This window comes from Siniperca chuatsi, linkage group LG12, assembly GCF_020085105.1.
Source record: "Siniperca chuatsi isolate FFG_IHB_CAS linkage group LG12, ASM2008510v1, whole genome shotgun sequence".
NCBI lineage: Eukaryota > Metazoa > Chordata > Actinopteri > Centrarchiformes > Sinipercidae > Siniperca > Siniperca chuatsi.
Genome location: NC_058053.1, coordinates 27,427,416 through 27,498,020, shown reverse-complemented (window position 1 = coordinate 27,498,020; position 70,605 = coordinate 27,427,416). Strand labels below are relative to the sequence as shown.

The window sequence follows — 70,605 nt, the reverse complement described above, 5'->3', positions numbered from 1 at the left end:
CTCTCACTGTCTGATGGAAGTTGATGACGGAGCAGAGCTCTGCTTTCCACAACTCCTCAACACCTCCTGCAGGAAGCCGACACTTCCTTGGTCCGAAGTTGTATTTCTGCACACTTTTCTGTCCTCCATCTCTCCGCTCACTGTGGCTCTCAACCTGCTCGTCATCATCTCAGTCTCCCACTTCAGGCAGACAACAATTTCTCAGCAGAGCCTTCACTTATTAAGTTTTATAAATATGAAAAATGTACTTTTAGCTAACTACTTTTCCCATTTTCCACAATTGTATGATTCTATGTGTAATGTTATTTTTCTCTTTCCTTCCAGGCAGCTCCACACACCCACCAACATCCTCCTCCTCTCTCTGGCTGTCTCAGACTTTCTCGTGGGCCTCCTGCTGATACCAGGAGAAGTCCTCCAAAAAACATCCTGCTGGTTTCTTGGTGACCTTGTGTGTTCTCTGTATATGTATTTAGTGTTCATCATTACCTCTGCCTCAGTAGGAGACATGGTGCTCATATCAGCCGACCGATATGTTGCTATTTGTGACCCTCTGCATTACCCCACAAGAGTCACTGTGACAAGAGTTAAACTCTGTGTTTGTCTGTGTTGGCTCTGTTCTGTTTTCTACAGCAATCTCTATTTAAAAGACAACCTGACTCAACCAGACAGGTATAATTCCTGCTATGGAGAGTGTGTGATTAACATTGACTATGTTGCAGGAGCCGTTGACCTTGTTGTAACCTTTATTGTTCCCATTACTGTCATCATAGTTCTGTATATGAGAGTATTTGCTGTGGCTGTGTCTCAGGCTCGTGCCATGCGCTCTCACATTACAGCTGTCGCACTCCAGTGTTCAGTGACTCCGAAGGCAAAGAAATCTGAGCTGAAAGCAGCCAGGACTCTTGGTGTTCTTGTATTTGTGTTTCTAATATGTTTCTGCCCATATTACTGTGTCTCTTTAGCAGGTGACAGTGTGATCAATGCTTCATCTATAACTTATTTAATCAATCTGTGCTATTTTAACTCCTGTCTAAACCCTGTGATCTATGTCTTGTTCTACCCCTGGTTTAAAAAAGCTATTACTCAAATTGTTACGTTTAAGATTCTGCAGCCTGGTTCCAGTGAGGCCAACATACTGTAGAGAGGCTGTGGAGTGACTGAAATACGATCTGCTTGTTTGTCTGTTACCCACCCAAAACTCCTTAGTGACGGTGTCTGCCCCCCAAACACTTCAATTAATAAACCCAAAAGTTATCAGAAGAGGAGTTGTAAATAAAAACCTAAACAAAAAGGCTGACCCTCGCTGGGTCATGAAGAATATGTTAGCCTAAATGAATCCACTCCACCCAGTCATATTAATACTATAATATTATATTAATATAATTTTCCTCGAGGCACAGGCCGAGGAGGTGGAGTTGCAGCCATCTACGACACAAGTCTATTAATCAACCCTAAACCTAAACTAAATTATAACTCATTCGAAAGCCTTGTTCTTAGTCTTTCACACCTCAAACTGGAAAACACGACAGCAAATTCTATTTGTTATAGTGTCCCGTGCTCCTGGTACTAATTCTGAATTTTTATCAAGTTTAGTCCTTAAAACAGATAAAGTAATTATTGTAGGTGATTTTAATATTCATGTGGACATTGATAATGATAGCCCTAGTACTGCGTTTATCTCATTATTAGATTCGATTGGCTTTTGTCAGAGTGTACATGAAGCCGCTCACTGTTTTAACCACACCCTCGACGTTATTCTGGTATATGGCATTAAAACTGAACATTTAATATTCTTTCCACAGGATCCTTCTTTATCGGACCATTACTTAGTAACTTTTGAACTGCTATTACTGGACTACACACCGTTAGGCAAAAAGTCTTACTCTAGATGTCTATCTGATATGGCTGTGGCTAGGTTCAAGGAAGCGATCCATCTGCATTTAATTCAATGTTATGTCTAGTTATATCTAGTTGATAGAGCTGCAGGGTCACTGCGAACGATACTCGATTCTATCGCTCCTCTAAAGAATAAGATAATAAAACAAAGAAAGTTAGCTCCATGGTATAACCCCCAAACCCGCAAATTAAAGCAAACATCACGAAAACATGAAAGAAAATGGCTTTCCTACAACCTGGAAGAATCTCGTTTAGTCTGGCAAGATAGTCTTAAAACATACAGGAAGGCCCTCTGTAATGCCAGAGCAGCTTACTACTCATCATTAATAGAGGAAAATACAAGCAACCCCAGGTTTCTTTTCAGCACTGTAGCCAGGCTGACAGAGAGTCATAGCTCACTGAATCATGTATTCCTATAACCCTCAGTAGTAATGACTTCATGATAATAATAAAAACAAAATTTTAACTATTAGAGAAAAAAAATCAAGTCCTACCTTCAACTGGTACCGACTTTTCTTCAACACAGGAACCTTAGAAACAACTGTAAAGCCTGATATATATTATGACTGCTTTGCTCCTATCGACCTTCTTCAACTAACTTTGATGATTAATTCATCTCAGCCATCAACCTGTCTCTTAGACCCTATTCCAACTAGGCTGCTTAAAGACGTTTTACCTTTAGTTAGCACCTCTTTACTGGATATGATCAATCTGTCTTTATTAACAGGCTACGTATCACAATCCTCTAAAGTAGCTGTAATTCCTCTTAAAAAGCCTACTCTGGATCCAGGGGTTTCAGCCAACTATAGACCTATATCTAACCTTCCCTTTCTCTCTAAGATCCTTGAGAAAGCAGTCGCCAATCAGTTGTGTGACTTTCTAAATAACAATAGTTTATTTGAGGATTTTCAGTCAGGATTTAGAGTGCATCATGGCACAGAGACGGCACTGGTGAAAATTACAAATGACCTTTTAATTGCATCAGACAATGGATTTGTCTCTGTACTTGTTAGATCTTAGTGCTGCGTTCGACACCATTGACCATCACATCCTATTACAGAGACTGGAACATGTAATTGGCATTAAAGGAGCAGCACTAAGCTGGTTTAAATCCTATCTATCAGATCGATCTCAGTTTGTACATGTTAACGATGAGTCCTCCGTGCACGCCAAAGTTAGTCATGGAGTTCCACAAGGTTCTGTGCTTGGACCGATTCTATTCACCTTATATATGCTTCCTCTAGGCAATATTATTCAGAAACACTCAAACTTTCATTGCTATGCCGATGATACCCAATTACATCTATCGATCAAGCCAGATGAAACTAACCAGTTAACTAAACTTCAAGCATGCCTTAAGGACATAAAGACCTGGATGACCTGCAATTTTCTGATGTTAAACTTAGACAATACTGAAGTTATTGTGAAGATATAGTTAAGATATAGTTACTTTAGATGGTATTGCCCTGGCCTCCAGCAGCACCGTAAGGAACCTCGGAGTTATCTTTGATCAGGAATTATCCTTTAACTCCCACATGAAACAAACTTCAAGGACTGCCCTTTTTCACCTACATAACATTGCAAAAATCAGGCACATCCTGTCTCAAAATGATGCTGAAAAATCAATGCATGCATTTGTTACTTCTAGGTTGGACTATTGCAATTTCTTATTATCAGGCTGCTTGAACAAGTCCCTTAAGACTCTCCAGTTGATCCAGAATGCTGCGGCACGTGTACTGACAAGAACTAGGAAAAGAGATCATATTTCTCCAATATTAGCTTCTCTGCACAGGCTCCCTGTAAAATCCAGAATAGAATTAAAAATCCTTTTCCTCACCTACAAAGCTCTTAATGGCCAGGCACTATCATACCGTAAAGATCTCATGATACCTTATTACCCCACTAGAACACTGCGCTCCCAGGATGCAGGGTTATGGCAGGAAGCTGGCGACGGGGCAGCAGGACTGAAGGTTGGTGATGGAGAGACTGGCAGAGGAGCCGGTGGAACTAAACGTTGAATAGGTGTGGGAAATAACAGTTTTGGCATCTTCAAAATCTATAAAATCTAATGCTGCAGGAGCCTTTGACAAACGCATTGGGAGAACTGAAAGAATCGAGCCATCACTGATTGTACATCGTATCGTATATTAACAAGACTCTACCACCGCGCATGGTCAGGGTGATACCCTGTTTGGTAAAATAATCCAGCACAAGGTAATTGTCAAATCTTGACGTGATGAACGTAAAAGTTCTGTATTTTGACTGCCTAAATTTTTGAACACAAAATGTTTGACACATGAGTTACCAGAAGCCCATAAAGCAATACTGGCTAATCTCTTGGCATTGTTTGCCATTGTTTGCCTCCTCTTTGTTGCTCAACATGTTAGCAGATGCGCCTTACTACGTCTAAGCAGCCAATATCAATATCTCCTTAAATAATCACATTCTGATGCAGAAGAGGTTTTTTGAGAAAGATTTCACATTCTAACAGATAACAACCATCTGCTCCTCTTTTTGAGAAAATTTCACTGCTAGATAAGGTAAATGTTTTTCAAAACGCTTGTTTAAATACATGAATTGCAAGCGAGATCTTCCAGATGCTTTCGATAATTTTTTGTTTTTATATAGTCAGATCTTATAAGGATGTCACAATCACTCACTAACATGTTGGAACATATTTTCACTTTATGATCTCCACCCCTCCACCTCTTGTTTACCCATGGGAACATTCGCACTTAATATAATTAAGAGTGAATGTAACTTAAAATAATATTTCCTTACTAGTAGAAGAGGATGATTGCTAGAAGTGTGAAGGGAGGGGACATTGAAACCTCTGTTTCAATCACACACACACACACACACACACACACACACACACTTGTTAGGAAGTACCCCACTTTCATATCTACACCCCCCTATCTGTCTACAGTGTATCTCCTGAGTTTTGTGGGAAACAGAACCAAATGTCATTTTGGGCCAAAAAACACTAACATGTGCTCTAGCACACACACACACGCACACATGCACATTGGGAAATTATTAACAAATAATACAAGATGCACATAATAAAAATTATACAGTGATTGTGTGCATGAAGGGGGGTGTGTGGGTTGGGGGGGGGTTGCTGTCAGTCTGATTTTACAGTGTCAGAGGAGTTTAGACTGGGGGCAGGGTATTTCAAACAAATGTAACAATAAAACAATGTTCATTAGAATAGAACGATTGTGTAATAAGCTATGCAAGGAGCTAGATATGTGAAATGTGTCAACATAGCCTACAAGTTAATTAAAATGCAAAGAATATTTAGATATGCTCTGGTCTGCTTTTTAAAGACAATAAATTAGTCTGATTAATTCATATTTTGTATCATTACATTTCACAGCTTGGGATCATTCGCTTCACTCTAGATGTTTAGTCTGGAGTGGACCTCATTTTATTTTGAACAAGAATTGCCTATTTTCAGGCAATGAGCTAGGCGTCACCTAAAAGAATACAACAAAGGGCTCTTGAATATATACCTAGTGGATATGCTAAATGTTGACATTAGGCCTATATTGTCATTGATGCAGTGGTAAAAGAAATGTTGGGCCAACTATTAACTCCTTGGTCAATAATCACAGTGACACCAATAATTACAAATTACCAACTTGCATCAATATGATACTAGAATCTATACAATGAATTTCAACCATAAATCTGTAAATAAACAATGACTTCTATGTGGTTGTAAGCTAACGTTATGTATTTTAATTGTCAATGAAATCAATTCATTCATGAATTCATTCATTCATCATCTTGAACAGGTAGATACTGAATTCCACAAATAAAAAGGTGGGTAAACAGAGTTTAGGTGGGACACTACCCAAATACTAGCCTACCTTTGACAGATGGCGGAATCCAATGTCCATTTTTTAGATGAAAGGTTTAATCTTTTCCAGGAGAACATCAAACAGGTTCTTGTTCAACCTAAAGTATGATTGGAACCTCCTTAGCTCTCTGACCAAGTTGAATTCTCCTTTTGCATAAAAAACAACAACAACGTTTCATGCACCCAAACTCTTCTTGATCGCTATTTTTTTAGTCGCCGTCTGGTCGAAATGGCAATTGCCAGGTCCTTCTTCTGAGATAAACTCAAATGCATCGTACACAAAACGGTCTCTAGAAACATGGTGAATAGCTTCATGCAAAGTACTTTGCATCAGCCAGTGCTCTGCGCCGGCTGCTGTGCCCTACCTCGCGGTGACCGAAGAACAAATTTCTTATCATTAGAAGTGATCATTAGAAGGCAGCATTAGACTCTTGAGTTTAGAAAGGAACAGAGCTGGCAACTGATCACCACCTCGTAAGTGAGTTTAATGAGATGGTGGGATGGTGAGGGTGGACTGGGACTACCTGGTAGAGACTGCTGTTTGCGAGGTCTTCAACTCAGAAATCTGCAGGAGCATTTCCCATGTCCCGTGGGAGGCATGGGACATCTATTGTGTCATTTTGAAGGCGGCTGCTTGGAGTTGTAGCAAGCCAGGTGGACACTAATGGTGAAGGAAGCCATCAAGCTCAAGAAAGGGGCCTCAAAGAGATTGAAAATTTGCTGCATTCACATTGGGTGTTGGATTTCACCAAGGCTCCCCCTTGTTGCCAATTCTGTTTGTGATTTTCCTGTAAAGAATGTCAAGCTGTATCAGAGGAGTGGAGAGAGTCTAGTTTGGTGAGGATTGTTCCTCTGCCGATCACTAAACTAGACATTGGATCATTAACATCACTGCAATACTTGAAATAATTGTTCAGTATCCTCTATCCGCTATTTTCAGTTTAAAATTCCCCATTTATTGATATGTATTCATACTTCTATTACTGCTATGCAATATCTACCATCTAATAACCTGTTTAATCTGCAACACTTAACTTGACAGTACTCATTATTGCACTATTACTTACTACTTATATTTTTACATTGTATTATACCGTATATACTTCTCAACCTCTAAATCCATTTTGGTACTTAAACTTATTTTAGCTTTTATACTTATATCCACTATGTACTTAATTTATCTTACCTGCATTATAGTGTATTATATTTTGATTTGCTTAGTACTTCTATTCCTGTGTGCATTGATGTGACAGTGAGCAGCTGTAACGAAAGAGTTTCCCCTCGGAGATCAATAAAGTATTTTTGATAATGATTCTGATTTTGACGTGGTTCTGCTGACTTTATTGGCCTTTGACCTTCAGCATACACTGGGGTGGTTTTCATCTGAGATAAAAGTCAGCACCTCCAAGTCTGAGGCCATGGTACTATACCGGAAAATGGTGGATTGCCACCTTTGGGCTGGGAATGAGTTTTGCCTCAAGTGAAGGAGTTCAAGTATCTCACAATCTTGTTCACTAGTGAGGGTAAGATGGATTGTGAGATCAATAGGTGGTTTGGCACAACATCATCTGTGTTATGGGCAATGTACTGGACTGTCGTGACGAAGAGGGAGTATGAAGACAGTATGAATATGAAAGCTCTCGATTTAACAGTTAATATGGTTATATTTGCTTTTGGGTTGTAACAGAAATAATGAGATTATGGATACCAGAATGATTTTCCATTGCAGGTTGTCTAACAAAGGAAAAGAAGCAAGAGTGGAAAATAACAGAGGTAGTGTAGTAGAGTGATACAGAGGGAGGATTGGAGAGAAAGTGGTGAAGATGATGATGGTGTGATATGAAGAACAAGAGAGGAGGAACGTCAGTGTCCAACAGAGACTGAGAGCGAGAGGAGAGGAGGGACAAACTGAATGTCAGAAAGAGATAAATCACTTGTATGATAAAGAGTTTTGGTCAGAATCTGCCAGAGCTGCAGCTTCTCCTTTCCTCCTCTCACTGTCTGATGGAAGTTGATGACGGAGCAGAGCTCTGCTTTCCACAACTCCTCAACACCTCCTGCAGGAAGCCGACACTTCCTTGGTCCGAAGTTGTATTTCTGCACACTCTTATGTCCTCCATCTCTCTGCTCACTGTGGCTCTCAACCTGCTTGTCATCATCTCAGTCTCCCACTTCAGGCAGACATCACTTTCTCAGCAGAGCCTTCACTTATTAAGATTTATGAATATGAAAAATGTACTTTTAGCTAACTACTTTTTCCATTTTCCACAATTGTATGATTCTATGTGTAATGATATTTTTCTCTTTCCCTCCAGGCAGCTCCACACACCCACCAACATCCTCCTCCTCTCTCTGGCTGTCTCAGACTTTCTCGTGGGCCTCCTGCTGATACCGGGAGAAATCCTCCGAAAAACATCCTGCTGGTTTCTTGGTGACCTTGTGTGTTCTCTGTATAATTATGTGTCCTTCATCATTCCCTCTGTCTCAGTAGGAGACATGGTGCTCATCTCAGCCGACCGATATGTGGCTATTTGTGCCCCTCTGCATTACCCCACAAGAATCACTGTGACAAGAGTCAAAGTCTGTGTTTGTCTGTGTTGGCTCTGTTCTGTTCTCTACAGTAGTCTCTTTTTAAAAGACAACCTGACTCAACCAGACAGGTATATTTCCTGCTACGGAGAGTGTGTGATTGTTATTGACTATGTTGCAGGAGCTGTTGACCTTGTTGTAACCTTTATTGCTCCCATTACTGTCATCATAGTTCTGTATATGAGAGTATTTGCTGTGGCTGTGTCTCAGGCTCGTGCCATGCGCTCTCACATTACAGCTGTCGCACTCCAGCGTTCAGTGACTCCGAAGGCAAAGAAATCTGAGCTGAAAGCAGCCAGGACTCTTGGTGTTCTTGTGTTTGTGTTTCTAATATGTTTCTGCCCATATTACTGTGTCTCTTTTGCAGTTGACAATGCGCTCAATTCTTCATCTATAGCTTATGTGATCTATCTGTTCTATTTTAACTCCTGTCTAAACCCTGTGATCTATGTCTTGTTCTACCCCTGGTTTAAAAAAGCTATTACTCAAATTGTTACATTTAAGATTCTGCAGCCTGGTTCCAGTGAGGCCAACATACTGTAGAGAGGCTGTGGAGTGACTGAAATACGATCTGCTTGCTAAATTTAAAGATGTGGTTCATTGAGTGAATTCATGAATCCAAATAGTGAAAATATGAACATAAAGAGATGGATGAAATGCATTTTGTGTGTAATTCTGCTCAATGTCAGCTCCACATTTTTAAGTAACAGTGATCATAATTATTAGTGTTGCTAGTAAAATGTGGCTGTATTATGACACTTGCTGGCTGTCGCAGATATCAAACCTGTGTCTTTTCAGTTCCTGGACTGTCTGTAGCTCTCATGGGAAGTCCTGTCTCACACATTCAGCTTGTGATTAGACACAAGGGTGTTGTTTTGTACTGGTGTGTATATTCTTTATTCTGTTGCTGTTGTCATTTTATCATAAGCACCATGTACTGTATCTTGGCATCATCCAGTTTCATCCATTAAGATGTGAATTAACAAACATGATGCACATATTAATTCATAATTAAGTCTTTTCTCTCAGGAAACCTTTTACTTTGTAATAGTAAGAAGTGCAACACAACAGCACTTCTACTGTTATTTATATTGTGGCTGTTGTATCCAGACTCTCACATGCTTTATAGGTATCAAATTCCACAAGGTTGACTGTGTGGTTATTAAACTGAAATTAATTGAATTCAATAAGCATTATGAAACAAAACAAAAGGAAATGGATTGTATTAAAATTCTCATAAGAATAAACACAATATAGAACATAGAAAGTTTTACGTTTTTGAAAAATAAGACACATGATACAATCACAGAGTCTGGTGGGTTGTAATTTTAAATGATTTTGATGTTATTCATTAAATTATAAAAAAAAATATATGTAATATCCTGTATAGAATATAGAAAGTCAAATAAGACTTTACACACATGAATGGTGTTTTTTCAGTTGTGATGATTATTAAGACGAAGTACACTGAACCTGCTTGAGTCCAACTCAAGACTTTATTGTTAAGCAGAACAATATATGGAATACAGTCTCTTCAGACTATACTAGGGTACAATGCACACGTCTATTTATCCTGATCTTAAGACCCTCTCCTTTTATCCTCATACAGTCATTACAGGTCTAAATATACCCCCTCCTCATATCCTTATTTAGTCATGTTCTGTAGATCGAAACAAGGGGTACCCCCTCATTTTCAATTAGGTGCTGGTCCCAGACCAGACACCTTAACTGAATACCATCCAAATAGCAGAAAAGGGGAGGTGGATTTCTTCACCCAGCACCGTGAAGTGAATAAGTACAGCAGTACACATTCCTCCACAGATGCCATGTTTATTTACTACTGTAGTCATGGAAAGGCTCTGAAGAGCTCTATATTGCCCCTTTGAGGACTGACATTTGTTATTGTTGTTATCCTCTGTGAGTAAAATTCACAACTTAATTTTTAGTGACAATTTTAACCTCTTCTGGGAGCAGAGAAACTTTTTTAAAGAGAGATGGTGTTCATCCCAACACGCTTGGTCTCAGAATGTTATCAGAAAACATATCTCACAGCCTCTGCTCCCCACATGCCTCTGTAACATCTCTGTGATGAAATGTTTCTTCGTGGAACTACACCACACATTTGTTTTTGTTTTTTTTTACCAGAGACTGGGATCATTTCAGAAACAAAATTTGCAAAGAGCTAAGAATCTCGAAAGTTGTGTACACAGCATAATGGGATGGATCTGTGTCTGGAGAGACCTACTGTGTAGAAACAGACCTTGAGGTCTACGACCCACTTCCAGTTAGATCTAGTGGGGTTCGGTGTTTGAAAAATAAAAGTGGTAGATGTGTCTCATCGACCTTTAAAGATGTTTTAGATGAAGGAAGAATACCCCATAAATTACAAACAGACAAAGGATAGGAATTCTTAAACAAAGAGTATGAATCATTAATCAAAAAAATAGAATTCACTTCACCACATCAAATGAGACTAAGGCCTCTGCATAGTAAATTGGAAATGCGGTTCCGCACCATGAGAACTCGATCATAAGCTGCTGTAGTTAGCCAGCCTCCATTAGCCGGTGCGGACCGACCAGAGGTAGCTCCTGTTAGCAGGGAGGCTGGGTGACTGTCCGAAGGAAGCATAGCCCTAAGCAGAAGCCCACAGTTCACCACCAACCTGTTCACGTTTCTAACAAGTTCTCCCCACTCAGCGACACACTCGCTGAGAAACCAACTCTGATTATTAGCAGCTCCATTTTGAGAAACGTGAATTTAGCGACACCAGCTACCATAGTCAAATGTTTTCCTGGGGCCAGAGCGGGCGATGTTGAATCCTATTTAAAACTGCTGGCTAAGGATAAAAGTAAATACAGTAAGATTGTTATTCACGTTGGCAGTAACGACTCACGATTACGCCAATCAAGTTAATGTTCTCTGGGCCCCTGCCAAATCTGACCAGTGATGACATGTTTAGCCGCATGTCTTCATTCCGCCACTGGCTGTCGAGGTGGTGTCCAGCAAACGATGTGGGCTTTGTAGATAATTGGCGGACTTTCTGGGGAAGACCTGGTCTGATTAGGAGAGACGGCATTTATCCCACTTTGGATGGAGCAGCTCTCGTAGCCAGAAATCTGACAGATTTTATTAGTGGACCTATACCATGACAACTCAGAGTTGAGACCAGGAGGCAGAGTTGCAGTCTTACGTGCTTCTCTGCGCTTCCAGAGCTGTTACCCACCCAAAACACCTTAGTGACAGTGTCTGCCCCCCGACCACTTAAAAAAATTAATTAAATTAATAAAGCCAAAAGTTATCAGAAGTGGAGTTATAAATAAAAAGCTAAACAAAAAGGCTGACCCTTGCTGGGTCATGAAGAATATTTTAGTCTAAATGAATCCACTCCGCCCAGTCATATTAATACTATAATATTATATCAATATAATATTCCTCAAGGCACAGGCCGAGGAGGTGGAGTTGCAGCCATCTTCGACACAAGCCTATTAATCAACCCTAAACCTAAACTAAATTATAACTCATTCGAAAGCCTTGTTCTTCGTCTTTCACACCCAACCTGGAAAACACGACAATTCTATTTGTTATAGTGTCCCGTGCTCCTGGTCCTAATTCTGAATTTGCAGAGTTTTTATCAAGTTTAGTCGTTAAAACAAATAACATAATTATTGTGGGTGATTTCAATATTCATGTGGACATTGATAATGATCGCCTTAGTACTGCGTTTATCTCATTATTAGATTCGATTGGCTTTTGTCAGAGTATACATAAAGCCACTCACTGTTTTAACCACACCCTCAACCTTATTCTGGTATATGGCATTAAAATTGAACATTTAATATTCTTTCCACAGAATCCTTCTTTATCGGACCATTACTTAGTAACTTTTGAACTGCTATTACTGGACTACACACCATTAGGCAAAAAGTCTTACTCTAGATGTCTATCTGATATTGCTGTGGCTAGGTTCAAGGAAGCAATCCATCTGCATTTAATTCAATGTTATGTCTAGTTATATCTAGTTGATAGAGCTGCAGGCTCACTGCGAACGATACTCGATTCTATCGCTTCTCTAAAGAATAAGATTAGAAAACAAAGAAGGTTAGCTCCACGGTATAACCCCCAAACCCGCAAATTAAAGCAAACATCACGAAAACATGAAAGGAAATGGCGTTCCAACAACCTGGAAGAATCTCGTTTAGTCTGGCAAGATAGTCTTAAAACATACAGGAAGGCCCTCCGTAATGCCAGAGCAGCTTACTACTCATCATTAATAGAGGAAAATAAAAACAACCCCAGGTTTCTTTTCAGCACTGTAGCCAGGCTGACAGAGAATCATAGCTCTATTGAATCATGTATTCCTATAACCCTCAGTAGTAATGACTTCATTAGTTTCTTCAATAATAAAATTTTAACTATTAGAGAAAAAATTCATCAAGTCCTGCCTTCAACCGGTACCGACTTATCTTCAACACAGGAACCTTAGAAACAACTGTAAAACCTGATATATATTTTGACTGCTTTGCTCGTATCAACCTGACCTTCTTCAACTAACTTTGATGAGTAATTCATCTAAGCCATCAATCTGTGTCTTAGACCCTATTCCAACTAGGCTGCTTAAAGACGTTTTACCCTTAGTTAGCACCTCTTTACTGGATATGATCAATCTGTCTTTATTAACAGGCTACGTACCACAATCCTTTAAAGTAGCTGTAATTCCTCTTAAAAAGCCCACTCTGGATGCAGGGGTTTCAGCCAACTATAGATGTCGTATTTGCTGTGTAGTGGTATGTGAACCCAAAAGCAGATGAACAGGAAGCGGTATCAGGGTGAAGTAGCTGGATGACTACAGTGGGGTGGTGGTATGACAAAAGGCATTTAGGTTACCGGCTGGCAGTGATGGAAGCAGGGGAGTGAGTCCAAGGTGGAAAACAGTTCACAAGGGAACAGGCAAAATACAAAACTCCAGGACCCAGCCAAGATCCAAAGGAGATCAAAGAATCCAATACAAACTCACGGAACAAATGCTGGGGAACTGGGAAGAGGAACCAGGTACAACAAAAGGAGCACCATACAGTGACACTCAAAAGACAGGAATAACATTCACAGTAAGAATCATTCAGCAGGAACACCATGTGTACAACAATGATCCAACACTGAACAAAGAAGAGACCCAGACTAAATACCCTAGGGGAGGTGAGACAACGAGACACAGGTGCAAACAATCAAGGAAGGACCAACAATCAGAATTTGAGGGAAAACAAAGACAGGAAGTAAAAACCCCAAGATACACCAGGGAAGGAACACACTACAAAATAAAACAGGAAGTGACAACACCTAAACTACCACAAGAGACCTATATCTAACCTTCTCTTTCTCTCTAAGATCCTTGAGAAAGCAGTCGCCAATCAGTTGTGTGACCTTCTAAATTAAAATAGTTTATTTGAGGATTTTTAGTCAGGAATTAGAATGCATCATAGCACAGAGACGGCACTGGTGAAAATTACAAATGACCTTTTAATAGCATCAGACAATGAACTTGTCTCTGTACTTGTCTTGTTAGATCTTACTACTGAGTTCGACACCACTGACCATTACATCCTATTACAGAGACTGGAACATGTAATTGGCATTAAAGGAGCAACACTAAGCTGGTTTAAATCCTATCAATCAGATCAATCTCAGTTTGTACATGTTAACGGTGAGTCCTCTGCGCCACCAAAGTTAGTCACAGAGTTCCACAAGGTTCTGTGCTTGGACCCATTCTATTCATCTTTCATTTTTCATCTGGTTAGTTTCATCTTCGCCAGATGAAACTAACCAGTTAACTAAACTTCAAGCATGCCTTAAGGACATAAAGACCTGGATGACCAGTAAATTTCTGATTTTAAACTCAGACAAAACTGAAGTTATTGTACTTGGCCCCAAACACCTCAGAGACACTATATCTAAAGATATAGTTACTTAAGATGGCATTGCCTTGGCCTCCAGCAGGACCGTAAGGGACCTCGGAGTTATCTTTGATCAGGATTTATCTTTTAACTCCCACAGGAAACAAACTTCAAGGACTGCCCTTTTTCATCTACATAACATTGCAAAAATCAGGCACATCCTGTCTCAAAATGATGCTGAAAAATTAGTGCATGCATTTGACGGTGTAGTCCCTCATTCGTCCAGGAGTGTTCTATCGTAGAAAAGGTTTCAGTCGTAGTCATCTGGACACTGTTTTCAGAATCAAGACATTCTCAATTGTGAAAAAATTGGACGGGAACTTGAAATTTAAGCTAATCTGAGTTACATAAGCCCTGCCCTCAGGAGGGAATCTGCCACTTTTGAAAACAGCGAGGTGAAGATTCTTAGTAGAGAGAAGAGTTGGTTTGAACGGGGCGTCAAGGAAGCCATTTTTGTGAAGAAAGAGAACCCCTCTTTGAACAGAAATGGTGGTCTGAGATTTAATCTGCCCAAAGTCTATCAGAGTGTATTATCACCTTGGTCACGCCTATCACATGCTAATCAGGCACTTAACAGTGATGAAGTAGATGCAACCAGAGAACAATAGGCCTGATTACTGATCACTGGGCCATCTTGAAACTATTAGGTCAGTTTCAGGTGAAACTAGCTATTAACAGATACTCAGGCAGATTCCCTCCTGAGGGCAGGGCTTATGTAACTCAGATTAGCTTAAATTTCCAGTTCCCGTCCAATTTTTTCACAATTGAGAATGACTTCTGGATAGGAGCCGAAACGTCTTGATTCTGAAAACAGTGTCCAGATGACTACGACTGAAACCTTTTCTACGATAGTGCATGCATTTGTTACTTCTAGGTGTTCTCCAGTTGATCCAGAATACAGCGGCAGCAACTGACAAGAACTAGGAAAAGAGATCATATCTCTCCAATATTAGCTTCTCTGCACTGGCTCCCTGTAAAATCCAGAATAGAATTTAAAATCCTTCTCCTCACCTACAAAGCTCTCAATGGTCCGGCACCATCATATCTTAAAGATCTCATAATACTTTATTATCCCACTAGAACTCTGCGCTTCAGTTATCAAGCTCCTCTCCTGTGGAATCAGATCCCAGTTCGGGTTCGGGAGGCAGACACCATCTCCACATTTAAGAGTAGCATTAAGACTTTCCTCTTTGATAAAGCTTAAAGTTAGCGCTGGCTTGGGTGAGTCCTGAACCATCCCGTAGTTATGCTGCTAACTACGCTGTCATTCCTATTATTATTAATTTATTAATATTAACACTGCAATTACATTTCAACTATTTTAAAAATTCTAGGTGGTATTTGCATTGTGCCTCCCTCTCCGGATTTGTTGGGTCTCTGTAAATAATATTATAAAGAGTACGGTCTAAATCTGCTCTATAGGAAAAGTGCAATGAGATAACTTCTGTTATAAACTGGCGCTATATAAATAATATTGAATTGAATTGTTGTCGAACAGTTCAATCGGACTCTCCTGTTTCCCTGGCACCACCACCTCTCAGTTCTGCAACCCTGTTGCTGGCCCCCACTCCTTATGTTCTGTCGCTGGTCTCCAGTTCTGCTGTCTTGTCACCGGCATCCTGCTCAGATCTCCAGTCGCCAGGCCTCCTACTCAGATCTCCAGTCATTAGACCCTGGTCTTGATCTCCAGCCACACCGCCGGCCTCCAGAGGGTTTCCGTCTGTGTCACGGTATCCTGTTTGACCTACACAGGGGTTCCGCCTTCGTCTCCGGCATCCATCCAGAGGTTCCGTCTTCGCCGCTGGCATCTTGTTCGATCCCCAGAGGGATTTCGCCTACAAAGAATTACAGTAATCCAGCAGTACCCCCCACCCCTTAAGGGACGGCTTCCAGACGTCCATATAAAAAAACAAATCCATCGAAAATCACAGGACGGCTCCCAGATGTCCCTTCAACAATTTCAAAAAAAAATTCACATCGAGCTGGGTGGGTGGAGGGGGTGGCTGGAGATCAAGTCTGGAGGCAGGAGGACTGAAGGCCGGTAGACATCTAGAGTAAGTAGATTAGAGTGAGTTTTTGCCTAATTGCGTGTACTCTAGTAATAGCAGTTCAAAAGTTATCAAGTAATGGTCCGATAAAGAAGGATACTGTGGAAAGACTATTACATGTTCAATTTCAGTGACATATACCAGAACAGTGAGTGGCTTCATGTACACTCTGACAAAAGCTAATCTAATCTAATAATGAGATAAACGCAGTACTAAGGCTATCATTATCAATGTCCACATGAATATTAAAATCACCTACAATAATTACTTTATCTGTTTTAAGGACTAAACATGATAAAAGCTCAGATAAAAATTCAGAATTAGGACTAGTAGCATGGTACACTATAACAAAGTCGTGTTTTCCAGGTTGGGTGTGAAAGACTAAGAACAAGGCTTTCGATGGATTTAGTTTAGGTTAGGAGCAGAGGCTGTGAGATATGTTTTCCGATAACATTCTGGGACCAAGCGTGTTGGGATGAACACCATTTCTCTTTAAAAAAGTTTCTCTGCTCCCAGAAGAGGTTAAAATTGTCACTAAAAACTAAATTGTGAATTTTACTCACAGAGGACAACAACAATAACAAATGTCAGTCCTCAAAGGGGCAATATAGAGCTATTCAGAGTGTTTCCATGACTACAGTAGTAAATAAACATGGCGTCTGTGGAGGGATGTGTACTGATGTACTTACTCACTGTACGGTGCTGGGTGAAGAAATCCACCTCCCCTTTTCTGCTATTTGGATGGTATTCAGTTAAGGAGTCTGGTCTAAGTCCAGCACGTAATTGAAAATGGAGGGGGGTGCCCCTGGTTTCGATCTACAGAACATGACTAAATAAGGATATGAGGAGGGGGTATATTTAGACCTGTAATGACTGCATGAGGATAAAAGAAGAGGGTCTTAAGATGGATCAGGATCTGCTTTCAGATAAAAATGTGTTTTGAGACGAGATTTAAACGAAGACACTGACTCAGACAACCTAATTTCTTCGGGCAAGTTGTTCCAGAGCCTCGGGGCCCTGATAGCAAAAGCTCTGTCCCCTTTAGTTTTCATCCTGGACTCAGGAACAGACAGGAGACCCCTGCCCGAAGATCTCAAACTACGTGAAGGTTCATAAGGGATTACAAGGTCTAAAATATAATCTGGGGCCAGGCCATGAAGAGCCTTAAAAATAATCAACAAGATCTTAAAATCAATCCTAAAACCAACAGGGAGCCAATGTAAAGAGGCTAAAACAGGTGTTATGTGGTCATACTTCTTGGTCCTGGTTAACAGCCTAGCAGCTGAGTTTTGTACAGTCTGCAGTCGTGTCAGAGCTTTTTGATTAAGACAAGTGAACAGGCTGTTACAATAATCAAGGCGTGAGGAGATAAAAGCATGCACAACAGTTTCTGCATCACTAAGATTTAAAATAGATCGTATTTTTGCAACGTTTCTGAGGTGATAGAAACATGATTGGACAAGCTTAGTGATATGTTGCTCAAAACATAAATTGCTATCAAACAGGACACCAAGATTTCGTGCAACAGGCTTTGTATGTTGTGACAGGTTACCAGTGGATGGCAACACTAATAATTATGATCACCATTACTTAAAAAATTAAAAACATTCTTCACAAGTTATGTGGAGCTGACATTGAGCAGATTTACACACAAAATGCATTTCATCCATCTCTTTATGTTCATATTTTCACTATTTGGATTTATGAATCCACTCAATGAACCAAATGTTTAAATTTAACAAGCAGATCGTATTTCAGTCACTTCACAGCCTCTCTACAGTATGTTGGCCTCACTGGAACCAGGCTGCAGAATCTTAAACGTAACAATTTGAGTAATAGCTTTTTTAAACCAGGGGTAGAACAAGGCATAGATCACAGGGTTTAGACAGGAGTTAAAATAAGGCAGATAGATCACAAAAGCTATAGATGAAGCACTGAGCACATTGTCACCTGCAAGAGAGACACAGTAATATGGGCAGAAATATATTAGAAACACAAATACAAGAACGCCAAGAGTCCTGGCTGCTTTCAGCTCAGATTTCTTTGCCTTTGGAGTCACTGAACGCTGGAGTGTGACAGCTGTAATGTGAGAACGCATGGCACGAGCCTGAGACACAGCCACAGCAAATATTCTCATATACAGAACTATGATGACAGTAATGAAAGCAATAAAGGTTACAACAAGGTCAACAGCTCCTGCAACATAGTCAATAACAATCACACACTCTCCATAGCAGGAAATATACCTGTCTGGTTGAGTCAGGCCATCTTTTAAATAGAGATTGCTGTAGAAAACAGAACAGAGCCAACACAGACAAACACAGAGTTTAACTCTTGTCACAGTGATTCTTGTGGGGTAATGCAAAGGGGCACAAATAGCAACATATCGGTCTGCTGATATGAGCACCATGTCTCCTACTGAGGCAAAGGTAATGATGCACACTAAATACTTATACAGAGAACACACAAGGTCACCAAGAAACCAGCAGGATGTTTTGCGGAAGACTTCTCCCGGCATCAGCAGGAGGCCCACGAGAAAGTCTGAGACAGCCAGAGAGAGGAGGAGGATGTTGGTGGGTGTGTGGAGCTGCCTGGAGGGAAAGACAAAAATATCATTACACATAGAATCATACAATTGTGGAAAATGGAAAAAGTAGCTAGCTAAAAGTACATTTTTCATATTTATAAAACTTAATAAGTGAGGGCTCTGCTGAGAAATTGATGTCTGCCTGAAGTGGGAGACTGAGATGATGACAAGCAGGTTGAGAGCCACAGTGAGCAGAGAGATGGAGGACATAAGAGTGTGCAGAAATACAACTTCGGCTTCCTGCAGGAGGTGTTAAGGAGTTGTGGAAAGCAGAGCTCCGCTCCGTCACCAACCTCAATCAGACAGTGAGAGGTGTGAAGTACCAAGTGGGTTTACCGGTTGATGATGATAATACAGTATAATAATACAATGTAATAATATAAGTAATAAGTAGTGGTGCATGTACTGTCGAGTTAAGTGTAGCTTATTGAGATTATTAAGATATTGCACAGCAGTAATGGAGGTATGAATAATATCAATATCAATAAATAGGAAAAACTAAAATAGGAAAAACTAATATTGCACAGGAGTAATAAACAGAATATTGCACAATTATTTCAAGTATTGCAGAGATGTTAATGATCGATGTCCAGTTTAGTGACCTAGGGTCATACAGACCAACACTTAGAAGGATGAGTTAAATAGTTTGATGGCCACAGGCAGGAATGACTTCATGTGGCGCTCTGTGGTGCTTTTTGGGGGGATGAGTCTTTCGCTGAAGGTGCTCCTTTGCTTGATCAGCATGTCATGGAGTGGGTGGGAGACACTGTCCAAGATGGTGTGTAGTTTGGCCAGCATCCTCCTCTCTGACACCAACGCCAGAGAGTCCAGCTCCACCCCCGGATCAGTTTGTTGAGTCTGTTGGCGTCCGCTACCCTCGGCCTGCTGCCCCAGCATGCAACAGCATGCAGGATAGCACTGGCCACCACAGACTCATAAAACATCCTCAGCATAGTCCGGCAGATGTTGAAGGACCTCAGCCTCCTCAGAAAAAAGAGGCAGCTCTGGCCCTTCCTGTAAACAGCTTGAGTGTTCCTGGCCCAGTCCAGTTTATTGTCCAAGTGTACTCCCAGATACTTGTAGTCCTCTTTTTATTTTTTAGAAATCAGAAATACTTTGTTGATCCCCGAAGGGAAACAAAAGAAGTTCCACGGTGAAAAAAAGTACCAAAACACTTTCTACCCTCATTTTTGTAAAGAGCATAGTTTAAATTACACTTACACCCAAGTTACTCAAGTTTGGAAGAAAAAGGAAAGTTAAAAGTTGGAAAAAGTAAGACGACGAGACAGAGCTACGGCAACAGGCAGCATGCGGGCTGGCGCATGCGCACTAATCGTTGTCTAACTAATTTGTTAGACAACCTGCAGAGGAAAGTCATTCTGGTATCCATAATCTCATTATTTCTGTCTCAACCCAAAAGCCAATATGACCATATTAACTGTTAAATTGAGAGCTTTCATATTCATACTGTTTTCACACTCCCTCTTCGTCACGACAGTCCAGTACAATGCCCATAACACAGCTGATGTTTCGCCAAACCACCTATTGATCTCACAATCCATCTTACCCTCACTAGTGAACAAGACAGTGAGATACTTGAACTCCTTCACTTGAGGCAAAAACTCATTCCCAGCCCAAAGGTGGCAATCGACCATTTTCAGATGGAGTACCATGGCCTCAGACTTGGAGGTACTGACTCTCATTTCAGATGCAAACCACCCCAGTGTAGGCCACCACAGGACGGCTCCCAGATATCCCTTCAACAATTGCAAAAAAAAGTTCACATCGAGCTGGGTGGGTGGAGGGGGTTACAGAAGGCCACTGGGGGTCTGACGGGGTGCCGGTGGCAAAGACAGAAGGCCACAAGGGGCCGGGGGCATAGCTGGAGATCAAGTCAGGAAGCGAACCCTTCTGGAGGCCGGCGGCGAAGGCGGAACCCTTCTGGAGGCCGGGGATGTGGCTGGAGATCACGGCAGCAGGCAGCAGGACTGGAGGCCGGTGACGGAGAGACTGGCAGAGGAGCCAGTGGAACGATTGTTGAATAGGTGTGGAAAATAACCTTTTTTGGCATCTTCAAAATCTAAAAAATCTAACGCTGCAGGAGCCTTTTGACAAACGCATTGGGAGAACGAGAAGAATCAAGCCATCTCTGATTGTACATCATATCGTACATTAACAAGACTACTGCCGCGCACGGTCAGTTTCGGTGAGATACCCACACACACACACACACATGCACACACACTCATGCACCTGGGGAAAAGGGTGTATTTTATATACTACTCAGGGTGATGGAGAAAGTTCCTTTATAGCTGTAGAACTGTGACCCAGATGACCTAAGGGGCCTGGATGACAACATGTTTGCCATCTATTGCACCAACACAGTTGGGGAAGTTCCATCTCTGCTTGAGGTCAATCTCCCTCCAATCTTCATTTTTGGGAATAGGCATGTGTTCCCCAACTAAGCTCTCCCAAATTGCTGTGGCGTAGGAGTCCCTTGTGGCAAGGTACCTGTTTGGAGCACAAAGAAAGATCATAGCCTGCGTTAACAGGGCTAAACAAAACATCTTGGACAATGTTCAAGCTCAAGTTCAAGACTTTATTTGCCTTTTGTCAGGCACAGGTGTACAAGGGCATTGGAATTCTTGAGCGGATCTCTCAGTCAAGTAATAATAATAAAATTAAAGATATGCATAATAACAAATAAAAAGATATAAAGTATAAAGTGAGTGTGTGCATGTAGGGGGTGGGGTGTGCGTGGGGGGAATGGGGAGGGTTGCTGTCAGTCTGATTTCACAGTGTCAGAGGAGTTTAGACTGGGGGCAGGGTATTTCAAACAAATGTAACAATAAAACAATGTTCATTAGAATAGAACGACTAGATATGTGAAATGTGTCAACATAGCCTACAAGTTAATTAAAAGCAAAGAATATTAAGATATGCTCTGGTCTGCTTTTTAAAGACAATAAATAAGTCTGATTAATTCATATTTTGTATCATTACATTCCACAGCTTGGGATCATCCGCTTCACTCTAGATGTTTAGTCTGGAGTGGACCTCATTTTATTTTGAACAAGAATTGCCTGTTTTCAGGCAATGAGCTAGGCGTCACCTAAAAGAATACAACAAAAGGGCTCTGAATGTATACCTAGTGGATATGCAAAATATTGACATTAGGCCTATATTGTCATTGATGCAGTGGTAAAAGAAATGTTGGGCCAACTATTAACTTCTTAGTCAATAATCACAGTGACACCATCCATCCATCCATCCATTTTCTTCCGCTTATCCGGGGCCGGGTCGCGGGGGCAGCAGTCTAAGCAGGGACTCCCAGACTTCCTTCGCTCCAGACACTTCCTCCAGCTCCTCCGGGGATCCCGAGGCGTTCCCAGGCCAGCCGAGAGACATAGTCCCTCCAGCGTGTCCTGGGTCTTCCCGGGGCCGCCTCCGGTGGGACATGCCCAGAACACCTCCCGAGGGAGGCGTCCAGGAGGCATCCGGATCAGATGCCCTAGCCACCTCAGCTGGCTCCTCTCGGCGTGGAGGAGCAGCGGCTCTACTCGAGCTCCCCGTGTGACTGAGCTCCTCACCCCTATCTCTAAGGGAGCGCCCAGCCACTCGGCGGAGGAAGCCCATTTCGGCCGCTTGTATCCGCGATCTTGTCCTTTCGGTCACTACCCAGAGCTCATGACCATAGGTGAGGGCAGGAGCGTAGATTGACCGGTAAATCGAGAGCTTTGTCTTTCGACTCAGCTCCTTCTTCACCACAACGGTCCGATACAGCGCCCGCATCACTGCAGACGCTGTACCGATCCGCCTGTCAATCTCACGCTCCATCCGTCCCTCACTCGTGAACAAGACCCCGAGATACTTGAACTCCTCCACTTGAGGCAAGGACTCCCCACCTACCCGAAGAGAGCAAACCACCTTTTTCCGGTCAAGAACCATGGCCTCAGATTTGGAAGAGCTGATTCTCATCCCAGCTGCTTCACACTCGGCTGCAAACCGTCCCAGTGCATGCTGCAGGTCCTGGTTTGAAGAAGCCATCAGAACGACATCATCTGCAAACAGCAGAGATGAGATCCTGTGGTTCCCAAACCGGACTCCCTCCGGCCCCTGACTGCGCCTAGAAATTCTGTCCATATAAATTATGAACAGAACCGGTGACAAAGGGCAGCCCTGGCGAGTCCAACATGCACCGGGAACAGGTCTGACTTACTGCCGGCAATGCGAACACAGCTCCTGCTCCGGTTATACAGGGACCGGACAGCCCTTAGCAAAGGGCCCCGGACCCCATACTCCCAGAGCACTCCCCACAAAGCGCCCGGGGCACACGGTCGAATGCCTTCTCCAGATCCACAAAGCACATGTGGACTGGTTGGGCAAACTCCCATGAACCCTCGAGCACCCGATGGAGAGTATAGAGCTGGTCCAGTGTTCCACGACCGGGACGAAAACCACTCTGCTCCTCCTGAATCCGAGGTTCGACTATCAGACGAATTCTCCTCTCCAGTACCCTGGAGTAGACCTTACCGGGAGGCTGAGAAGTGTGATCCTCTGTGATTGGAACACACCCTCCGGTCCCCTTCTTATACTGAGGGACCACCACCCCGGTCTGCCAGTCCAGAGGCACTGTCCCAGACCGCCACGCGATGTTGCAGAGACGTGTCAGCCAAGACAGTCCCACAACATCCAGAGACTTAAGATACTCAGGACGGATCTCATCCACCCCTGAAGCCTTGCCATCAAGGAGCTTGCCAACAACCTCAGTGACTTCAGCCAGGGTGATGGATGAGTCCGCCTCCGGGTCCCCAGCCTCCGCTTCCTCTTCGGAAGACGTGACAGCGGGATTGAGGAGATCCTCAAAGTATTCCTTCCACCGTCCGACAACATCCCCAGTCGAGTTCAACAGCCTCCACCCGCACCGCACACGGTGTTGGTGAAGCACTGCTTCCCCTCCTGAGCCGTCGGACGGTTTGCCAGAATTTCTTTGAGGCCGACCGATAGTCCTCCTCCATGGCCTCTCCGAACCTCTCCCAATCCTGAGTTTTTGCCTCTGTGACCGCACGGGCTGCAGCACGCTTAGCCTGCCGGTACCTGTCAGCTGCCTCGGGAGTCCCACGAGCCAACAAGGCCCGATAGGACTCCTTCTTCAGCCTGACGGCATCCCTTACTTCCGGCGTCCACCACCGGGTTCGGGGATTGCCGCGCGACAGGCACCAGAAACCTTGCGACCACAGCTACGAGCCGCCGCGCATCGACAATGGAGGTGGAAAACATGGTCCACTCGGACTCAATGTCCCCAGCCTCGCCGGGATCTGGGAGAAGCTCTCCCGGAGGTGTGAGTTGTAGACCCTGCTGACAGAGGGCTCCGCCAGACGCTCCCAGCAGACCCTCACGATACGCTTGGGCCTGCCAAGTCTGTCCGGCTTCCTCCCCTGCCAGCGGATCCAACTCACCACCAGGTGGTGATCGGTTGACAGCTCCGCCCCTCTCTTCACCCGAGTGTCCAAGACACGCGGCCGGAGGTCAGATGATACGACAACAAAGTCGATCATCTGACCTCCGCCTAAAGTGTCCTGGTGCCACGTGCACTGATGGACACCCTTGTGCTTGAACATGGTGTTAGTTATGGACAAACTGCAACTAGCACAGAAGTCCAACAACTGAACACCGCTTGGTTCAGATGAGGGGGCCGTTCCTTCCGATTACCCCTCTCCAGGTGTCACTGTCGCTGCCCACGTGGGCGTTGAAGTCCCCAGTAGAACAACGGAGTCCCCGGCGGTGCACTGTCTAGTACCCCTCCCAGGGACCCCAAGAAGGCCTGGTACTCTGCACTGCCGTTCGGCCCATAGGCCGCCACAACAGTGAGAGACCTGTCCCCCACCCGAAGGCGGAGGGACGCGACCCTCTCGTTCACCGGGGTAAACTCCAACACGTGACGGCTGAGCTGTGGGGCTATGAGCAGGCCCACACCAGCCCGCCGCCTCTCCCCGCAGGCAACGCCAGAGAAATGGAGCGTCCAGCCCCTCTCGAGGAGACGGGTTCCAGAGCCCAGGCTGTGCGTGGAGGCGAGGCCGACTATATCTAGCCGGTAACGCTCAACCTCCCGCACAAGCTCAGGCTCCTTCCCCCCCAGCGAAGTGACATTCCATGTCCCTAGAGCCAGTTTCTGTGTCCGGAGATCTGGTCGCCGAAGCCCCTGCCTTCGACTGCCGCCCAGATCTCAGTGACACCAATAATTACAAATTACCAACTTCCATCAATGTGATACTATAAACTATACAATGAATTTCAACCATAAATCTGTAAATAAACAATGACTTCTATGTAGTTGTAAGCTAACGTTATGTATTTTAATTGTCAAAGAAATCAATTAGGCCGAATTCATTCATTCACCATCTTGAACAGGTAGATACTCAGTTCCACAAATAAAAAGGTGGGTAAACAGAGTTTAGGCGGGACACTACCCAAACACTAGCCTACCTTTGACAGATGGCAGATTCCAATGTCCATTTTTTAGATGAGAGATTTAATCTTTTCCAGGAGAACATCAAACAGGTTCTTGTTCAACCTGAAGTATGATTGGAACCCCTTGTCATGGATCCTTAGCTCTCTGACCAAGTTGAATTCGCCTTTTGCATAGCAACAACAACAACAACGTTTCATGCACGCAAACTCTTCTTGATCGCTATTTTTTTAGTCACCGTCTGGTCAGAATGGATATTGCCAGGGCCTTCTTCTGAGATAAACTCAAATGCATCGTACACAGAACGGTCTCTAGAAACATGATGAATAGCTTCCTGCAATGTACTTTACCTCAGCAAGTGCTCTGAGCCGGCTGCTGTGCCCTACCTCGCGGTGACCGAAGAACAAATTTCTTATCATTACAAGTGATCATTAGAAGGCAGCATTAGACTCTTGAGTTTAGAAAGGAACAGAGCTGGCAACTGATCACCACCTAGTAAGTGAGTTTAATGAGATGGTGGGATGGTGAGGGTGGACCTGAACCACTGTTTGTGAGGTCTTCAACTCGGAAATCTGCAGGAGCATTTCCCATTTCCTGTGGGACATCCTCTATACTCTATTTTCAGTTTAAAATTCCCTATTTATTGATATTTATTCATACTTCTATTACTGCTGTGCAATATCTACCATCTAATAATCTGGTTAATCTGCAACACTTAACTTGAGAGTACTCATTATTGCACTATTACTTACTACTTATATTATTACATTGTAATATACCGTATATACTTATCAACCTCTAAATCCACTTTGGGTACTTACACTTATTTTAGCTTTTATACTTATATCCACTATGTACTTAATTTATCTTACCTGTATGATAGTGTACTATATTTTGATTTGCTTAGTACTTCCATTCCTGTGTGCATTGACGTGATAGTGAGCAGCTGTAACAAAAGAGTTTCCCCTCGGAGATCAATAAAGTATTTCTGATACTGATTCTGATTCTGATAGTTCTGCTGACTTTATTGGCCTGTGACCTTCAGCAAACACTGGGGTGGTTTGCATCTGAGATGAGAGTCAGCACCTCCAAGTATGAGGCCATGATAATCTATCGGAAAATGTTGGATTGCCACCTTTGGGTTGGGAATGAGTTTTAGCCTCAAGTGATGGATTGTGAGATCAATAGTTGGGTTGGCGAAACATCAGCTGTGTTATGGGCATTGTACTGGACTGTCGTGACGAAGAGGGAGTATGAAGACGGTATAAATATGAAAGCTCTCGATTTAACAGTTAATATGGTCATATTGGCTTTTGGGTGGTGACAGAATGAATGAGATTATGGATACCAGAATGACTTTCCTCTGCAGGTTGTCTAACAAATGAAAAGAAACAAGAGTGGAGAATAACAGGTAGTATAGGAGAGTGATACAGAGGGAGAATTGGAGAGAAAGTGGTGAAGAAGATGATGGTGTGATATGAAGAACAAGAGAGGAGGAACATCAGTATCCAACAGAGACTGAGAGCGAGAGGAGAGGAGGGACAAACTGAATGTCAGAAAGAGATAAATCACTTGGATGATAAAGAGTTTTGGTCAGAATCTGCCAGAGCTGCAGCTTCACCTTTCCTCCTTCACTGTCTGATGGAGGTTGATGACGGAGCAGAGCTCTGCTTTCCACAACTCCTCAACACCTCCTGCAGGAAGCCGACACTTCCTTGGTCCGAAGTTGTATTTCTGCACACTCTTCTGTCCTCCATCTCTCTGCTCACTGTTGCTCTCAACCTGCTTGTCATCATCTCAGTCTCCCACTTCAGGCAGACATCAATTTCTCAGCAGAGCCTTCAGTTATTCAGTTTTATAAATATGAAAAATGTACTTTTAGCTAGCTACTTTTCCCATTTTCCACAATTGTATGATTCTATGTGTAATGTTATTTTTCTCTTTCCCTCCAGGCAGCTCCACACACCCACCAACATCCTCCTCCTCTCTCTGGCTGTCTCAGACTTTCTCGTGGGCCTCCTGCTGATGCCGGGAGAAATCCTCCGAAAAACATCCTGCTGGTTTCTTGGTGACCTTGTGTGTTCTCTGTATAATTATGTGTCCTTCATCATTCCCTCTGTCTCAGTAGGAGACAAAGTGCTCATCTCAGTCGACCGATATGTGGCTATTTGTGACCCTCTGCATTACCCCACAAGAATCACTGTGACAAGAGTCAAAGTCTGTGTTTGTCTGTGTTGGCTCTGTTCTGTTTTCTACAGCAGTCTCTTTTTAAAAGACAACCTGACTCAACCAGACAGGTATAATTCCTGCTATGGAGAGTGTGTGATTGTTATTGACTATGTTGCAGGAGCTGTTGACCTTGTTGTAACCTTTATTGCTCCCATTACTGTCATCATAGTTCTGTATATGAGAGTATTTGCTGTGGCTGTGTCTCAGGCTCGTGCCATGCGCTCTCACATTACAGCTGTCACACTCCAGCGTTCAGTGACTCTGAAGGCAAAGAAATCTGAGCTGAAAGCAGCCAGGACTCTTGGTGTTCTTGTGTTTGTGTTTCTAATATGTTTCTGCCCATATTACTGTGTCTCTTTTGCAGTTGACAATGCGCTCAATGCTTCATCTATATCTGATGTGATCTATCTGTTCTATTTTAACTCCTGTCTAAACCCTGTGATCTATGCCTTGTTCTACCCCTGGTTTAAAAAAGCTATTACTCAAATTGTTACGTTTAAGATTCTGCAGCCTGGTTCCAGTGAGGTCAACATACTGTAGAGAGGCTGTGAAGTGACTGAAATACGATCTGCTTGTTAAATTTAAACATGTGGTTCATTGAGTGAATTCATGAATCCAAATAGTGAAAATATGAACATAAAGAGATGGATGAAATGCATTTTGTGTGTAAATCTGCTCAATGTCAGCTCCACATAACCTGTGAAGAATGTTTTAATTTTTTAAGTAACAGTGATCATAATTATTAGCGTTGCTACTAAAACGTAGCTGTATTATGACACTTGCTGGCTGCCGCAGTTATCAAACCTGTGTCTTTTCAGTTCCTGGACTGTCTGTAGCTCTCATGGGAAGTCCTGTCTCACACATTCAGCTTGTGATTAGACACAAGGGTGTTGTTTTGTACTGCTGTGTGTATTCTTTATTCTGTTGCTGTTGTCATTTTATCATAAGCACTATGTACTGTTTCTTGGCATCATCAAGTTTCATCCATTAAGATGTGAATTAACAAAGATGATGCACATATTAATTCATAATTAAGTCTTTTGTCTCAGGAAACCTTTTACTTTGTAATAGTAAGAAGTGCAACACAACAGCACTTCTGTTATTTATATTGTGGCTGTAGTATCCAGACTCTCACATGCTTTATAGGTATCAAATTCCACAAGGTTGACTGTGTGGTTATTAAACTGAAATTAATTGAATACAATAAGCATTCTGAAACAAAACAAAGGGAAATGGGTTGTAGTAAAATTCCCATAAGAATGAACACAATGTAGTACATAGAAAGTTTTATATTTTTGAAAAATAACAAGACACATGATACAATTACAGAGTATGGTGGGTTGCAATTTAAAATTATTTTGATGTTATTCACTAAATTAAAAAAAAGCGCTATATAATATCCTGTATAGAATATAGAAAGTCAAATAAGACTACATACATGAATGGCATTTTTTCAGTTGTGATGATTATAAAGACAAAGAACACTGAACCCGCTTGAGTCCAACTCAAGACTTTATTGTTAAGCAGAACAATATATGGAATACAGTCTCTTCAGACTATACTAGGGTACAATGCACACTTAGATAGTCTATTTATAAGACCCTCTCCTTTTGTCCTCATACAGTCATTACAGGTCTAAATATACCCCCTCCTCATATCCTTATTTAGTCATGTTCTGTAGATTGAAACAAGGGGCACCCCCTCATTTTCAATTAGGTGCTGGACCTAGACCAGACACCTTAACTGATTACCATCCAAATAGCAGAAATGGGGAGGTGGATTTCTTCACCCAGCACTGTACAGTGAGTAAGTACAGCAGTACACATCCCTCCACAGACATGTTTATTTACTACTGTAGTCATGGAAAGGCTCTGAATAGCTCTATATTGCCCCTTTGAGGACTGACATTTGTTATTGTTGTTGTCCTCTGTGAGTAAAATTCACAACTTAGTTTTTAGTGACAATTTTAACCTCTTCTGGGAGCAGAGAAACTTTTTTAAAGAGAGATGGTATTCATCCCAACACGCTTGGTCCCAGAATGTTATCGGAAAACATATCTCACAGCCTCTGCTCCCCACATGCCTCAGTAACATATCTGATGAAATGTTTCTTCATGGAACTACACCACACATTTGTTTTTTGTTTTTTTACCAGAGACTGGGATCATTTCAGAAACAAAATTTGTAAAGAGCTATCTCGAAAGGTGTGTACACAGCATAATGGGATGGATCTGTGTCTGGAGAGACCCACTGTGTAGAAACAGACCTTGAGGTCTATGATTCAGTTCCAGCTAGATCTAGTGGGATTCGGTGTTTGAAAAATTAAAGTGGTAGATGTGTCTCATCGACCTTTAAAGATGTTTTAGATGAAGGTAGAATACCCCATAAATTACAAACAGACCATGGATAGGAATTCTTAAACAAAGAGTTTGAAGCATTAATCAAAAATAATAGAATTCACTTCACCACATCAAATGACACTAAGGCCTCTGCTTAGCACATTGGAAATGCGGTTCCGCACCATGAGAACTCGATCATAAGCTGCTGTAGTTAAAACCGCTGGCTAAGGATAAACGTAAATACAGTAAGATTGTTATTCACGTTGGCAGTAACGACTCCCGATTACGCCAATCAAGTTAATGTTGAGTATGTGTGTACATATGCAAAGACAGTGTCAGACTCTGTAGTTTTCTCTGGGCCCCTGCCAAACCTGACCAGTGATGACATGTTTAGCCACATGTCTTCATTCCACCGCTGGCTGTCGAGGTGGTGTCCAGCAAACGATGTGGGCTTTGAAGATAATTGGCGGACTTTCTGGGGAAGACCTGGTCTGATTAGGAGAGATGGCATTCATCCCACTTTGGATGGAGCAGCTCTCATAGCCAGAAATCTGACAGATTTTATTAGTGGACCTATACCATAACAACTCAGAGTTGAGACCAGGAGGCAGAGTTGCAGTCCTACGTGCTTCTCTGCGCTTCCAGAGCAAATACCCACCCAAAACACCTTAGTGACGGTGTCTGCCCCCGACCACTTAAATTAATAAACCCAAACGTTGTCAGAAGAGGAGTTATACCTAAAAACCTAAACAAAAAGGCTGACCCTTGCTGGGTCATGAAGAAAATGTTAGCCTAAATGAATCCACTATGCCGAGTCATACAAATACTATAATATTATATTAATATAATATTCCTCGAGGCACAGGCCGAGGAGGTGGAGTTGCAGCCATTTTCAACTCGAGCCTATTAATCAACCCTAAACCTAAACTAAATTATAACTCATTCGAAAGCCTTGTTCTTAGTCTTTCACACCCAACCTGGAAAACACGACAGCAAATTCTATTTGTTATAGTGTACCATGCTCCTGGTCCTAATTCTGAATTTTTATCTGAATTCTCAGAGCTTTTATCATGTTTAGTCCTTAAAACAGATAAAGTAATTATTGTAGATGATTTTAATATTCATGTGGACATTGATAATGATAGCCTTAGTACTGCGTTTATCTCATTATTTTGTCAGAGTGTACATGAAGCCACTCACTGTTCTGGTATATGGCATTGAAACTGAACATTTAATAGTCTTTATCGGACCATTACTTGATAACTTTTGAACTGCTATTACTGGACTACACACCATTAGGCAAAAAGTCTTACTCTAGATGTCTACCTGATATTGCTGTGGCTAGATTCAAGCAAGCAATCCCATCTGCATTTAATTCAATGTTATGTCTAGTTATATATAGTTGATAGCGCTGTAGGCTCACTGCGAACGACACTCGATTCTATCACTCCTCTAACAAAGAAGATAACAAAACAAAGAAGGTTAGCTCCATGGTATAACCCCCCAACCCGCAAATTAAAGCAAACATCACGAAAACTTGGAAGGAAATGGCATTCCGACAACCTGGAAGAATCTGGTTTAGTCTGGCAAGATAGTCTTAAAACATACAAGAAGGCCCTCCATAATGTCAGAGCAGCTTACTACTCATCATTAATAGAGGAAAATAAAAACAACCCCAGGTTTCTTTTCAGCACTGTAGCCAGGCTGACAGAGAGTCATAGCTCTATTGAACCATGTATTCCTATAACCCTCAGTGGTAACGACTTCATGATAATAATCAAATTAAAATTTTAACTATTAGAGACAAAAATCATCAAGTCCTACCTTCAACCGGTTCCGACTTATCTTCAAACACAGGAACCTTAGAAACAACTGTAAAACCTGATATATATTTTGACTGCTTTGCTCGTATCGACCTTCTTCAACTAACTTTGATGATTAATTAATCTTAACCATCAACCTGTCTCTTAGACCCCATTCCAACTAGGCTGCTTAAATACGTTTTACCCTTAGTTAGCACCTCTTTACTGGATATGATCAATCTGTCTTTATTAACAGGCTATGTACCACATTCCTTTGTAAAAAGTATTTGTAATTAAACCACTTTTTAAAAAGCCCACTCTTGATCCAGGGGTTTTAGCCAACTATAGACCTATATATCTAACCTTCCCTGTATCCTTGAGAAAGCAGTCTCCGATCAGTTATGCGACTTTCTAAATAACAATAGTTTATTTGATGATTTTCAGTCAGGATTTAGAGTGCATCATAGCACAGAGACGGCACTGGTGAAAATTACAAATGACCTTTTAATTGCATCAGACAATGGACTTGTATCTGTACTTGTCTTGTTAGATCTTACTACTGCGTTCGACACCATTGACCATCACATCCTATTACAGAGACTGGAACATGTAATTGGCATTAAAGGAACAGCACTAAGCTGGTTTAAATCCTCTCTATCAGATCCATCTCAGTTTGTATATGTTAACGGTGAGTCCTCCGTGCACGCCAAAGTTAGTCATGGAGTTCCACAAGGTTCTGTGCTTGAACCGATTCTATTCACCTTATATATGCTTCCTCTAGGTAAAATTATTAGGAAACACTCCATAAACTTTAATTGTTATGCAGATGATATCTAATTATATCTATCGATCAAGCCAGATGAAACTAACCAGTTAATTAAACTTCAAGCATGCCTTAAGGACATAAAGACCTGGATGACCTGCAATTTTCTGATGTTAAACTCAGACAAAATTGAAGTTATTGTACTTGGCCCCAAACACCTCAGAGACACATTATCTAAAGATATAGTTACTCTAGATGGCAGTGTCCTGGCCTCTAGCAGCACTGTAAGGAACCTCGGAGTAATCTTTGATCAGGATTTATCCTTTAACTCCCACATGAAACAAACTTCAAGGACTGCTTTCTTTCACCTACATAACATTGCAAAAATCAGGCACATCCTGTCTCAAAATGATGCCAAACAATTAGTGCATGCATTTGTTACTTCTAGGTTGGACTATTGCAATTCCTTATTATCAGGCTGCCCGAATAAGTCCCTTAAGACTTTCCAGTTGATCCAGAATACAGCGGCAGCACGTGTACTGACAAGAACTAGGAAAAGAGATCATATTTCGCCAATATTAGCTTCTCTGCACTGGCTCCCTGTAAAATCCAGAATAGAATTTAAAATCCTTCTCCTCACCTACAAAGCTCTTAATGGTCTGGCACCATCATATCTTAAAGATCTCATAATACCTTATTACCCCACTAGAACACTGCGCTGCCAGGATGCAGGGTTACTTGTGGTTCCTAGAGTCTCCAAAAATAGAATGGGAGCCAGAGCCTTCAGTTATCAAGCTCCTCTCCTATGGAATCAGATCCCAGTTTGGGTTCGGGAGGCAGACACCATCTCCACATTTAAGAGTAGCCTTAAGACTTTCCTCTTTGATAAAGCTTAAAGTTAGGGTTGCCTTGGGTGAGTCCTGAACCATCCCGTAGTTATGCTGCTATAGGCCTAGATTGCCAGTAGACTTCCCATGATGCACCTCTTTCCTTTCTTCTTCTCTCCCTCTCCATCTGTATGCATTTTTATCCCATTACTGCATGTTACTAACTCGACATCTTGTCTCTCCCGTAGTTCTGTGATTTCTCGTTTCTCTCCTCTCTCCTTCTGTTGCTTTCAGCAGATATTTCTGCCTCCGGAGCTGCAGAGACTGGATCTGTGGTTGTGGGCCACTTGCTGCCCCCGTGTTCCTGCTCAACAACTGCTACTACAGTTGTTGTTATTGGCTCTGTTACTAATACTAACAACATTTTTTCCTATTATTATTAATTTATTAATATTAACACTACAATTACAATTATTTCAAAAATTCTAGGTGGTATTTGCATTGTGTCTCCCTCTCCGGATTTGCTGGGTCTCTGTAAATAATATTATAAAGAGTACGGTTTAGACCTGTTCTATAGGCAAAGTGCAATGAGATAACTTCTGTTATGAATTGGCGCTATATAAATAAAATTGAATTGAATTATTGTCAAACAGTTCAATAGGACTCTCCTGTTTCCCTGGCACCACCCCCTCTCAGTTCTGCAACCCTGTTGCCGGACCCCAGTCCTGAGGTTCTGTCGCTTGTCTCCAGTTCTGCTGTCTTGTTGCTGGCCTCCTGCTCAGATCTCCAGTCACCGGGCCTCCTGCTCAGATCTCCAGTCGTTAGACCCTGGTCTTGATCTCCAGCAACGCCGCCAGCCTCCAGAGGGTTTCCGTCTGTGTCACCGGTATCCTGTTTGACCTCCAAAGGGGTTCCACCTTTGTCTTTGGCCTCCATCCAGAGGTTCCGTCTTCGCCGTCGGCATCCTGTCCGATCCCCAGAGGGATTTCGTCTACTAAGAATTACAGTAATCCAGCAGTACCCCCTACCCCTCCCAGGTGTCCGTTCAACAATTCCAAAAAAAAGTTCACATCAAGCTGGGTGGGTGGAGGGGGTCACAGAAGGCCACTGGGGGGTCTGACGTGTTGCCGGTGGAAAAGACAGAAGGCCACGACGGGCCAGTGGCGTGGCTGAAGATCAAGTCAAGAGGCGAACCCTTCTGGAGGCCGGCGATGTGGCTGGAGATCACGGCAGCAGGCAGCAGGACTGGAGGCCGGTGACGGAGAGACTGGCAGAGGAGCCGGTGGAACTGAATGTTGAATAGGTGTGGAAAAGAACCTTTTTTGGCATCTTCAAAACCTAAAAAATCTAACGCTGCAGGAGCCTTTTGACAAACGCATTGGGAGAACCGAAAGAATTGTAGTTTGTATCGTACATTAACAAGACTCTACCACCGCGCATGGTCAGTTTCGGTGTGATACCCACACACACATGCACACACACTCATGCACGTGGGAAAAAGGGTGTATTTTATATACTACTCAGGGTGATGGAGAAAGTTCCTTTATAGATGTAGAACTGTGACCCAGATGACCTAAGGGGCCTGGATGACATGTTTGCCATCTATTGCACCAACACAGTTGGGGAAGTTAGACATGTGTTCCCCAAACAAGCTCTCCCAAATTGCTGTGGAGTAGGAGTCCCATGTGGCAAGGTACCTGTTTGGAGCACAAAGAAAGATCATAGCCTGCGTTAACAGGGCTATACAAAACATCTTGGACAATGTTCAAGTTCAAGTTCAAGACTTTATTTGCCTTTGGTCAGGAACAGGTGTTCAAGGGCATTGGAATTCTTGAGCGGATCTCTCAGTCAAGTAATAATAATACAATAAAAGATATGCATAAAAACAAATAAAAAGACACAATTAACAAATAATAAAAAGATGCACATAATAAAGAGTATAAAGTGAAGTGTGCATGTAGGGGAGTGGGGTGTGTGGGGGGAATGGGGGGAGGGTTGATGTCAGTCTGATTTCAGTGTCAGAGGAGTTTTGACTGGGGGCAGGGTATTTCAAACAAATGTAACAATAAAACAATGTTCATTAGAATAGAATGATTGTGTAATAAGCTATGCCAGGAGCTAGATATGTGAAATGTGTCAACATAGCCTACAAGTTAATTAAAAGCAAAGAATATTAAGATATGCTCTGGTCTGCTTTTTAAAGACAATAAATGAGTCTGATTAATTCATATTTTGTATCATTACATTCCACAGCTTGGGATCATCCGCCTCACTCCAGATGTTTAGTCTGGAGTGGACCTCAATTTATTTTGAACAAGAATTGCCTGTTTTCAGGCAATGAGCTAGGCTTCACCTAAAAGAATACAACAAAACTTGAATGTATACCTAGTGGATATGCAAAATATTGACATTAGGCCTATATTGTCATTGATGCAGTGGTAAAAGAAATGTTGGGCCAACTATTAATTCCTTAGTCAATAATCACAGTGACACCAATAATTACAAATTACCATTACTTGCATCAATATGATACTATGATCTATACAATGAATTTCAACCATAAATCTGTAACTAAACAATCACTTCTGTGTGGTTGTAAGCTAATGTTATGTATTTTAATTGTCAAAGAAATCAATTAGGCCGAATTCATTCATTCAACATCATGAACAGGTAGATACTCAGTTCCACAAATAAAAAGGTGGGTAAACAGAGTTTAGGCGGGTCACTACCCAAACACTAGCATACCTTAGACAGGTGGCAGATTCCAATGTCCATATTTTAGATGAGAGGTTTAATCTTTTACAGGAGAACATCAAACAGGTTCTTGTTCAACCTAAAGAATGATTGGAACCTCTTGTCATGGATCCTTAGCTTCCTTAACCAAGTTGAATTCTCCTTTTGTATAGCAACAACAACAACAACGTTTCATGCATCCAAACTCTTCTTGATCGCTATTTTTTTTGTCGCCATTTGGTCAACATGGCAATTGCCAGGGCCTTCTTCTGAGATTATCTCAAGTGTATCGTACACAAAACGGTCTCTAGAAACATGATGAATAGCTTCCTGCAATGTACTTTGCCTCAGCAAGTGCTCTGCGCCGGCTGCTGTGCCCTACCTCGCGGTGACCGAAGAACAAATTTCTTATCATTAGAAGTGATCATTAGAAGGCAGCATTAGACTCGACTTGAGTTTAGAAAGGAACAGAGCTGGCAACTGATCACCACCTGGTAAGTGAGTTTGATGAGATGGTGGGATGGTGAGGGTGGACTGGGACTACCTGGTAGAGACCACTGTTTGTGAGGTCTTCAACTCGGAAATCTGCAGGAGCATTTCCCATGTCCTGTGGGAGGCTTGGGACATGGAATCTATTGTGTCATTTTGAAGGCGGCTGCTTGGAGTTGTAGCAAGCCAGGTGGACACCAATGGTGAAGGAAGCCATCAAGCTCAAGAAAAGCTCAAAGAGATTGAAAATTTGCTGCATTCACATTGGGTGTTGGATTCCACCAAGGCTCCCCCTTGTTGCCAATTCTGTTTGTGATTTTCCTGGAAAGAATCTCAAACTGTATCAGAGGAGTGGAGAGAGTCTAGTTTGGTGAGGATCGTTCCTCTGCCGATCACTAAACTGAACAATGGATCATTAACATCACTGCAATACTTGAAATAATTGTGCAATATCCTCTATACTTTATATTAAGTTTAAAATTCCCTATTTATTGATATTTATTCATACTTCTATTACTGCTGTGCAATATCTAACGTCTAATAATCTGGTTAATCTGCAACACTTAACTTGACAGTACTCATTATTGCACTATTACTTACTACTTATATTATTACATTGTAATATACCGTATATACTTATCAACCTCTAAATCCACTTTGGTACTTACACTTATTTTAGCTTTTATACTTATGTCCACTATGTACTTAATTTATCTTACCTGCATTATAGTGTATTATATTTTGATTTGCGTAGTACTTCTATTCCTGTGTGCATTGATGTGACAGTGAGCAGCTGTAACGAAAGAGTTCAGCTCTTATAGGACTGATCAATAAAGTATTTCTGATACTGATTCTGATTCTGATGGTTCTGCTGACTTTATTGGCCTGTGACCTTCAGCATACACTGGGGTGGTTTGCATCTGAGATGAGAGTCAGCACCTCCAAGTCTGAGGCCATGGTACTGGAAAATGGTGGATTGCCACCTTTGGGTTGGGAATGAGTTTTTGCCTCAAAGTGATGGATTGTGAGATCAATAGTTGGTTTGGTGCAACATCAGCTGTGTTATGGGCATTGTACTGGACTGTCATGACGAAGAGGGAGTATGAAGATGGTATGAATATGAAAGCTCTCGATTTAACAGTTAATATGGTCATATTGGCTTTTGGGTTGTGACAGAAATAATGAGAATATGGATACCAGAATGACTTTCCTCTGCAGGTTGTCTAACAAAGGAAAAGAAACAAGAGTGGAGAATAGCAGAGGGAGAGTGATAGAGAGGGAGGATTGGAGAGAAAGTGATGAAGATGATGATGGTGTGATATGAAGAACAAGAGGGACGAGGGAGGGAGGAACGTCAGTATCCAACAGAGACTGAGAGCGAGAGGAGAGGAGGGACAAACTGAATGTCAGAAAGAAATAAATCACTTGTATGATAAAGAGTTTTGGTCAGAATCTGCCAGAGCTGCAGCTTCACCTTTCCTCCTCTCACTGTCTGATGGAGGTTGATGACGGAGCAGAGCTCTGCTTTCCACAACTCCTCAACACCTCCTGCAGGAAGCCGACACTTCCTTGGTCCGAAGTTGTATTTCTGCACACTCTTCTGTCCTCCATCTCTCTGCTCATTGTGGCTCTCAACCTGCTTGTCATCATCTCAGTCTCCCACTTCAGGCAGACATCAATTTCTCAGCAGAGCCTTCACTTATTAAGTTTTAAAAATGTGAAAAATTTACTTTTAGCTAGCTACTTTTTCCATTTTCCACAATTGTATGATTCTATGTGTAATGATATTTTTCTCTTTCCCTCCAGGCAGCTCCACACACCCACCAACATCCTCCTCCTCTCTCTGGCTGTCTCAGACTTTCTCGTGGGCCTCCTGCTGATGCCGGGAGAAATCCTCCGCAGAACATCCTGCTGGTTTCTTGGTGACCTTGTGTGTTCTCTGTATAAGTATTTAGCATGCATCATTACCTTTGCCTCAGTAGGAGACATGGTGCTCATATCAGCAGACCGATATGTTGCTATTTGTGAACCTTTGCATTACCCCACAAGAATCACTATGACAAGAGTCAAACTCTGTGTTTGTCTGTGTTGGCTCTTTTCTGTTTTCTACAGCAGTCTCTATTTAAAAGACAACGTGACTCAACCAGACAGGTATATTTCCTGCTACGGAGAGTGTGTGATTAACATTGACTATGTTGCAGGAGCTGTTGACATTGTTGTAACCTTTATTGCTCCCATTACTGTCATCATAGTTCTGTATATGAGAGTATTTGCTGTGGCTGTCTCTCAGGCTCGTGCCATGCGCTCTCACATTACAGCTGTCAGACTCCAGCGTTCAGTGACTCCGAAGGCAAAGAAATCTGAGCTGAAAGCAGCCAGGACTCTTGGTGTTCTTGTATTTGTGTTTCTAATATGTTTCTGCCCATATTACTGTGTCTCTTTTGCAGGTGACAATGTGCTCAGTGCTTCATCTATAGCTTATGTGATCTATCTGCCCTATTTTAACTCCTGTCTAAACCCTGTGATCTATGCATTGTTCTACCCCTGGTTTAAAAAAGCTATTACTCAAATTGTTACGTTTAAGATTCTGCAGCCTGGTTCCAGTGAGGCCAACATACTGTAGAGAGGCTGTGGAGTGACTGAAATACGATCTGCTTGTTAAATTTAAACATGTGGTTCAGTGAGAGAATTCATAAATCCAAATAGTGAAAATATGCACATAAAGAGATGGATGAAATGCATTTTATGTGTAATTCTGCTCAATGTCAGCTCCACATAACCTGTGAAGAATATTTCAATGTTTTAAGTAACGGTGATCATAATTATTAGCGTTGCTAGTAAATTGTGGCTGTATTATGACACTTGCTGGCTGTCGCAGATATCAAACCTGTGTCTTTTCAGTTCCTGGACTGTCTGTAGCTCTCATGGGAAGTCCTGTCTCACACATTCAGCTTGTGATTAGACACAAGGGTGTAGTTTTCTACTGCTGTGTGTATTCTTTATTCTGTTGCTGTTGTCATTTTATCATAAGCACCATGTACTGTTTCTTGGCATCGTCTAGTTTCATTCATTAAGTTGTGAATTAACAAACATGATACACAGCATAATTCATAACTAAGTCTTTTGTCTCAGGAAACCTTTTACTTTGTAATAGTAAGAACTGCAACACAACCGCACTTCTACTGTTATTTATATTGTGGCTGTTGTATCCAGACTCTCACATGCTTTATAGGTATCAAATTCCACAAGGTTGACTGTGTGGTTATTAAACTGAAATTAATTGAATTCAATAAGCATTATGAAACAAAACAAAGGGAAATGGATTGTATTAAAATTCCCATAAGAATGAACACAATATAGAACATAGAAAGTTTTATATTTTTGAAAAATAACAAGACACATGATACAATCACAGAGTATGTGTCAGAGAGCCAACACAGACACCACCAGCTCCACCCACTGCAATCAACAGATCTCACTCACCTGAGTACTGATCACACACCTGCCACCAATCACCAACATAGAAAGTTTTATATTTTTGAAAAATAACAAGACACATGATACAATCATGAGTCACGAGTATGGTGGATTGCAATTAAACATTATTTTGATGTTATTCATTAAATAAAATAAAAAAAGCGATGTATAATATCCTGTATAGAATATAGAAAGTCATATAAGACTTTAAACACATGAATGGCATTTTTTCAGTTGTGATGATTATAAAGACAAAGAACACTGAACTCGCTTGAGTCCAACTCAAGACTTTATTGTTAAGCAGAACAATATATGGAATACAGTCTCTTCAGACTATACTAGGGTACAATGCACACTTAGATAGTCTAGGTATCCTGATCTTAAGACCCTCTCCTTTTATCCTCATACAGTCATTACAGGTCTAAATTTACATTCTAAAGTGACATTTGCATTTCAGACCACCTCCCTGTTATATTTAAATTTAAAGTCCCTCTCCCTGCAGCCAAATCTCTCATTCCAGCCGGTCGCCACCGCACCATCACATCCACCACAGCTGGAGAATTTGCTGCTGCCTTCATGAACACCACTCTTTATTCCCAGGACATCGTGGTCTCTCCTCTGTACCCAGAGGACTTCATCTCCTCCTTCCATTACACCTGTTCAGAGATTTAGCAGCATTGCTCCTTTCAGGTGCATATCTGTCAAAACTAAACCAGACCCCTGGCTTAATGACACCACCCGCGCCCTCAGGCGGCAGTCCAGACAGGCTGAGCGCAAGTGGAAGAAGGACAAGTTACATGTATCACTGGGTATATTGAGGGACAGTCTCACTGAGTATCAAAATGCTGTTAAAGCAGCTAAATGTCAGTATTTGTCAAATGTTATTTCCACCAGCTGTAATCGCCCGAGAGTGCTATTTAGTACAATTCAGTCTGTTACTAATCCATCTAGTAATGTTCTGCAGCATGTGACAAGTCAACCTGTGATGATTTTCTCCATTATTTTGTTGACAAAGTAGCCTCTGTTAAACAGAGCATTAACAATATGTCTAACAGTTTTGACTTATGCTCTTCTTCTGTACTCTCTGTGTTTAATGTGTTTGAGCCAGTGTCACTGTCTCTCCTCGCTGAGGTGGTCCAGGGGTGAGACCGACTAACTGTCCTATGGACATTATTCCTTCCAAGGTGCTTAAACAGGTTTTTAATACAGTGGGGCCATGTCTCCTCTCGTTCATAAACAGCTGCCTCAGCTCAGGTTCTGTACCAACTGCTTTCAAGCACGCTGTGCTCTTCAAAAAAAACCCCAACCTTGATCCTGCTGTCCTGTCAAATTTTAGACCTGTGTCCCATTTGCCTTTCCTGTCCAAGGTTTTGGAAAAATAGTCTTCATTCAGTTAAACTCTTTTCTGGAAAACAATCAAATCTTTGAAAAATTCCAGTCTGGCTTCAGAACACGACACAGCACTGAATCCGCTCTGCTGAAAGTACTGAACGATATTCTCTTGTCCCTCGATGCAAAAAAGTCTGTGCTGCTGGTAATGTTGGACCTTACTGCAGCGTTTGACACCGTGGACCATTCAGTCCTTCTGAGATGTCTGGCCCAACAGGTTGGCCTTCAGGGAACTGTGCTGCATTGTTTTAGGTCATATTTTACAGATAGGGCATTCTCTGTTATGATTGATGACCTTTCCTCCTCTTCAGCCCCTATGACCTCTGGTGTGCCACAGGGATCCATTTTGGGCCCTGTTCTATTCTCTCTGTACATGCTGCCTTTATGTTCAATTATTTCAAGTCACAATGTGTCCTTCCATCTGTATGCAGATGACTTACAAATCTATCTGCCGGTTGTCCCCAATTCTTCTGACAGTCTTGAATCCATAAACAGATGTTTAGATGACATCAAATTGTGGCTGTCTCAGAACTTTCTTTGTCTGAATGAGGACAAAACAGAATGTATTGTTTTTGGCACATCCAACCTGCCCAGCGTTTCAGCTCCTGGTCTTGTTGCGTTGACCCCCTATTTTAACCACGTTGTGAAAAATTTGGGGGTGAAATTAGACAGCAGTCTAAAATTTGATAAGCAAATTGATTCTGTGGTCAGGGCAAGCTTCTTTCAGCTCCGCCTCCTAGCAAAGGTTAAACCCTTCTTGAGCCGTTGTGACCTGGAGAAAGCTATCCATGCTTTTGTTAGTTCCCGCATAGACTACTGTAATGCGCTCTATCCTGCCTTTGTTCAAAGCCAAACTTAAAACCCACTTATTTAGAATATTTTTTAACACTTAGTGGCCCTGTTACACTTGTCTTTATCTTAATGTTGTAATGTGCTCTGCTGACCTATTTGTACTTTTATTATTATTTGTTATTATCATTTTTTTTTTTATCTTGTTTTTAATGTTGTACAGCACTTTGGTTCAGTTTCGGTTGTTGGAAGGTGCTATAGAAATAAAGTTTGATTACAGGTCTAAATATACCCCCTCCTCATATCCTTATTTAGTCACATTCTGTAGATCGAAACAAGGGGCACCCCCCCATTTTCAATTAGGTGCTGGACCTAGACCAGACACCTTAACTGATTACCATCCAAATAGCAGAAAAGGGGAGGTGGATTTCTTCACCCAGCACCGTACAGTGAGTAAGTACAGCAGTACACATTCCTCCACAGACCGCATGTTTATTTACTACTGTAGTCATGGAAACGCTCTGAATAGCTCTATATTGCCCCTTTGAGGACTGACATTTGTTATTGTTGTTGTCCTCTGTGGGTAAAATTCACAACTTAGTTTTTATTGACAATTTTAACCTCTTCTGGGAGCAGAGAAACTTTTTTAAAGAGAGATGGTATTCATCCCAACACGCTTGGTCCCAGAATGTTATCGGAAAACATATCTCACAGCCTCTGCTCCCCACATGCCTCTGTAACATCTCTGTGATGAAATGTTTCTTCATGGAACTACACCACACATTTGTTTTTTGTTCTTTTGCCAGAGACTGGGATCATTCCAGAAATAAACTTTGAAAAGAGCTAAGTATCTCGAAAGGTGTGTACACAGCATAATGGGATGGATCTGTGTCTGGAGAGACCTACTGTGTAGAAACAGACCTTGAGGTCTACGACCCTGAATCCTACATCTTTTTCAGACTATGCATGGATAACTCTGTTATTGAAAAGATGCGGGGGGGCACCCCTGACGAGGATAAACTCTACCCCATTACATCTAAAGTATGAGAGACATGGTTTACCACTGGTTTTGTAGTCCAGTGGAGTGATTGGGGGAGAACCCTTGATGTTTTCTCACGTACATTATTCAGATGGTATAAGACAAATTAAGGTCTCAAAAGAAAAGTTTTTATGCCCCCCTTTTCCCTGACCACGACGACATGAGCACCTCGAATATCTCCAATCTCTCCTGTTTACAATACAATAACTTGGCAGTTCCAGCCTCATCTAGTGAGGCTCCATGTTTGAAAAATAAAAGTGGTAGATGTGTCTCAGCGGCCTTTAAAGATGTTTTAGATGAAGGTAGAATACCCCATAAATTACAAACAGACAAAGGATAGGAATTCTTAAACAAGGAGTTTGAAGCATTAATCAAAAATAATGGAATCATTCACTTCACCACATCAAATGAGACTAAGGCCTCTGCTTAGTGAACTGGAAACGCGGTTCCGCACCATGGGAACTCAATCATAAACTGCTGCAGTTAGCCAGCCCCCAGTAGCCGGTGTGGACCGACCAGAGGTAGCTCCTGTTAGCAGGGAGGCTGGGTGACTGTCCGAAGGAAGCATAGCCCTAAGCAGAAGCCCACGGTTCACCACCAACCTGTTCACGTTTCTAACAAGTTCTCCCCACTCAGCGACACACCCGCTGAGAAACCAACTCTGATTATTGGCAGCTCCATTTTGAGAAACATGAAGTTAGCGACACCATAGTCAATGTATTCCTGATGTATTCCTGGGGCCAGAGCGGGCGACGTTGAATCCTATTTAAAACTGCTGGCTAAGGATAAATGTAAATACAGTAAGATTATTATACACGTTGGCAGTAATGACTCCCGATTACGCCAATCGGAGGTCACTAAAGTTAATGTTGAGTCGGTGTGTAATTATGCAAAGACAATGTCGGACTCCATAGTTTTCTCTGGGCCCCTGCCAAACCTGACCAGTGATGACATGTTTAGCCGCATGTCTTCATTCCGCTGCTGGCTGTCGAGGTGGTGTCCAGCAAACGATGTGGGCTTTGTAGATATTTGGCGGACTTTCTAGGGAAGACGATGTTAGCCTGAATGAATCCACTCCGCCCAGTCATATTAATACTATAATATTATATTAATATAATATTCCTTGAGCAACCAATTCTAATAGTTATAGTGTACCACGCTCCTGGTCCTAATTCTGAATTTTTATCTGAATTCTCAGAGTTTGTATCATGTTTAGTCCTTAAAACAAATAATGTAATATTGTCGGTGATTTTAAAATTCATGTGGACATTGATAATGATAGCCTTAGTACTGCGTTTATCTCATTATTAGATTCGATTGGCTTTTGTCAGAGTGTACATGAAGCCACTCACTGTTTTAACCACAGCCTCGACCTTGTTCTGGTATATGGCATTGAAATTGAACATTTAATATTCTTTCCACAGAATCCTTCTTTATCGGACCATTACTTAATAACTTTTGAACAACTATTTCTGGACTACACGCCATTACGCAAAAACTCCTACTCTAGATGTCTATCTAATATTGTTGTGGCTAGATTCAAGGAAGCGATCCCATCTGCATTTAATCCAATGCTATATAACAGAGGACTCCTATGCAAATCGCAGCACCTCCCAACTTGACCATCTAGTTGATAGTGCTGCAGGCTCACTGCAAACGACACTCGATTCTATCGGTCCTCTAAAGAATAAGATAATAAAACAAAGAAGGTTAGCTCCATGGTATAACCACCAAACCCGCAAATTAAAGCAAACATCACGGAAACTTGAAAGGAAATGGCGTTCCAACAACCTGGAAGAATCTCGTTTAGTCTGGAAAGATTGTCTTAAAACATACAGGAAGGCCCTCCGTAATGCCAGAGCAGCTTACTACTCATCATTAATAGAGGAAAATAAAAACAACCCCTGGTTTCTTTTCAGCACTGTAGCCAGGCTGACAGAGAGTCATAGCTTATTGAACCATGTATTCCTATAACCGTCAGTAGCAACGACTTCATTAGTTTCTTCAATAATAAAATTTTAACTATTAGAGAAAAAATTCATCAAGTCCTTAGAAACAGCTGTAAAACCTGATATATATTTTGACTGCTTTGCTCCTATTGACCTTCTTCAACCAACTTCGACAATTAATTAATCTAAGCCATCAACCTGTCTCTTAGACCCTATTCCAACTAGGCTGCTTAAAGACGTTTTACACTTAGCACCTCTTTACTGGATATGATCAATCTGTCTTTATTAACAGGCTATGTACTACAATCCTCTAAAGTAGCTGTAATTCTTCTTCCCACTCTTGATCCAGGGGTTTTAGACAACTATAGACCTATATCTAACCTTCTCTTTTTCTCTAAGATCCTTGAGAAAGCAGTCGCCAATCAGTTGTGTGACTTTCTAAATAACAATAGTTTATTGAGGATTTTCAGTCAGGATTTAGAGTGCATCATAGCACAGAGACAGCACTGGTGAAAATTACAAATGACCTTTTAATTGCATCAGACAATGGACTTGTCTCTGTACTTGTCTTGTTAGATCTTAGTGCTGTGGTCGACACTATTTACCATCACATCCTATTACAGAGACTGGAACATGTAATTGGCATTAAAGGAGCAGCACTAAGCTGGTTTAAATCCTATCTATCAGATCGATCTCAGTTTGTACATGTTAACGGTGAGTCCTCCGTGCACGCCAAAGTTAGTCACGGAGTTCCACAAGGTTCTGTACTTGGACCGATTCTATTCACTTTATATATGCTTCCTCTAGGCAATATTATTAGGAAACACTCCATAAAGTTTCACTGTTATGCGGATGATACCCAGTTATATCTATCGATCAAGCCAGATGAAACTAACCAGTTAACTAAACTTCAAGCATGCCTTAAGGACATAAAGACCTGGATGACCTGCAATTTTCTGATGTTAAACTTAGACAAAATTGAAGTTATTGTACTTGGCTCCAAGACACATTATCTAAAAATATAGTTACTCTAGATGGCAGTGTCCTGGCCTCCAGCAGCACCGTAAAGAACCTCGGAGTTATCTTTGATCAGGATTTATCCTTTAACTCCCAAATGAAACAAACTTCAAGGACTGCCTTCTTTCACCTACATAACATTGCAAAAATCAGGCACATCCTGTCTCAAAAAGATGCCAAAAGATTAGTGCATGCATTTGTTACTTCTAGGTTGGACTATTGCAATTCCTTATTATCAGGCTGCCCGAATAAGTCCCTTAAGACTCTCCAGTTGATCCAGAATGCTGCAGCACGTGTACTGACAAGAGCTAGGAAAAGAGATCATATTTCTCCAATATTAGTTTCTCTGCACTGGCTCCCTGTAAAATCCAGAATAGAATTTAAAATCCTTCTCCTCACCTACAAAGCTCTTAATGGTCTGGCACCATCATATCTTAAAGATCTCATAATACCTTATTACCCCACTAGAACACTGCGCTGCCAGGATGCAGGGTTACTTGTGGTTCCTAGAGTCTCCAAAAATAGAATGGGAGCCAGAGCCTTCAGTTATCAAGCTCCTCTCCTGTGGAATCAGATCCCAGTTTGGGTTCGGGAGGCAGACACCATCTCCACATTTAAGAGTAGCCTCAAGACTGTCCTCTTTGATAAAGCTTAAAGTTAGGGCTGGCTTGGGTGAGTCCTGAACCATCCCGTAGTTATGCTGCTATAAGCCTAGATTGCCGGTAGACTTCCCATGATGCACTTCTTTCCTTTCTTCTTCTCTCCCTCTCCATCTGTATGCATTTTTATCCCATTACTGCATGTTACTACCTCGACATCTTCTCTCTCCCGTAGTTCTGTGCTTTCTCGTTTCTCTCCTCTCTCCTTCTGTCGCTTTCAGCAGGTATTTCTGCCTCTGGAGCTGCAGAGACTGGATCTGTGATTGTGGGCCACTTGCTGCCCCCGGGTTCCTGCTCAACAACTGCTACTACTAATACTAACATTATTTTTCCTATAGCTGTCATTCCTATTATTATTAATTTATTAATATTAACACTGCAATTACATTTCAACTATTTAATAAATTCTAGGTGGTATTTGCATTTTGCCTCCCTCTCCGGATTTGTTGGGTCTCTGTAAATAATATTATGAAGAGTACGGTCTAGACCTGCTCTATAGGAAAAGTGCAATGAGATAACTTCCGTTATAAATTCGCGCTATATAAATGATATTGAATTGAATTGTTGTCGAACAGTTCAATAGGACTCTCCTGTTTCCCTGGCACCACCACCTCTCAGTTCTGCAACCCTGTTGCTGGCCCCCAGTCCTGATGTTCTGTCGCTGGTCTCCAGTTCTGCTGTCTTGTCACCGGCCTCCTTCTCAGCTCTCTAGTCGTTAGACCCTGGTCTTGATCTCCAGCAGTGCCGCCAGCCCCCCGTGGGTTTCCGTCTGTGTCACCGGTATCCTGTTTGACCTCCAGAGGGGTTCTGCCTTTGTCTTCGGCCTCCATCCAGAGGTTCCGTCTTCGCCGTCGGCGTCCTGTCCGATCCCCAGAGGAACAAAGAATTACAGTAATCCAGCAGTACCCCCTACCTCTCCCAGGTGTCCCTTCAACAATTCCAAAAAAAAGTTCACGTCGAGCTGGGCGGGTGGAGGGGGTCACAGAAGGCCACTGGGGGTCTGACGGGGTGCCAGTGGAAAAGACAGAAGGCCACGAGGGGCCGGTGGCGTGGCTGGAGATCAAGTCAAGAGGCGAACCCTTCTGGAGATCACGGCAGCAGGCAGCAGGACTGGAGGCCGGTGACGGAGAGACTGGCAGAGGAGCCAGTGGAACCGAATGTTGAATATGGTGTGGAAAAGAACCTTTTTGGCATCTTCAAAATCAAAAAAAATCTAACGCTGCAGGAACCTTTTGACAAACGAATTGGGAGAACCGAAAGAATTGTACTTTGTATCGTACATTAACAAGACTCGCGCCCACCGCACATGGTCAGTTTCGGTGTGATACCCACACACACACACACACACACACACACACGCACACACACTCATGCACGTGGGGAAAAGGGTGTATTTTATATACTACTCAGGGTGATGGAGAAAGTTCCTTTATAACTGTAGAACTGTGACCCAGATGACCTAAGGGGCCTGGATGACAACATGTTTGCCATCTATTGCACCAACACAGTTGGGGAAGTTCCATCTCTGCTGGAGGTCAATCTCCCTCCAATCTTCTTTTTTTGGGAATAGACATGTGTTCCCCAACCAAGCTCTCCCAAATTGCTGTGGAGTAGGAGTCCCCAGTGGCAAGGTACCTGTTTGGAGCACGAAGAAAGATCATAGCCTGCGTTAACAGGGCTAAACAAAACATCTTGGACAATGTTCAAGTTCAAGACTTTATTTGCCTTTGGTCAGGCACAGGTGTACAAGGGCATTGGAATTCTTGAGCGGATCTCTCAGTCAAGTAATAATAATAAAATAAAAAATATCCATAAAAACAAATAAAAAAAACATATACACAATTAACAAATAATAAAAGATGCACATAATAAAAAGTATGAAGTGAGTGTTTGCATGTAGGGGGGTGGGGTGTGTGTGGGGAATGGGGGAGGTTTGCTTTCAGTCTGATTTCACAGTGTCAGAGGAGTTTAGACTGGGGGCAGGGTATTTCAAACAAATGTAACAATAAAACAATGTTCATTAGAATAGAATGATTGTGTAATAAGCTATGCAAGGATCTAGATATGTGAAATGTGTCAACATAGCCTACAAGTTAATTAAAAGCAAAGAATATTAAGATATGCTCTGGTCTGCTTTTTAAAGACAATGAATGAGTCTGATTAATTCATATTTTGTATCATTACATTCCACAGCTTGGGATCATCTACTTCACTCTAGATGTTTAGTCTGGAGTGGACCACATTTTATTTTGAACAAGAATTGCCTATTTTCAGGCAATGAGCTAGGCTTCACCTAAAAGAATACAACAGAGCTCTTGAATGTATACCTAGTGGATATGCTAAATATTGACATTAGGCATATATTGTCATTGATGCAGTGGTAAAAGAAATGTTGGGCCAACTATTAACTCCTTAGTCAATAATCACAGTGACACCAATAATTACAAATTACCATTACTTGCATCAATATGATACTATAATCTATACAATGAATTTCAACCATAAATCTGTAACTAAACAATCACTTCTGTGTGGTTGTAAGCTAATGTTATGTATTTTAATTGTCAAAGAAATCAATTAGGCCGAATTCATTCATTCATCATCTTGAACAGGTAGATACTCAGTTCCACAAATAAAAAGGTGGGTAAACAAAGTTTAGGCGGGACACTACCCAAACACTAGCCTACCTTTGACAGATGGCGGATTCCAATGTCCATTTTTTAGATGAGAGGTTTAATCTTTTACAGGAAAACATCAAATTGGTTCTTGTTCAACCTAAAGAATGATTGGAACCTCTTGTCATGGATCCTTAGCTTCCTTAACCAAGCTGAAATCTCCTTTTGTATAGCAACAACAATAACAACGTTTCATGCACCCAAACTCTTCTTGATCGCTATTTTTTTAGTCGCCGTCTGGTCAAGATGCAATTGCCAGGTCCTTCTTCTGAGATGAAATCAAATGCATCGTACACAAAACGGTCTCTAGAAACATGATGAATAGCTTCCTGCAATGTACTTTGCCTCAGCAAGTGCTCTGCGCCGGCTGCTGTGCTCTACCTCGCGGTGACCGAAGAACAAATTTCTTATCATTAGAAGCGATCATTAGAAGGCAGCATTAGACTCTTGAGTTTAGAAAGGAACAGAGCTGGCAACTGATCACCACCTAGTAAGTGAGTTTGATGAGTTGGTGGGATGGTGAGGATGGACTGGGACTACCTGGTAGAGACCAATGTTTGTGAGGTCTTCAACTCGGAAATCTGCAGGAGCATTTCCCATGTCCTGTGGGAGGCTTGGGACATGGAATCTATTGTGTCATTTTGAAGGCGGCTGCTTGGAGTTGTAGCAAGCCAGGTGGACACCAATAGTGAAGGAAGCCATCAAGCTCAAGAAAGGGGCGTCAAAGAGAATGAAAATTTGCTGCATTCTCATTGGGTGTTGGATTCCACCAAGGCTCCCCCTTGTTGCCAATTCTGTTTGTGATTTTCCTGGAAAGAATCTCAAGCTGTATCAGAGGAGTGGAGAGAGTCTAGTTTGGTGAGGATTGTTCCTCTGCCGATGATGTGGTTCTGCTGACTTCATTGGCCTGTGACCTTCTGCAAACACTGGGGTGGTTTGCATCTGAGATGAGAGTCAGCACCTCCAAGTCTGAGGCCATGGTACTGTATCGGAAAATGGTGGATTGCCACCTTTGGGTTGGGAATGAGTTTTTGCCTCAAGTGAAGGAGTTGTAGAAGTATCTCACTGTCTTGTTCACTAGTGAGGGTAAGATGGGTTGTGAGATCAATAGGTGGTTTGGCGCAACATCAGCTGTGTTATAGGCATTGTACTGGACTGTCGTGACGAAGAGGGAGTGTGATGACAGTATGAATATGAAAGATGAAGATGATGATGGTGTGATATGAAGAACAAGAGGGACGAGGGAGGGAGGGAGCGACGTCAGTATCCAACAGAGACTGAGAGCGAGAGGAGAGGAGGGACAAACTGAATGTCAGAAAGAGATAAATCTATTGTATGATAAAGAGTTTTGGTCAGAATCTGCCAGAGCTGCAGCTTCACCTTTCCTCCTCTCACTGTCTGATGGAGGTTGGTGACGGAGCAGAGCTCTGCTTTCCACAACTCCTCAACACCTCCTGCAAGAAGCCGACACTTCCTTGGTCCGAAGTTGTATTTCTGCACACTCTTCTGTCCTCCATTTCTCCGCTCATTATGGCTCTCAACCTGCTCGTCATCATCTCAGTCTCCCACTTCAGGCAGACATCAATTTCTCAGCAGAGACATCACTTATTACGTTTTATAAATGTGAAAAATGTACTTTTAGCTAGCTACTTTTTCCATTTTCCACATTTGTATGATTCTATGTGTAATGATATTTTTCTCTTTCCCTCCAGGCAGCTCCACACACCCACCAACATCCTCCTCCTCTCTCTGGCTGTCTCAGACTTTCTCGTGGGCCTCCTGCTGATGCCGGGAGAAATCCTCCGAAAAACATCCTGCTGGTTTCTTGGTGACCTTGTGTGTTCTCTGTATAAGTATTTAGTGTTCATCATTACCTCTGCCTCAGTAGGAGACAAAGTGCTCATATCAGCAGACTGATATGTTGCTATTTGTGACCCTCTGCATTACCCCACAAAAATCACTGTGAAAAGAGTCAAACTATGTGTTTGTCTGTGTTGGCTCTGTCCTGTTTTCTACAGCAGTCTCTTTTTAAAAGACAACCTGACTCAACCAGACAGGTATAATTCCTGCTACGGACAGTGTTTGATTGTTATTGACTATGTTGCAGGAGCTGTTGACCTTGTTGTAACCTTTATTGTTCCCATTACTGTCATCATAGTTCTGTATATGAGAGTATTTGCTGTGGCTGTGTCTCAGGCTCGTGCCATGCGCTCTCACATTACAGCTGTCACACTCCAGCGTTCAGTGACTCCGAAGGCAAAGAAATCTGAGCTGAAAGCAGCCAGGACTCTTGGTGTTCTTGTATTTGTGTTTCTAATATGTTTCTGCCCATATTACTGTGTCTCTTTTGCAGGTGATAGTGCGTTCAATGCTTCAACTATGGCTTATGTGATCGATCTGTTCTATTTTAACTCCTGTCTAAACCCTGTGATCTATGCTTTGTTCTACCCCTGGTTTAAAAAAGCTATTAGTCAAATTGTTACGTTTAAGATTCTGCAGCCTGGTTCCAGTGAGGCCAACATACTGTAGAGAGGCTGTGGAGTGACTGAAATACGATCTGCTTGTTCAATTTAAAGATGTGGTTCATTGAGTGAACTCGTAAATCCAAATAGTCAAAATATGAACATAAAGAGATGGATGAAATGCATTTTGTGTGTAATTCTGCTCAATGTAAGCTCCAGATAAACTGTGAAGAATATTTGCATGTTTTAAGTAACGGTGATCATAATTATTAGCGATGCTAGTAAAATGTGGCTGTATTATGACACTTGCTGGCTGTCGCAGATATCTGTGTCTTTTCAGTTCCTGGACTGTCTGTAGCTCTCATGGGAAGTCCTGTCTCACACATTCAGCTTGTGATTAGACACAAGGGTGTAGTTTTCTACTGTTGTGTGTATTCTTTATTCTGTTGCTGTTGTCATTTTATCATAAGCACCATGTACTGTTTCTTGGCATCATCCAGTTTCATCCATTAAGATGTGAATTAACAAACATGATGCACATATTAATTCATAATTAAGTCTTTTCTCTCAGGAAACCGTTTACTTTGTAATAGTAAGAAGTGCAACACAACAGCACTTCTACTGTTATTTATATTGTGGCTGTTGTATCCAGATTCTCACATGCTTTATAGGTATCAAATTCCACAAGGTTGACAGTGTGGTTATTAAACTGAAATTAATTGAATTCAATAAGCATTATGAAACAAAAAAAGGGAAAAGGGTTGTATTAAAATTCCCATAAGAATAAACGAATAAACACAATATAGAACACAAAGTTTTACAATACACTTGATACAATCATGTATGAGTATGGTGGGTTGCAATTTAAAATTATCTTGATGTTATTCATTAAATTTTAAAATAGAAAAAATATAGAAAGTCAAATAAGACTTTACACACATGAATGGCGGTTTTTCAGTTGTGATGAATATAAAGATGAAGAACATTGAACTCGCTTGAGTCCAACTCAAGACTTTATTGTTAAGCAGAACAATATATGGAATACAGTCTCTTCAGACTATACTAGGGTACAATGCACACTTATATAGTCTATTTATCCTGATCTTAAGACCCTCTTCTTTTATCCTCATACAGTCATTACAGGTCTAAATAATAATAAAAAATAAATAAAACTTTATTTATAAAGCACTTATCAAAACAAAGTACAAAGTGCTTCACAACAAGAAAAATAAAATAACACAGTGAATGACGAAATATAAAGAAATAAAACACATGAAATACAGAAAAGCAATAAAATAAACAGTAAAATAAACAGCCAGTTCACGTAAAATCAGGATATGCTTTCAGATAAAAATGTGTTTTGAGACGAGATTTAAACGAAGACACTGACTCAGACAACCTAATTTCTTCGGGCAAGTTGTTCCAGAGCCTCGGGGCCCTGATAGCAAAAGCTCTGTCCCCCTTAGTTTCCATCCTGGACTCAGGAACAGACAGGAGACCCCTGCCCGAAGATCTCAAACTACGTGAAGGTTCATAAGGGATTACAAGGTCTAAATATACCCCCTCCTCATATCCTTATTTAGTCATGTTCTGTAGATTGAAACAAGGGGCACCTCTGTCAGCATATGGTCAAAAATAAAACAAATTATTAAATAAAAAAATGTATTGACATATCAAATCCATGAGATGTGAACAATCAGTAATATCAGTAATGTATGTGAGTGTCAGGGTGAGTGGAAAATAGTGTATGTGTGTCCAGTAATAAATCGCTGCAGTCTGCTGGGCTCTTCAGAGCCATGGCCCAGCCGATACCCAACAGATGTCAGCTGGTTTGGCCTTCCAGTTGCGTCCTGGCCTGTGAGATGTTGCATGCCAAAGGAAAAGACAAAAAACAAAGTCTTGCTCCAGTCTCGGTTGTGGAGCTGGTTCGGGTTGTTCTGCCTATGTTTCGGCATCAGACTCAAACATTTACGGCTGAACCGAAGCCGTAGTTACCGGCTGAAGCAGCTTTGTTTTGGATCACACTACCTTGCTCGTCAGGACCCGCCCTACTCTGCTTCTGATTGGCTAGTAGTCCTTACCTTGGTACTTTGCCTGTGCAACTCCCAACAAAATCGAATAGAAGTGCGACGCCTCACTCGGGAGCTAAAACGGAGCGTTCAAGACAAGAGGTGCTGCAGCAATGAGCAGTATGAGGGAAAATATGGTGTTTTTGAAAATTAAACCATGTCAACCTGTTCTGGTACAACCCCAAAATAAAATTATGAACCTGAAAATGAGCATAATATGACCACTTTAATACATTTCTTGCTATTGAAAAGTGAAGTTGTGTTCCTCGTTTTTTTTTTGTGAACAGGGTCTTGACAATGTCTACTTTATTTTGAGGTTGTATGATCAATTTGATTTATATTTAAGGCATACATCCTTTGTGTTTGCTGACTGTGTGTATGTGTGTGACTAGACAATGTTTTATTGGGATATCTCCTCGCTGGCACCCCAGAAAAAAAAATCAAAACAATAGTTACACACAAAAGCCGTCATAATATGCAGTTAGCCGTAATGGCCATTCCAGGACGCTACTGTCTGTGTTGACTTTTGGTTGGATTCAGAGAAAAGCCTTTAACTTTCCAAATAAACATCATTTTGACAAGACTAATTTTAAAGGATGCTCGTGCAGCTTGCCCTGTCAATTCTCTAGTTTCGAAGCAATCACATTTAAAGTCAACTGTCACTGTCCAGTTCTATGTTTTGTTGTCTACTGACTGCCGAAATCCAATCATGCCTTTTAAATTGAATTCTCCAATTTACTGTCATCGATTGTTCTTGACCATGACAAGGTTTTAATGTCAGGTGATTTAATTATATACTGTACTTTAGCACTTTCAGCCCCCACCCACATAACTGTGGGCAAATTTTAGATTTGATTTTAATCCTGGGTTTGAATATAAATTTGTTCTGTCGGTAGGACAGTTTTGTCTTGCAACACAAGGGCATTATTTTGACATATTGCTCTAAACTAGTGTTGTTCACACAAGGCACATTAGACGCTGTCATTATTTTAATGATGAATCAGCTGCTAATTTTTGGCTCTGTTTTCACTTCCATGAGTCCTAAACTTTCCCAATTTACTAATATTGATGTCCTGGTTGACAGTTTCAGATACTTATGACAGGTCCCTTCAGATCAAATCACAAATCCACCGTTAATCCCTACCCCTGGATCAACGATACCATCATACGTTTGAAAAAGAGAATGTAGGAGGGCCGAATTTAATCCAAATTGCAAGGTCATTACCTTCACGTTAGGGATATTTTAATTTCTTTTAATGCCTGTCAAGGATGATAGATCAGCTTATTTTAATTATCTTATTGATGCTTAAAGGAATACTCCTAGTGTCGTATTCTGTCGTACATGGTGTGGTATGGTATGTGGACCCAAATGCAGATGACCAGGAAGCGGTATGAAGTGAAGTAGCTGGATGGCTACAGTGTTTATTGTGGGTGATGGTTTACAGGCAGGTACAGGCAGATAGACCAGTAGGCAGAAAAATGGGTTACTGGCTGGCAGTGGTGGAACCAGGGAAGTGAGTCTAATGTGGCTAAACAGTCCAATAGGGAGCAGGCAAGGTACGAAATCCAGAATCCAGCCAAGGTCCAAGGGAGACAAAGAATCCAATACAAAACTCACGGTAAGAATGCTGGGGATCAGGGTAAAGGAACCAGGTACAACAAAAGGTGCCCCCAACGGCGACACACCCAAAAGTCAGGAACACCCACACGACGAGAACAGAACTCAAGACAGGAACAACACCAAACAGAAATCACACCATGCATTAACAACACCATAAAGTAACAACAATGATCCAACACTGAACAAAGACAGAGACCCGGACTAAATACCCTAGGGGAGGTGAAACAATGAGACACAGGTGCAAACAATCAAGGAAGGGCCAACAATCAAAACTGGAGGGAAAGCAAACAAAGACAGGAAGTAAAACCACAAGACACACAAGGAGAGGGACACGCTACAAAATAAAACAGGAAATGAAAAACCCTCAAATTATAAACCTAGGTTCTTATTTCTTACTATTGACGGTGTAGTCCCTCATTCGTCCAGGAGTGTTCTATCGTAGAAAAGTTTCAATCGTAGTCATCTGGACACTGTTTTCAGAATCAAGACGTTTCGGCTCCCATCCGGAAGTCATTCTCAATTGTGAAAAAATGGAACAGGAACTCAGAAATTTAAGCTACTCTGTGTTACATAAGCCCTGTCCTCAGGAAGGAGTCTACCTGAGTATCTGTTGATTAGCTAGTTTCACCTGAAACTGACCTAATTGTTTCCATGATGGCCCAGTAATCAGTAATCAGGCCTATTGTTTTCTGGCTGCACCTCCCTCATCACTGTTAAGTACCTGATTAGCATGTGATTGGCGTGACCAAGGTGCCAATACACTGTGGTAAACTTTGGGCAGATTGAATCTCAGACCACCATTTCTGTTCAAAGAGGGGTTTTCTTTTTTCACAAAAATGGCTTCCTTGACTCCTCTTTCAAACGAACTCTTCTCTCTACTTAGAATCTTCACCTCGCTCTCTTCAAATGTGTGGTTTGTAGCTTTTAGATGCAAACGCACGGCGCTCTGCAATCCTGAGTTAGCGTGTCATCTGTGCTGATAAAGTCTTTTGTGAAGTGGCTGTTTAGGTGAGGTACAATTGAGAATGACTTCCGGATGGGAGCCAAAACGTCTTGATTCTGAAAACAGTGTCCAGATGACTACAACTGAAACCTTTTCTACGATTTCTTACTATTGACTATCTTTTGTGTGGCCGCCTTACTTCAGCGGTGAGGCGATGTAACACTGTCTGGGAAGGCTAGTTTGAGTAATAGATCCATGCGTTTAGTGGCTTATCAGACACATAAAACACTTCACAGCAGTTCATAATATTATGAAAAGGGATTTTATAACTCACTGTAAAGTTATCACAGCAAGAATCATTCCATTTTTTGGCGCAAGGATTGCTAGGTAAACAATATAAATACTGCATTCCCATTACAGCGTGTAGTCCACCATAAAATCAAATGTGCGCTTGCGCATATTTGATTTGCAAACAGTGCAACATCATATTGCGCTGCCACAAATGTTAAGCCAGGCTCATCTCTTTTGCTGGACCCTTCTGCGTTGGCACCTCTTCTGTGTGGATTAGCCCCATCGAAATGAACAAGTGGGGAGTTTTTTCAATGCAGTACTATTGTCTGTCGAAACACTGTTTAAGTGACTTAAAAAAGGGTAGAGGGATAGGACAAAATAAAGGAAACAATGGTAGAGAATAACAGAGGGGAGATGGGAGAGAGAGACTGTGAGAGAAGCAGGGTTACAGGGGAAATGATGGTGTGATGTGGAGAGCGAGGGAGGAGGGGCATCAGGGGCCAACAGACACTGAGAGATAGAAGAGGGGAGGAATTAAGAGAACGTGAGAGAGGTAAATCAGTTGCCAGAGTTGCAGCAATCTGCAGATCTCTGAAGATGGAGGTTGATGGAGAGGAGCTCTGCTTTCCACAACTCCTCAACACCTCCTGCAGGAAGCCCACAACTCCTTGGTCCGAAGCTGTGCTCCTTCACATTGTTCTGTCCTCCATCTCTCTGCTCACTGTGGCTCTCAACCTGCTCGTCATCATCTCAGTCTCCCACTTCAGGCAGAGATTAACTTCTCAGCTTCTCTTACATTTTCTGTAAATTAAAAATGTGAACAGCTACTGTAGATTTAGACGAATTGTGTTTGAGCTATACTGAGTAATGTTGCACCTGTGATACTAGAATTATATTCTGCTCTGCTGACTGTTTTTGCATAAGAAATGTCAAATGTCTGACTTTCACACAGAAGATTGTGGTTCATGTCTTATCTCTCACCAATAATCAACATTGGTTTCTATCCACTGTGACCTCAACCAAGAAAACATTCACACTCCTAATTTTTTTCTTGTTGGAATAGTTGTTTGGGTTGTTGTGTCATTTAGATATGAGGACTTGTTAATTTAATGATGCTTTTCTTTCCCTCCAGGCAGCTCCACACACCCACCAACATCCTCCTCCTCTCTCTGGCTGTCTCAGACTTTCTTGTGGGCCTCCTGCTGATGCCGGGAGAAATCCTCCGAAAAACATCCTGCTGGTTTCTTGGTGACCTTGTGTGTTCTCTGTATAATTATGTGTCCTTCATCATTACCTCTGTCTCAGTAGGAGACATGGTGCTCATATCAGCAGACCGATATGTGGCTATTTGTGACCCTCTGCATTACCCCACAAGAATCACTGCGAGAAGAGTCAAACTCTGTGTTTGTCTGTGTTGGCTCTGTTCTGTTTTCTACAGCAGTCTCTTTTTAAAAGACAACCTGACTCAGCCAGACAGGTATATTTCCTGCTATGGAGAGTGTGTGATTGTTATTGACTATGTTGCAGGAGCTGTTGACCTTGTTTTAACCTTTATTGTTCCCATTACTGTCATCATAGTTCTGTATATGAGTGTATTTGCTGTGGCTGTGTCTCAGGCTCGTGCCATGCGCTCTCACATTACAGCTGTCGCACTCCAGCTTTCAGTGACTCCAAAGGCAAAGAAATCTGAGCTGAAAGCAGCCAGGACTCTTGGCGTTCTCATAGTTGTGTTTCTAATATGTTTCTGCCCATATTATGGTGTCTCTCTTGCAGGGGACAGCTTGCTCAATACTTCTTCTGCATCCTTTGTGATGTATCTGTTTTATTCTAACTCTTGTGTAAACCCTGTGATCTATGCTTTGTTCTACCCCTGGTTTAGAAAATCAGTTAAACTCATTGTTACTCTTCAGATACTGCAGCCTGGCTCCTGTGAGACCAAAATACTGTAGTGAGGCTGTGGCGTGACTGAATTGAGATCTGCTTTACAATTTTCTTTCACTGAATTCAAAATACAAAAAGTAAAAGTGAAATCCCTTCCTTTTCTCTCTTTATATAGTATATAAAAGCATCGCTCTGCTCTTTGCCAATTTCATATAAGGATTATAACTTTATACATATGTAGGACAAAAGAATAATTTGACAAGTTATAACTAAATAATGATTTTGTTCTCATCAGTTTCATTATAATTGTTGTGTATTGTTGTCTCTCTGCTGCTTTTTTCTTTTTTTATAAGAAAGTAAAAGTAAAATAATAGTAAGATGGAAGAAAACCTCAGACCCAATTCAAAGAGAGACACCCCCCCCCAGAGGCCTAGTGCTGCAGTTGGAGATTGAGGCTGGGGAAATGACTCGCACAGAAATAAGCTGTTTTACTAGTTGGTAGATTAAAATAATAATGATGATAATAATGGGATTATAATTCCTATACCCTATCCCTATATCCCACAAATTTGATAAGGGAGGTGGGTCAAGCATGTAGGAGGAGAAATTGAAACATCATGTACAAAATGACTGTTGTTGAAAACCATCTGAATTTTCAATCCACCAGACAATTATTTCACATTTCATTTTGTATTTAAACTGTTATTTATGTACACATCTGTAAACTCAAATTAATTAATCGGAAACAGTAAAACAATTCCAACAATGTAGTATATTGCTTTTTGCTAAAAAGTCCACAAAGCATGGCTCTGCCTTTGACAGATGTTAAAATTACAGTTGTGTGGCACCACTACACCTGTCAGTAGAGTAAATGTGTTTTTGTAGGGATATATATATATATATATTATGTAGAACATTGTGAATGAATGCTCAGCAGTGATTTTTAACACAGCATAGGTTAATGTGGCCAATGTGCTAATGAGTAGCACTAAGCTTATCTGCTAGCATGTTTGTCAATTACAGAGATAATTTTGTCCAATTCAACATCAGTTGCTTACTTTATCTAACACACCTTATTTTCATTATTTGTCTATTATTTGATCCAAATACTGAAGGTCCTGATTCAAAAATAGTAAGGTCATAAGATTAAATTATTGATAAAATTTAAACTGAAACAATACAGCATACACCCAACTTACGTTAAATATACCACACAACAATAAAAACCCCAAAACACCAACACAATCAAATCAATCAATCTCACATAGACGCACATGTAACCTGACTGTATAAGAAACAGGTGCTACCATATGAGCACACACACACACACACACACATACACACATACAGTAATTAACCAAAAGCCTGGGAGAATAGGAAAGTTTTGAGTTTACTTTTGAAAGTGGACACAGTTGTGATGGACATCAAGTCAGCAGACAGCTTGTTCTAGAAAGCAGGACCACAGTAACTGAATGCACCCTCACCGGACCTGGATCTAATATTGGGGATAGGCGCTATACAAGTACAGTCCATTTCCACGATTGTGATTGTGTATACTATGATTTCCTGTTGTGAATCTATTCTGTTCACTTGACAACATCTGTTGCATGTGTGTCCGTCCTGGGAGAGGGATCCCTCCTTCGCTTTCCTATGTTGGGATCACTGGGACTCCACAGATGAATTTGTTCATTTGTGTGAGCTGAACAGAACTTTTATTATGAAACTGAGCCATGGAACTCACACAGAACTCCCACAATCCTCCAGGTATTCACACCTAGAGTAGGTGTGAACTCCCCCCATGGACCCAGCATTCAGCTACCATTGGCCAGCATGACTTTTGACCTATGTCGTCACCAGGTCAATACAATGGTCAGCTGCGCTTTCTTCTCTCTCTTTCTCCTGGAATTATCTTCACTGCAGCAGACAGATGCAGCTGTAGCTTTGTATGCTAACTAACTCCTTTTTACGTGGCATTGTTATCCTTAAACACAACCACACATAACGGAGAGGAACTTTAAAGAGGCCATATTATGCTTTTTCGGGTTGTCTCTGCCCTTTATTGTGTTGTATAGCATTTTTGTGCATGTAAAAGGTCTGAAAAGTCACAAAGCCAAAAATCCGTGCCAAAGGGAGGTCTTGTCTCCCACAGAAAACACTGCCTGACACGCCTTGTTGGAATTCCCGCCTCTTGTTTCGTAACTTGGTTACGTAACCAAGGAACACATTTGCATAATACACGGCTAGCGGCTAATTTGGCACGCCCTCAAACAGAGCTAGAGCGAGGCCCGGGAAGTTTGGGTTTGTGCAGCACGTCTCAGAGTCAGAATCTGGGTCTAAGTGGTACGGCAGAAACGACGCCATTGTTGCCTAGCAACACTGGTGTTTTCAGCTGCTTCAGAAGCCTCTAGTGAGGGGCATCACATTTCTGGCAAACACTCCAAGCTGTTAACCAATAACAACAGCGACTGGGCTTTTCAGGAGGGGTCCTTAAAGATCCAGAATGCTGCGGCCCGTGTACTGACAAGAACTAGGAAAAGAGATCATATTTCTCCAATATTAGCTTCTCTGCACTGACTCCCTGTAAAATTTAGAATAGAATTTAAAATCCTTCTCCTCACTTACAAAGCTCTTAATGGTCAGGCACCATCTTATCTTAAACAGCTCATAATACCATATTACCCCAGTAGAACACTGCGCTCCCAGGATGCAGGGTTACTTGTGGTTCCTACAGTCTCCAAAAGTAGACTGGGAGCCAGAGCCTTCAGTTATCAAGCTCCTCTCCTGTGGAATCAGGTCCCAGTTTGGGTTCGGGAGGCAGACACCATCTCCAGATTTAAGAGTAGCCTTAAGACTTTCCTCTTTGATAAAGCTTAAAGTTAGGGCTGGCTTGGGTGAGTCCTGACCCATCCCTTAGTTCTGCTGCTATAGGCCTAGACTGCCGGGAGACTTCCCATGATGCACTGAGCTCCTCTCTCCTCCTCTCCCTCTCCATCTGTATGCATTTTTATCCCATTACTGCATGTTACTAACTCTACATCTTCTCTCTCCCGTAGTTTTGTGCTTTCTCATCTCTCTCCTCTCTCCTTCTGTCGCCTTCAGCAGGTATTTCTGCCTCCGGAGCTGCAGAGACTGGATCTGTGCTTGTGGGCCACCTGCTGCCCACAAGCAGCAGGTGGCCCACATGCTTGTGCATGTAAACATATTAAAGAAGAACCCGAACATGATATAATTAACTTGAAAATGTGAATAATGTCCTATTTAAAGCTCCCTTTTCACATGCATTGCATTGTCTGACCAAGTGTGATCAGGCAGATCAGAGAAACGAGCACACACACACACACACATACACACACACACACACACACACACACACACTTTGTTCTTTAGTTAAGTGCATTTTCATTAGGTTTCATCTTGTGTGTTGCTTTGTTTGTCTTTTAAATAAATGCTTGTAGATAATCATGCTGGTTTATTTAATGTTGCACAAGAGTGAATGCTGCCAACCTCTTCTATGTTGAACTCCAAGCCCTTCTACCTAGTTCCAAATTAATGTTTAGTGTATATTATGAGAGTCAATAACTTTATGGACCATCATTATCTCATCTTTAAGAGTGGTGCCCTGAGGAACTTTATTAATTAAAGTTATTACTTATTATTATCTTTGATAATTGTGATAGCCAAATTTAATTCATTGCACCTACAGTTTGGTGCCCCTTTAACCATTGTAATTCTCTACACCTGCTTCTCTGCTCTTCAGTCCCCAGGCGGCACACCTGAGCTTTCCTGCCCTGCAGATCTCCAGTGTCCAGGTCAACCTTCTCCTTGGTTCTCCCCGCTCATTAAAGGGTGACACACGTACGAATATAGATAGTAGTTACCTGGATGTAACTCCAGTTCTATGAGTACATACTGAGCCCCCCTACTGCATGGCCAGCTGGCCCCTGTCATCTGTTAATGAGCTCAAAAGGGAGCTGAGCGAGAGGTGTGCAGCTGTTTTATAGGGCATGTATGCTACCACCTGACTGGGCAGTGAGTGCAATGATCTGACTAAACTAATAGCAAAGCCCATTAGAGGCCCCTGCACTTACTCCTAGAACTGGGGTTACATCCAGGTAACTACTGTTTTTGTTTGTTTTTTACCTGCGGATGACACACGATGAAAGGATGCAACACCACCAGGACATAATATAATAACATAATAAATAAATAAAATAAATCAGGTTCTGTTTAACTATCCTTTTTTCCTTACATGCTACAAAAACTAGATACATTTCTTGGGGATGCTATTCTTGCTGGTCCTCCACCCAGCAACGTCTATGTACACAACCATTATTAACACAATATAGTAGTTTTAAAGATGTACTGGTTTGTACTGCAAGCACATAAGTCCTGCGCCAGGGACTCCATTTGTGTGGATGTGTCACTTCAGCTGCCGGTAAGGCGATGTAACATGGTCTGCGAATGCAAGATTGAGTGACAGGTCCAGAGTTTGAAAGCTTATTTGACACCAAAACACTTCATAGCAGCTTATAATATTATGAAAATGGATTTCAAAACTCACTGTAAAGTTATCACAACATCAATCATTCCATCTTTTGGCACAAGGATTGCCAGGTAAATAATACTGTGTTCACATTAGCTTATTCCACCATAAATGTGCGCTTTTATTTGATTTGCCAACACAGTGTGATGTCATATTGCACTGCCACAAAAGTTGAGCCCATCTATTCTCTTTTGTTGGATAATGTTATGATATTTCCCCCCCTGGACTCTTCTGCGTTGGCACCTCTGCTGTGTGAAGTGGCCTCATTGAAATTAGCAAGTGGGGAGTTTTTTCAATGCAGTACTGTTGTCTGTTCAAATACTGCTTAAGTGACATTAAAAAGGGGGTAGAGAGGTAGGAAAAAGGAAAGGAAACAATGGTAGAGAATAAGAGGGGGTATAGGAGAGCGAGACAGTGAAAGAGACCAGGTGGCAAGGAAAGTGATGAAGATGATGGTGTGATGTGCAGAGTAATGGAGGAGGGGCATCAGAGTCCAACATACACTGAGAGAAATAAGAAGGGAGGAGTTAAGATAATGTGAAAGAAGTAAATCACATTACATGACTCAATTTTGTTCAGAAAGCTGCCAGAGCTGCAGCAATCTGCAGATCTCTGAAGATGGAAGTTGATGACGGAGCAGAGCTCTGCTTTCCACAACTCCTCAACACCTCCTGCAGGAAGCCCACATCTCCTTGGTCCGAAGCTGTGCTCCTTCACATTGTGCTGTCCTCCATCTCTCTGCTCACTGTGGCTCTCAACCTGCTCGTCATCATCTCAGTCTCCCACTTCAGGTATAAATTAATTGCTCACCTTCTCTTACATTTTTTGTAACTTGAAAATGTGAACAGCTACTGCAGATTTGGAAGAACTGAGCTATACTGAGTAATGTTGCACCTGTGATGCTATAATTATATTCTGCTCTGCTGACTGTTTTTGCATAAGAAATGTCAAATGTCTGACTTTCACACAGAAGATTGTGGTTCATGTCTTATCTCTCACCAATAATCAACATTGGTTTCTATCCACTGTGACCTCAACCAAGAAAACATTCACACTCCTAATTTTTTTCTTGTTGGAATAGTTGTTTGGGTTGTCGTGTCATTTAGATATGAGGACTTGTTAATGTAATGATGCTTTTCTTTCCCTCCAGGCAGCTCCACACACCCACCAACATCCTCCTCCTCTCTCTGGCTGTCTCAGACTTTCTCGTGGGCCTCCTGCTGATGCCGGGAGAAATCCTCCGAAAAACAGCCTGCTGGTTTCTTGGTGACCTTGTGTGTTGTGGGTATAAATTTATGTCCTGCATCATTCCCATTGTCTCAGTAGGAGACATGGTGCTCATTTCAGTCGACAGACATGTTGCTATTTGTGACCCTCTGCGTTACCCCACAAGAATCACTGGCAGAAGAGTCAAACTCTGTGTTTGTCTGTGTTGGCTCTTTTCTGTTTTCTACAGCAGTGTCTTTCTAAAGGATGACCTGACTCAACCAGACAGGTATAATTCCTGCTATGGAGAGTGTGTGATTGACGTTGACTATGTTGCAGGAGCTGTTGACATTGTTTTGACCTTTCTTATTCCCATTACTGTCATCATAGTTCTGTATATGAGAGTATTTGCTGTGGCTGTGTCTCAGGCTCGTGCCATGCGCTCTCACATTACAGCTGTCACACTCCAGCGTTCAGTGACTCCGAAGGCAAAGAAATCTGAGCTGAAAGCAGCCAGGACTCTTGGTGTTCTTGTATTTGTGTTTCTAATATGTTTCTGCCCATATCATTGTGTGTCTCTTGCAAGGGACAGCTTAATCAGTACTTCTTCTGTGTCCTTCATGATCTATCTGTTGTATTTTAACTCTTGTCTAAACCCTGTGATCTATGCTTTGTTCTACCCCTGGTTTAGAAAAGCAGTTAAACTCATTGTTACTCTTCAGATACTGCGGCCTGGCTCCTGTGAGGCCAACATACTGTAGAGAGGCTGTGGCGTGACTGAGATGAGATCTGCTCTACAAATGTTTTCACTGAATTCAAAATTCAAAAAGTCTTCTCTCTGTATACAGCATATTAACAGTATGTGTGAAATGTGTCGCTCTATTCATTGTCAATTTTATGTAAGGATTAAAATTAATTGTATTTTTAGGAAAAATAATAATTATGAGAAAATGGCTAGCAGAAAAATTAGAAGTTTTACTAGTTGATAGAAACTGAAAACTAAACAATGGGATTATATTTTCTATACCCTATCCTTATGTCCCACAAATGTGACAGGGGAAGTTGGTCAAGCATGTAGGAGAAGAAAATGGAAAATAATGCGTGTACAAAATGACTGTTGTTGAAACCATGTGAATTTTCAATCTGTTTAACAATTATCAATACTTTGTGCTACAGACACATTTTGTTTTTTATTTAAATTGTTACTTACACATCTGTAATCTCAAATGAATCAATCACAACCTTTTGGATATTATATTTTGTCATTTATTCTGAATTGCAAAATTCTCAATTGACCCTAACAAATGAAAACAGTGACAAAGGTAATTATGATAATACGAGCAAAGAAATCTGCAATCAAGAAAAGGAGGGAGAGAGAAGAGAGAATATGCAGCAGCATGATGGTCTCAATGTGGAAGACGTTTTTCTAGCAGTGTTACAAGATACTACTCTAATACTCTAATTCAAGTAAATGTCCTGTATTCAAAGTTTTACTTTAAATTACAGAAGTGTTGTATAAATTAAGAAAATTGAATGCAGAATGATGCCTTTTAGTGACAGCTTTATGCAAATGTGGTTTTAAAAATTATTTGGTTGGCTCTGTGTAAATACATTATCCATATATGCAGACACATCCAGGTCAAGTTTTTTTCCTATTAACAGGAATCATGATATCTAATGTGCTGTAGCCCAAAATGTATATGTTTACATATATGTGGGGCTAAAAGTATAGACAACTTCCTACACCTTTAATTGTACTAACTGTACAGGCTGACTGTAGAATATTTTATGTCTTTTTATGCATTGGGAAGGATTATTCAATGTACAGTCTGCATGCTTGAATTGTCAGTTATTCATGAAATACTCCTGACTTTCCAGAAGATGGAGCTGTTGGCTTAATTTTTCCACGATAGAAATGAAGTAAAGCAGTTGAGGTGTATCAAGGATGACTTAGTGGGAAACTTTTTCCCGCATCCCTTGAGTTTTTACTTTTACATTAAAGTAGGCATGAATACCTTTTCTAGCCACTTTAAATAATGATCACAGGCAGCTGCTGTGATTTAACCAGTGTCATATATTTTTCAACAGCCCTCTCTGTCACTAGAGGTCTCTGTGTCCCTCTCTGCACAGTGCACATATACAGTACATACCACTCTTAACTACCACTCATTTGCTTCCTTGAATGGCAGTTTTCTCTGTCTGACTGTGTCATCTGGACTTTGAAGCACACACCCTGCTCTGCCGAACATTTACCTCAAGTCTGAACAAGCTGGAAGAGAGCAGCTCCATGTTTGCTAACTGACAAAATTCACTGTGTAGACACATTTCATAAGAGAAGTGGTTTTGATAGGTTTGCTTTTTGACAGTAGCTGTGTTTCCATAACGTATTTTAATGCACATTTTGTATCGCATTAGAAAATGTTAACGGAAACGGCAAAATTTGAAAAAACGTCCTCAAATTCACATGAAAGTTTATACGCTCGCTTGAGATGGTTTTTGTCTTTTTCCAAAAAGAGTTAATGCGCATTATGGGAGATGGAAACACTTTTGCTGAATAAGTTCAGACGTAGCGAACATTTACCTCACATGACAGATCAGGTGTTTCCGCTCTGAGAGAAGAAGAACCTGTTTCCCCTGTTGTCTTAGAATAATTACAAATCCCTGAAGACTTCTCTCCATTTTTCCCCTCATAGATGGCCAAGGCGAGTAGTTTTGTTTCTTTTTGTTCTTTAAGGTTTATTAGGTTTATTTTTAAAAGGCCTCTACTCCATCTAGTTCGTTAAAAGTTCCAGTCTATGAATATGCAAATTTTGTTCATTTCTAAAGTTTTCCTGCTGGACACAAGATGTCTCCTACTTCACTGTAAAGTCCATTCTCAGTGTATGTCTACTGACGGCTTCAAGTTTCTAGATCACACTTGTATAAGTTGCAAACCAGGATTGGCTTCCAAACTATTTGTGACACATAAATCATGCTTGTAGGCTCCAACCCTTAAAATCAGATTTTCAACAAGCACAAAGAAACTTTCCACTTTTAGCAGATGAATGTGAAAACATCATCATTCTGCACAGTGAAGCTCAAACATCCAACCGTAGAAACAAGAAGAAAAGCATATTTTTAAGTGGACGGGGACTTTATTACTTGTTATTAAAATTAGACTAAAATATAACTTAACTAGCTCAGTGTGGCTTAGCCAGTGACGTCCAGGAATAGGCTGGGCACCCCAAATGGACTGACACACAGGTAATGGCCCAACCTAACATAATATCGACCAAGAGTGCAGTTTGTGTATGTGGCAAGGTCTGCAAAGGTCTGCTTGAAGATCCATCAAGCCAAGATGTTTGAGGGAAGTGCCGTGATGCCGTGTCAAGTGGCCAGCCAAAGATGATGTTGACCAATGGCTCCAGCTCATGTCATCGATCATAATCAACATCGCAGCTGAAAGGTTTGGCACTAAGGAGCAACATGTGGCAAGAAAGTGGTCCAAATCGACGGGAGATGATCAGTAACCTCAGGTAGGAGCTAAAATCAGTGAGGCGTCAGTACAAGGTGGCGAGGGAGGAAGATAGAGCTACAATAGCGCAACTACGAAACGTCCTCAAGAAGAACCTCACTAATCTCTGTAGAGCAGAATAGCACAGGAGGAGATCCAGAGAGAAGGCCAGTCAACCAGTGTGGAGTTGGAGTCATGGCTGATGGCAGTGGACAAGTCTATGAGGTCCCACTAACACGGTACGAAAGAAAGGTCAATCATTTCCTCCGCAAATGGCTGGGCCTGTCGCAAAGCCTGATGCCAGGGACCTTGGCATCACAGGACTGCACAGTAAGAAAGCCATTAAAAACACCACAGAGGCTGCAGAGAAGGCATCCAGATGGCTATGGATCAAGAGGGGGGGGATCCGTGGATTACACAGGCCACTTGGACACAAGCTAGGGCCTGATCAACCCTGGCTGGATTGCCTGGGCGAGGGTGTATCATTGCTGAAAGACCCAAAATGCCCATTGACCCCAGGTTACATCATTGATGATGTATCCAAGTGCATCATAAGTTGTAATATACTATCAATACTATCAAAAACCAAATTAAGAAATTCTGGAAATATTTAATGGAAACCTTTAGTGGAGCAAACCTGCTGGTTGATCCTCAAAAAGATGCAATTGCAGGACTTTTATTGGGATAAAAAGATGGACAGCAACACAATGCTATTTTGGAGAATATCTTATCCTTTCTAAAAAAAAACATTATGGCTTTGTACAACAACTTTACCAGTTTGTGTAAGATTCATGACCACTGAGTTATGGTCATTTAAATGAACCAAGTTGCTGTAGTGCCACTTATAGTATGAAAGACAGTCAAACTTTGGTTGCAAATGTACAATGTGTGTGTAAAGTTCATGGTAGTTGGTTAAATTTAAATTGAAAAATGAAACAGTATGGACTGTCAAAACAAATTAATAACTTTTTAGGCTCATCTAATCAGATACCATATTTGTACCAAGATTATCAACCGGTAAACTTATACAATAATTATTTATGCTTTTTTTGCGTATATCATTTCCTCACAGCCCGGTAGCAAATGTTCCGAGGCCCGGTACCCGACCCGGAGGTTGGTAAACTCTGATCTACACCAAACACTAAATCACTAATTCAGTGGCACATTGTTTAACTTCTCACCAGGATTTACATTTTCACAGCAGTCAACTAACCTAGCACTCATATGCTAATGAGTTGTTGCAGTCATTGCTGGTGTACTTATATGGTTAACAAACACGTCAAACAATGTTCAAACACACCTACAGCACATGCAACACACTGTACACGCACCTCTCTGGCCTGTGTGGTTGTGTTTAACTCGACATGTCTGGAGCTGCTGCTGCACATTCCTCCGTCTGTCTGCGTGACGCCCGCTGCCAACCGGAGCGTCCAGCTGTTTAACGCGCAGAACAAAGCTGCTGCTGAACAGCTCAGAGTCACGAGGAAGCTGGATAGAAACTTTACTCTTTCAGGGATTGATACAACTGTAAGATACTGATATCTTATTGCTAGTTGGATGAAAACAAAATGTTTCCAAGAAGACTTGTGTGTCCTCTCAGGCAAAATCACAAGTGCTGCAGTACGCAATGTCCTTTCTAACACCAACAGTGCAGATTTTTTTACTACAAGCTCAGTTTCTTTCTCTCGTGTTGCGAGGGTCGTGTCACTTTTGATTCTTTTGCTTTGACAATACAGTAAAGTAAAAGAAATACACAAAAATATAGAAGTCAAACCCAAAATGACTGACTGATGATTTTGGAGCACATCTATAATCTTCTTGATTCTTCTGTCCTGCTGCTACAACACATTTTAAAGGTGTGTCTCCATTACTAGATTTTTGTTCTGTTTGTTGTTGCACAGCTGAGCTCATCATGCGTCATGGTTTAGCAGCCAATTCTCATAACTCAGATTAGTGAGATCTTTCACCATCAGCACATTAATGCACCATAGATTCAGCTGAAGCTCACTCTAACCTGACAACAAGCAGACTTTTGGCAAACAGTAGTGATGGATTAACTAGCGGCCACATAATCCAAATTCATAACTTACTGAAATGAACTCAGGCGAATGTCCTGCTGAAAACACATCTACAACAACAATCTACAACACTATTACATGCTTTGGCAAATGCAAAGAAATATAAGGAATGCATGGTTTAAAAAATAAGTTTGGTCTTTTAAGCAAAAGTGATTTTGACAGGACCTTATAGTTATAATTCCTGTAAGTGACATTCACTGCCGCTAAACTTCACTAGAGCAGCAGCATCTCAGACCAAAACAATTGGGTGCCATGACCCACCAGACTCCAATGAGAAAAACAATAATTTTACCGCAGATGATCATAAAACACACGTCATTCAAACTGAACAGAAACAAAATAAAACTCCCCCTGTTCCAACAATCACCAACTCTGGTTTGGTTAAAAAAACAAAAAACAAAAAACTTAATTCACCCAACTATTCTGGCTCTACGCCTC

General features: G+C 41.6%; 6 protein-coding genes and 2 pseudogenes across 12 annotated transcripts in view; 7 read left to right on the top strand and 1 right to left on the bottom strand.

Annotated features, from left to right (window-relative positions):
• LOC122885946 (trace amine-associated receptor 13c-like) overlaps nucleotides 1–9,620 on the top strand; it is a 9,703-nt gene extending 83 nt beyond the window's left edge. The window contains exons 1-3 of the mRNA XM_044217740.1: nucleotides 1–186; nucleotides 325–1,169; nucleotides 8,925–9,620. The exon at nucleotides 1–186 is cut by the window's left edge and continues 83 nt beyond it. Coding sequence (XP_044073675.1) covers nucleotides 1–186; nucleotides 325–1,141 — 1,003 coding nt within the window. The 3' untranslated portion in view covers nucleotides 1,142–1,169; nucleotides 8,925–9,620. The remainder of the gene's footprint in view (nucleotides 187–324; nucleotides 1,170–8,924) is intronic.
• Nucleotides 7,640–9,620, top strand: LOC122885945 (trace amine-associated receptor 13c-like). 2 transcript variants are annotated; one of them, XM_044217738.1, is made up of 2 exons: nucleotides 7,640–7,941; nucleotides 8,080–9,620. In XM_044217738.1, the coding sequence occupies exons 1-2, from the start codon at nucleotides 7,703–7,705 to the stop codon at nucleotides 8,894–8,896; spliced, it is 1,056 nt and encodes a 351-aa protein (XP_044073673.1). In that variant the 5' UTR covers nucleotides 7,640–7,702; the 3' UTR covers nucleotides 8,897–9,620. The 2 variants fall into 2 exon arrangements, with proteins under 2 accessions (XP_044073673.1, XP_044073674.1); XM_044217739.1 differs by having other exon boundaries at nucleotides 7,645–7,845.
• An 8,409-nt stretch (nucleotides 9,621–18,029) lies between these two features.
• On the bottom strand, nucleotides 18,030–20,639 carry LOC122886074 (annotated as a pseudogene).
• A 6,297-nt stretch (nucleotides 20,640–26,936) lies between these two features.
• Nucleotides 26,937–28,641, top strand: LOC122885944 (trace amine-associated receptor 13c-like). 3 transcript variants are annotated; one of them, XM_044217734.1, is made up of 2 exons: nucleotides 26,937–27,219; nucleotides 27,358–28,641. In XM_044217734.1, the coding sequence occupies exons 1-2, from the start codon at nucleotides 27,047–27,049 to the stop codon at nucleotides 28,172–28,174; spliced, it is 990 nt and encodes a 329-aa protein (XP_044073669.1). In that variant the 5' UTR covers nucleotides 26,937–27,046; the 3' UTR covers nucleotides 28,175–28,641. The 3 variants fall into 3 exon arrangements, with proteins under 3 accessions (XP_044073669.1, XP_044073670.1, XP_044073671.1); XM_044217735.1 differs by having other exon boundaries at nucleotides 26,940–27,123; XM_044217736.1 differs by having other exon boundaries at nucleotides 27,095–27,277.
• Nucleotides 28,642–37,998: 9,357 nt separating this feature from the next.
• On the top strand, nucleotides 37,999–39,631 carry LOC122886029 (trace amine-associated receptor 13c-like). 2 transcript variants are annotated; one of them, XM_044217897.1, is made up of 2 exons: nucleotides 37,999–38,158; nucleotides 38,393–39,631. In XM_044217897.1, the coding sequence occupies exons 1-2, from the start codon at nucleotides 38,016–38,018 to the stop codon at nucleotides 39,207–39,209; spliced, it is 960 nt and encodes a 319-aa protein (XP_044073832.1). In that variant the 5' UTR covers nucleotides 37,999–38,015; the 3' UTR covers nucleotides 39,210–39,631. The 2 variants fall into 2 exon arrangements, with proteins under 2 accessions (XP_044073832.1, XP_044073831.1); XM_044217896.1 differs by having other exon boundaries at nucleotides 37,999–38,254.
• Nucleotides 39,632–50,981: 11,350 nt separating this feature from the next.
• Nucleotides 50,982–52,843, top strand: LOC122886030 (annotated as a pseudogene).
• Nucleotides 52,844–57,053: 4,210 nt separating this feature from the next.
• LOC122886027 (trace amine-associated receptor 13c-like) lies at nucleotides 57,054–59,617 on the top strand. 3 transcript variants are annotated; one of them, XM_044217893.1, is made up of 2 exons: nucleotides 57,054–57,637; nucleotides 58,099–59,617. In XM_044217893.1, exons 1-2 carry the CDS (start codon nucleotides 57,564–57,566, stop codon nucleotides 58,913–58,915), a joined length of 891 nt encoding a protein of 296 aa, XP_044073828.1. In that variant the 5' UTR covers nucleotides 57,054–57,563; the 3' UTR covers nucleotides 58,916–59,617. The 3 variants fall into 3 exon arrangements, with proteins under 3 accessions (XP_044073828.1, XP_044073827.1, XP_044073826.1); XM_044217892.1 differs by having other exon boundaries at nucleotides 57,054–57,733; XM_044217891.1 differs by having other exon boundaries at nucleotides 57,054–57,769.
• Nucleotides 59,618–63,976: 4,359 nt separating this feature from the next.
• Nucleotides 63,977–66,476, top strand: LOC122886028 (trace amine-associated receptor 13c-like). The gene is made up of 2 exons (XM_044217894.1): nucleotides 63,977–64,181; nucleotides 64,541–66,476. Exons 1-2 carry the CDS (start codon nucleotides 64,009–64,011, stop codon nucleotides 65,355–65,357), a joined length of 990 nt encoding a protein of 329 aa, XP_044073829.1. The 5' UTR covers nucleotides 63,977–64,008; the 3' UTR covers nucleotides 65,358–66,476.
• The last annotated feature ends 4,129 nt before the right edge of the window (nucleotides 66,477–70,605 follow it).

What these genes read in the sequence shown, in the direction of transcription:
- LOC122885945 (XM_044217738.1), top strand. Translation starts at nt 7,703, where the DNA reads ATGATAAAGAGTTTTGGTCAGAATCTGCCAGAGCTGCAGCTTCTCCTT. An exon ending in ATCTCAGTCTCCCACTTCAG is followed by an intron (nt 7,942 to 8,079) that starts GCAGACATCACT and finishes CTTTCCCTCCAG; the next exon opens with GCAGCTCCACACACCCACCA.
- LOC122885944 (XM_044217734.1), top strand. Translation starts at nt 27,047, where the DNA reads ATGGAGGTTGATGACGGAGCAGAGCTCTGCTTTCCACAACTCCTCAAC. An exon ending in ATCTCAGTCTCCCACTTCAG is followed by an intron (nt 27,220 to 27,357) that starts GCAGACATCAAT and finishes CTTTCCCTCCAG; the next exon opens with GCAGCTCCACACACCCACCA.
- LOC122886029 (XM_044217896.1), top strand. Translation starts at nt 38,016, where the DNA reads ATGATAAAGAGTTTTGGTCAGAATCTGCCAGAGCTGCAGCTTCACCTT. An exon ending in ATCTCAGTCTCCCACTTCAG is followed by an intron (nt 38,255 to 38,392) that starts GCAGACATCAAT and finishes CTTTCCCTCCAG; the next exon opens with GCAGCTCCACACACCCACCA.
- LOC122886027 (XM_044217891.1), top strand. Translation starts at nt 57,564, where the DNA reads ATGGAGGTTGATGGAGAGGAGCTCTGCTTTCCACAACTCCTCAACACC. An exon ending in CAGCTTCTCTTACATTTTCT is followed by an intron (nt 57,770 to 58,098) that starts GTAAATTAAAAA and finishes CTTTCCCTCCAG; the next exon opens with GCAGCTCCACACACCCACCA.
- LOC122886028 (XM_044217894.1), top strand. Translation starts at nt 64,009, where the DNA reads ATGGAAGTTGATGACGGAGCAGAGCTCTGCTTTCCACAACTCCTCAAC. An exon ending in ATCTCAGTCTCCCACTTCAG is followed by an intron (nt 64,182 to 64,540) that starts GTATAAATTAAT and finishes CTTTCCCTCCAG; the next exon opens with GCAGCTCCACACACCCACCA.